This window comes from Dama dama, chromosome 25 (genome assembly GCF_033118175.1).
Source record: "Dama dama isolate Ldn47 chromosome 25, ASM3311817v1, whole genome shotgun sequence".
Taxonomy (NCBI): Eukaryota; Metazoa; Chordata; class Mammalia; order Artiodactyla; family Cervidae; genus Dama; species Dama dama.
Genome location: NC_083705.1, coordinates 73,342,286 through 73,414,374, shown reverse-complemented (window position 1 = coordinate 73,414,374; position 72,089 = coordinate 73,342,286).

Sequence of the window (72,089 nt, the reverse complement as noted above, 5' to 3'; positions counted from 1 at the left end):
GAAAACCACACACTCTACCAGTGTCTGCCACAGTAAACCTTTCTAATAACTGATGGACTCCAGGGGTCACCTCTCATTACACTGGGCAACTTCATAAACTGATTTGACAGGCTGTGTGCCCACATGATTCATCAAGTTCAGAACAGGCGTAGGAGGCGGGCAGATCAGCCATGTGAGTCACCTCATCGTGGGTAAGAAGAAGGAGAAATGTGCATGATTTCATAAATAGTTAAATACTTCGAGCTCTTCTCCATGAAGAAAATGTACCTGCAGTTTGCCTTCTACCTGCACACTTGAAATGAGGCTGTGTGTGAGACCTAAGAGCCAGGAAGAGAGAAACACTTTAGACCAAACGAATTTAATTTCCTGTGGAATTTGAGAGTAAAGGCAAATGCTATTTCCCTATTCTCAGCTCAAACCGGTAGTAAGATTGTCGTTAGGAAGAGCAAGAAGGCAAGAAATCTACCCACGTCCATCTTTCACACATAACTCCCCAAGGTCTCAGCCAAAGGAAATTATACTCATAAGATTACTGCTTATGGAGTAATTCTAGGTGGAGAAAACAGATAATATCCATGCTAATACTTACATTGTGAAATTCGATTATTGATAATCTGGATTTTTAAATAGAGTTTTGGTGTTTTTTTTTTTCTTTTTGAAATTTAAATTAATGTAGATGGATAATTATAATAACATAAAAGCATTCTCTAGTTAAGATATGTTTTAAAATTGAATCTCTCTAATAAAGTATACACCTGCAATGCAGGAGACCTGAGTTCAATCCCTGGGTGAGGAAAATCACTGGAGAAGGGAATGGCAACCCACTCCAGGACTCTTGCCTAGAGAATTCCGTGGACAGAGGAGCCTGGTGAGCTACAGTCCATGGGGTCGTCAAGAGTCTGACACAACTGAGCGACTAATACACACTTCACACACACAAAGTGAAGTAATATATTCAGGATTTTACATGATCTAAGAGTTAGATAGAAATTATAAACTAAAACCTTTGTTATTACTTACTAGTGATGACTTTTTGAGCTACACATTCCAAATATGTTTGTTTCTTCTTAGTGACACCCACCACTGAAGTCTTGATGAGTAGATTTGAAAGGTTGGTAATCTGAAGTCATAAAATTTTAAATCATGATCTAGGATATTTTTTCTATGAAAAAACCTTATTTTTTTCTCTACCTCTGACTTGAAACCCAGATCATACAGGACACATCCCCAAAGCCCGACACTCTGGTTGGAGGAGGACAAAGAAGAAAATGTCTGTATCCAGCAGAGACTGCCAAATTTCCTGTCCGTGGACACAGTCCTGGAAGCCACTGGACTTCACCACAGCCTTGCTCATCTAGAACACAAGTCCCTCAGAAGAAAGATGAATCCAGGCTGAGAGGGCTCCAAACCATACATGTTGAGTACTCAGCCCAGGACCCCAACTCCCCAGGGACCACGGGGTCCAGCTGATACACATGACCTTCAAAGCTGGTGTCACAGCAGAAGATGTCAACTGTCTGGGCCATCTCTGATCTCCAGTACTGCTTCCAGAATGTGTCGGTCCAACGTGATGTAAAAGCCCAACTCTCTTGGGCCTCTCATCTTCCCCGGTACCCCTGACATCATGCTCACCATCCCAACTCATTGTGAAAGAGTTCTGCTCAAGGCCTTCCATCCACCCAAGTGGTCTCTCTGGCCGTGGGAGCCATCGACAAACACCTGGAGTCCATGAGGGAGGTGGCACGTTCATGACCAGTTCACCACCCTGGTTTCTGCATGGCAAGAACTATAAATACAAATGTAACCATAAATACAATGGAATATTACTCAGCTATAAAAAAGAATGAATTCTTGCCATTTGCAACAACATGGATGAACTTGGAGGGAATCATACGTGAGGAAATAAGTCAGACAGAGAAAACAAATCCTATATGATAGCAGTTATATGTGTATTATAACAAAACTAAAATGATCTAGTGAATATAACAAAAATAAACAGATATGAAGAAAAAACTCCATACCTGTAGGGAGAGAAAAATGGGGAGGGGCTGGATAGGGGTAGAGAATTAAGAGGCACAAACCACTGTGTATAAAATAAATCGGCCACAAGCACATATTGTGCAGAACACAGATTATAGCCAGTATTTTATAATAACTATAAATGGAGCATAACCTTTAAAACTGTGAAATTACTGTTGTGCACATGAAGCTTATATAATATTCTAAATCAACTATAATTCAGTAAAAACAAATGTAAAAAAAAAAAGCAAAACTTTAAAAAATGAGTTGTCTGAACTATGCATTCAAAACAGATGACTGTTTTCCACTCAGATATTTTGTCACCATTTAAACATTTAACTTTATGGTTCACATTCTCTTTCCGTAATATCAATTACTTATTGAAAAGATAAAATCAGACATCTATTTTTTAATAACTCTGAAGTTACAAGCCCAGGCTTCTATCTGAACTGGGCTAAAGAAACTTGTAAGTGCAATGATAAAATATTTTATACCCAGTTTAGCTTTGCTTCCCCCAGAAAAGTTTCCATTCCTCTCACCTCATCAAATGCTATTAGGAAATATAGTTTGATTTTTATTCAGTAGTTTGGAGAAAGAAATGAATTTTAGTATTAATATGAAGGTATCAGACTTTTTAAATAAAATTCAATTTATGGATGATTTACCAAGTTTAGAAAGTCGTTCTCTCCTGGACCATTTTAGCTACTTCCAGGAAGCAGGTAATTTAAATTCATGAATCTATTCAAAACTGTATTAGATAAGTTTATCTGTTTTCTAGATAGCTGTCAACTGGTCAATTCATATTCAGGAGTTGACCTAAATGAGAGAGTAACTAGCAAATAAAATCCCCTTATCCATTCCCAAGTAATGCTTTTAGATAGTAATATCCATGGAGATCTTCTTGTCAAGAGCACTGTGAATACAATACAAACTTCTAAACAGGCAGCCTCTGAGATAATATATTCTCTTTTGGAGTACTTTAGGAAACTGCAATGGTCATACATGAAAAAAAAAAAAAAAAAAACAGAAAAATACTTAAAGGAGTTGCTTTCTACCTAAACCTTTATTCTCACTTAACAGCGCACAGAGGGTCCATGTCATAGAGACACTGTGAAGAAATCTACGAGGTCTCTTCTGACTTTGACTGCATAGGAAATCATGCATGAATTAAATAGGTTGCTTGGAATTGATGCCAATCCCCTAAAATGTCCATTCTTTGAATGGAAGTAAACCCATTTCAAAAAGTTCGTTTAGAATCCATGAGAAATGTTACACTGTGTTTCTCCTTAAACATCCGGGCAATGTCTGTTTAGAAAGAGTTGTTACATATGAAATTATTTCAGAGGACCATACAGAGCCTTTAATTTGTATTTGTGTTTACCGAGGAGAGCGCCTTTATTTTTCTTTATGAAGAAATCGCTGTTGCTGTTCAGTTGCTAAGATGTGTTGGACTCTTTGCGACCCCATGGTAAAAAGAAACGGTGCACGCATCTAATATACCCAGATGGAATTAATTGATTTGCACTTCTCCACTGAAGACATTTAAAAACCAACTGAAATGCATTTCAAAGTTTAGCTTGGAGTGCCCTCTGCTGGTAATACAATTGAAAAAGTATAACCATGCACCTCACTACTCCCTCAGGTTGAATGTGTTTTCTCTATTTTAAAGTTACATGGTAAAAATAAATAAATAAATTAAATTAAATAAAGTTACATGGTCTACACCAATTACTGATTCCCCTTGTAATTGCAATTATATAATTATAAGTAGATGTTTTATATAAGATCCTCCTAAAATGTATTTCTTAGTGAATAATAGCATCTGTTCTGAGATGCCACCATCCGTTGGATCAACGAAAAAGAGAGAGAGTTTCAGAAAAACATCTACTTCTGCTTTATTGACTATGCCAAGGCCTTTTACTGTGTGGATCACAACAAACTACGGAAAATTCTTAAAGAGATGGGAATACCAGAACCCTTTACCTGCCTCCTGAGAAATCTGTATGCAGGTCAGGAAGCAACAGTTAGAACTGGACATGGAACAACAGACTGGTTCCAAATTGGGAAAGGTGTACATCATGGCTGTATATTGTCACCTTGCTTATTTAACTTACATGCAGTGTACATCATGAGAAATGCTAGGCTGGAGGAAGCACAAACTGGAATCAAGATTGCCAGGAGAAATATCAATAAACTCGGATATGCAGATGACACCACCCTTATGGTAGAAAGTGAAGAAGAACTAAAGAGCCTTTTAATGAAAGTGAAAGAGGAGAGTGAAAAAGTTGGCTTAAAGCTCAGTATTCAGAAAACTAAGATCATAGCATCTGGTCCCATCACTTCATGGCAAATAGATGGGGAAACAGTGGAAACAGTGGCAGACTTTATTTTTTGGGCTCCAAAATCACTGCAGATGGTGACTGCAGCCATGAAATTAAAAGATGCTTACTCCATGGAAGAAAAGTTATGACCAACATAGACAGTATATTAAAAAGCAGAGACATTAGTTTGCCAATAAAGATCCATCTAGTCAAAGCTTTGGTTTTTCTAGTAGCCATGTATGGATGTGAGAGTTGGACTATAAAGAGAGTTGAGTGCCAAAGAATTCATGTTTTTGAACTATGGTGTTGGAGAAGATTCTTGAGAGTCCCTTGCACTGCAAGGAGATCAAACAAGTCCATCCTAAAGGAAATCAGTCCTGAATATTCATTGTAAGGACTGACGCTGAAGCTGAAACTCCAATACTTTGGCCACCTGATTCAAAGAACTGACTCATTTGAAAAGACCCTGATGCTAGGAAAAATTGAAGGTGGGAGGAGAAGGGAACAACAGAGGATGAGATGGTTGGATGGCATCACCGACTCGATGGCCATGAGTTTGGGCAAGCTCCAGGAGCTGGTGATGGACAGGGAGGCCTAGTGTGCTGCAGTCCATGGGGTCACACAGTCGGACATGACTGAGCAACTGAACTGAACTGAACTGAGATGATAGGTAAGTAGGTAGATTTAGCAACTGAACAACAAGTAGGAAGATAGATGATGATAGCTAAGATTGATAGATGTATCGACAAACAGATGATAGATAATTGATATACTGTTGTTATTCAGTCTCTAAGTCGTCTCTGACTCTATGACCCCGTGGTCTGCAGCACTCCAGGCTCCTCTGTCCTTCACTGTCTCCTGGAGTTAGCTCAAATACACGTCCACTGTCAGTTATGCTATCTAATCGTACCGTGCTCTGTTGCCCCCTTCTTCTTTTGCCCTCAGTCTTTCCCAGCATCAGGGTCTTTCCCACTGAGTCAGTTCTTCGCATCAGGCAGCCCAAGTATTGGAGTTTCAGCTTCAGCATCAGTCCTTCCAATGAATATTCAGTGTTGATTTCCTTTAGGATAGACTGGTTTGATCTCCTTGCAGTCCAAGGGACTCTCAAGTGTCTTCTCCAGCACCATGATCTGAAAGCCTCAATTCTTTGGCGCTCAGCCTTCTTTATGGTCCAGCTCTCACATCCATACATGACTACTGGAAAAATCATAGCTTTGACTGTATGGACTTTTTGCAGCAAAGTGATGTCTCTGTTTTTTAATACGCCATCTATGTTTGTCATAGTTTTTGTTCCAAGGAGCAAGGATCTTTTAATTTTATCACTGCAGTCACCATCCACAGTGATTTTGGAGCCCAAGAATATAAAATCTGGCACCATTTCCACTTTTTCCCCTGCCAGCTGATATATAGACAGATCTATAGATAGGTTGATCATAGATCATCTTCACAGGGTAAGTTTGATATACAGATAATGTTCCCAGTGTCTTGCACTAAGTTAAATATGGTAACTAATCTACAATGTTATGGGTTAAATTGTGTCCCCCACCACCCAATTCCTATGTTGAAGAACTAACCTCCAGGACCTCAGAATGTGACCTTATTAGGAGATAGGGCCATTACATGTGTAATTCACTTTGATGAGGCCATACTGGATAATCCATTATGAATGATGTCCTTAGAAAAGGGGATGTTTGAATGTACACACACACACACAAACATACATATGGGGAGAATATCATGTAAAGGGCTGGAAGGATGTTTCTACAAGCCATGGAGTGCCAAGGATTGTCAGCTCCCCAGAAGACAACAGACAGCCTGGAACAGGTTCAGAAAGAGCCAACCCTGTCCACACCATGACCTCAAACTTCTAGCCAACAAACTTCAGACAAAGTACTTCTCTGTTCTTCTGAGCCACCTAGTTAAAAAGCAGAGACATTACTTTACCAACAAAGGTCCATCTAGTCAAGGCTATGGTTTTTCCAGTGGTCATGTATGGATGTGAGAGTTGGACAGTGAAGAAAGCTGAGTGCTGAAGAACTGATGCTTTTGAACTGTGGTGTTGGAGAAGACTCTTGAGAGCCCCTTGGACTGCAAGGAGATCCAACCAGTCCATTCTAAAGGAGATCAGTCCTGGGTGTTCATTGGAAGGACTGATGTTGAAGCTGAAACTCCAATACTTTGGCCACATGATGTGAAGAGTTGAGTCATTGGAAAAGACCGTGATGTTGGGAGGGATTGGGGGCAGGAGGAGAAGGGGACAACAGAGGATGAGATGGTTAGATGGCATCACCGACTCGATGGGCATGAGTCTGAGTAAACTCTGGGAGCTGATGACAGACAGGGAGGCCTGGCGTGCTGCGATTCATGGGGTCGCAAAGAGTCAGACACAACTGAGCGACTGAACTGAACGGAACTGAAGCCACCTAGTCTGACTTATTTTTCTAAAGGCAGCCCAGGGAGATGATACAAATGAAAAGTTAGAAAAGCAACCTTCCTAGCTCACAGGGTTGAATGAAGTACAATGTAGCAACTGCCTGGCTGGTGCCTGAAGTGGACCCTGCACTCTGCAGAGGCTGCCTGGTGGGAAACTCCCACCAGGAGTCTCAGCAGCATCACGGCTCACACAGGAGCCTGATGCTGGGGACCAGGGCCGGGAGTTGGGATGGGTGGGGCGTGAATTCAAGCTCAGGTCTCTCAGCACCTGACTGCAGAGCCTGCCCTTCTGCTACTGGTGTTGCCTCCTTGCTCCAGCACTTGTACACATATGAGTGCACACGCGTGCATGTGTACACACGCAAGAAAAAGTGTAAGTGTCAGTCAGCCAGTCGCGTCCAACTCTTTTACCCCATGGGCTGTAACCTGCCAGGCTCCTCTCTCTGCGGGATTCTCCAGGCAAGAATACTGGAGTGGGTTGCCATTTCCTTCTCCAGGGGATCTTCCCAACCCAGGGATGTAACCCAGGTGTCCTGCATCGTGGGCAGATTCTTCTATGCACATTTTCTCACATATGCATACATGCACACCACACATGCATGTGTAATAAACCCATACTGACAGTCATGCACACATACACATGTATATAGCATGTTCTCTGACACACACACACATACGGTCACGGTTATATACTCACAGCCCAATGAGAGGAAGAAAGGACAGAGTTTAAACGCACTTCTTGTAAAAACCATCACTGCTGGGCAGGTGCAGCCACCTCCGTCTCTGGCCATGGAGAAGTCTTCCTGTCACAGTGGTCTGACCAGAGGACCCTATAAACAGCCAGATGAAGTGCAGAAGTGAAGACTCTAAGGTCTGAGGATGCTTCTTTATTTTGATGTGAATATATCTGTGTAGATATCAGCTGGATTAGTTGTCGATGGCTGCTGCAACAATTCACCACAAACCAAGTGGCTTAAAAGAGAGCAGGAACATTATCTCAGAGCAAGGGACGTCCAGAGTGTGACCTTGACCTCCACGTGCTGACAACAGGTGTTGACAGGTATGTATCCTTCTGGAAGTTCTAGGAGGGAGTTCATCTTCTCACCTTTTCTGGCTCCTGGAGGTGGCCCGTATTTCTTTCCTGTTTGTCTGTCCAGCCAGCAGTGGTGGATAGGGTCCTTCTCACCGAATCCCTCTGCCTCCCTCTTCTGCATGAAATGACACTGCGATTACATCTGTTCCCCTGGACGATAAGGACAAGGTCCCCACCTGAAACCCGAGGATTAGCACCTCCTTTCTCTCTGCCCCTTCACCGCCCTTTGCCGCACAACCCCCCCCATACCCACAGGTTCTGGACCCTGGACCCAGATGTCCTTGGGGGTTTGTCTGTCCCCCACATTGACTCATTCATTTCTCTCTCTCACCATCCGGTCTAAGCATTTAACAAAAGTTGTGCCACATCTCAGGATTTAAGAACGTCAGGAGGGAGGGAAGATCAGCACAGGCATCCCTCCGGGGAGGGGAACCCTGTTTCCTGTTTTCCTTCGTATGATGCTGTCTTCATCTTTCTTCAGGGGTGAGGTCACCTTCAAAGAGATTGATGTGCGTGTGGTTGGGGAAGCTGACCTGTGGTGTTTCTGCATCATTTCAGCCAAGCAGCATTTCCGGAACTCTCTTCCGTGTGTGTCTGGCCACGGGAGAGTCCTGCAGAAGATTTGGAGGCAGGAGCAAAGCGGTGGTGTCACATGCTGAAGGCCTGAGCTGGACCTGGGACGTTCCTGCCGTGGGTCTGCTGGCTCATCACCCTTGACGCGAGACAGCAGGAGTCCTCTCCTGGACCCCCTCCTTTCCTCATCTTCTTTTATTTCCTCTCCTCTCTCTGTTCTCTTCAGTTTTGCATTTTAAATCTTGCATTTTAAATCACCATTGAAACCATGAAGGGCCTTCTGTGTGTGTAGGTGTGCCTCTGATAATGCACTGTTGTTGTTGCCAGTTGCTCAGTCGTGTCCAGCTCTTTGCGACCCTATGGACTTTAGCCCGCCAGGCTCCTCTGTTCATGGGATTCTCCAGAGGAAAACAGTCGAGTGGGTTGTCATTTCCTCTTTCAGAGGATCTTCCCAGACCAAGGATTGAGCTTGCATCTTCTGCATTGGCTGGCAGATTCTTTACCACTGAGCCACAGGGAAGCCCCTGAGAATGTATATTAATATATATAAACCCAGGCTTGGCCTCCCTTTAAAGACTCGCCAATATCTCCAACTATCGTAATGACATCCCTGGAAGTTCTAAAGCCCCCTCACACCCAGGGTGCACACAGGACCCAACTCTCCCTCTCCCCAGGTCTCCAGAGGCACAGGCCAGACCCCAGACACCCCTCTGCTGCCCACACCTTCCTCCGCTCATCACCGAGATCCAGGTTTCTTCTCCTTAATCTCTCTCATCTCTTTTCTCTGCCTCCTTTGCCACCATCACCAGCCTGGGTCAAGCTGCCAAGACCATGAGATATGGGAGTGGGTCTCCCCCAAGTGTGGAGGTTGAAAGGGGGCCCCCACCAGCCTTCCCTCCACCGGCTGCCCGGGATCACTCACTCCCTGCAGGCGGCCAGGCTGGCCTTTGCTCTGTCTCCCAAAGGGAACACGCCCTCCCTCCCTTCAGCGCCTCTCACATCCCATGTCCCTGCCAAGACAGCGGGGATGGAGGGTGTGTCCACTCCTTCTTTCTCCAGCTTTGCATCCTTGACCTTGAGGTCTCAGACAGCTCACCCCAGGTTAGACTCCTGTCTAACCTGGACCTGGGCTCATGGACCTGGGCTCCTTTCTGAACGATGCTGATTCAGCTTTAAAGTCATGTGCTGTGCTGAGTCGCTCAGTTGTGTCCAATTCTTTGTGGCCTCATTGAGTCCACCAGGCTCTTCTGTTCAGGGGATTCTCCAAGCAAGAACACTAAAGTGGGTTGCCATGCCTTCCTCCAGGGGGTCTTCCTTACCCAGGTGTTGAACCCAGGTCTCCCACCTTGCAGGTGGATTCTTTATCATATGAGCCACCAGGGAAGCCCAATGATGATTAGTTGGTTAGATGTTATCTCTCCCCACCCCCTGCAGAATATGACCCCTATGAAATTATCTTCACCCTTAATGACATCTTGAGTTCCAGTCTATACTTAGGTCTTGGCATATAATATGAAACCATAATATAAATGTAATGCTGTTGTTGTTCAGCTGCTAAGTCATGTCCAACTCTTTGCAGCCCCAGGGACTGCAGCACACCAGGCTTCCCCGTCCTTCACCATCTCCTGGAGTTTGTTCAATGTATATGCTTCAGATACAAAGAAAAGCATGATGAAAATGGAAAAAGGCATTCCACCAAATTCTCAAACACACACGAAGCCCTCCATAAATGTGCCATCTTCATTATGCAGTCAGACAGCTGGACCCAGGACTGAAAGAGGAGGGGGTGAATCTGGTTTGTAGCTGTGCCTCTTCTTAGCTCACTGCTATTTGCTGTTGCATTCAGTCACTCAGTCGTGTCTGACTCTTTGCAACCCCATCGACTGTGGCATGCTGAGCTTCCCTGTCCTTCACCAACTCCCAGAGCTTGCTCAAACTCATGTCCATCGAGTCAGTGATGTCATCCAACCGTCTCGTGCTTTGTCACCTGCTTTTCCCCTGCCCTCAATCTTTCCCAGCATCAGGGTCTTTTCCAATGAGTCAGCTCTTCGCATCAGGTGGCCTAAGTATTGGAGTTTCAGCTTCAGCATCAGTCCTTCCAATGAACACCCAGGACTGATCTCCTTTAGGATGGACTGGTTGGATCTCCTTGCAGTCCAAGGGACTCTCAAGAGTCTTCTCCAACACCACAGTTCAGAAGCATCAATTCTTCTGCACTCAGCCTTCTCTTTGGTCTGACTCTCACATCCTTACATGACCACTGGGAAAATCATAGCTTTGATATGGCTATTAACTTGGTACAATCTACAGAAAAAGATTATCATCAAAGTATATGAAAAGGTCTACCTAAATCACAAGGGAAAAAATGTAGGATTTCTGAGAAAGTATTGTAACCTACATTTAAACATTTCAGGGGTGTTACATGTTGCTGGCGTCCTGCAGTCCATGGGATCGCAAAGGGTCGGACACGACTGAGCGATTGAACCGAACTGAACTGAACTGAGCATGTTGCTTCTGGTCCTTGGGCCGCCAGGTGGCGCTGCTGAGCTAGGAAGGACTTGCTCACCCAGCGTCAGAGATAAACAGGAGAGACGGGCAGGGAGCTGGTCAGACCTTGCACAGACATTTGGGGACGGAGGGATAGCGTTTCATAAACAGTCTAACATTTTTTAAATAAGACTTCTAGAGAGGTTTTACTTGTGAGGATTCCCCGCGCCCCCCGCCCCGTTTTTTTGTTTTGTTTTGTTTTTTTCCCAAAATCGTCAGCGAGTTACTCTGTTCCACTCCTTAATACGTCACTTTTGATTGAAAAGATTCTTGTCTTCCTCTTTGGGCGGGAACACACAGGGTCACATCTACACATACTTATGTTTCCCCACCGCACGTTCTCGGGTGCTGACCCCAGGGAGCTGCTGTCTGTAGTTGAGGAAGGAACTTCGCAGGAACCCTGGCCAGGGAAGTGGTGAGCCCGGGAACTCGGGGAGAGCAAAGTCTGGAAAAATGAACAAGTCAAAAGCTGGCCCCAAGGCCTGCCCTGGGGAAGCCGTTGGCTTTCACAGCTAAACTTGGATCCCCAAATAAGTACCTGTCTCTGGCTTCTCTTTAGCATCATCATACCACTAATTCCCTTCAGTCGTGTCCGACTCTTTGAAACCCCACGGACTGCAGCCCACCAGGCTCCTCTGTCCACAGGATTCTCCAGCCAAGAGTACTGGAGTGGACTGCCATGCCCTCCTCCAGGGGATCTTCCCCACCCAGGGATCGAACCCAGGTCTCTTTGTCTCCTGCATGGGCAGGCAGGTTCTTTACCGCTAGCACCACCTGGGAAGCCCCATTGAGCCAGCCTAATCAGTCCTCAGCAGTAAGTGTGGAGTGAATGGCTGATGAAAGGGGGTGATTCTCTAATACGTCCAAGGAGAAACCTGTTTGGATTCCTTTGGAGAAAACACCCAGAATTTAGAAAGAATAAGGATGCTCAAAAGAAAAGGGAAGAGAATGGAAACTTTACAAAACTGCTCATGAAAGGAAGGCACTGCAGAGTGGCTGCAGAGTCCCCTGCAGCTTCTCGATGTGAGCTGCCTGGACCCCCCACCCCGGCTTTCCCAGGGTGGCCGCTGGCAGCTTGTTCAGCATTTCTGCACCCCAGTTCTCTCGACTCTGAGGTGCTGTGTTGTGCTTAGTCACTCAGTCGTGTCTGACTCTTTGCAACCCCATGGACCGCAGCGAACCAGGCTCCTCTGTCCGTGGAATTCTCCAGGCAAGAATACTGGAGTGGGTAGCCTATCCCTTCTCGGGGGAGCAACCTGACCCAAAAATTGGACCGGGGTCACGTGCGTTGCAGGTGGATTCTTTACCAGCTGAGCTACCAAGGAAGCCCCTCCTTGTCCGTGAGATGATGCTAATTTTAGTATTTATACCATTGGGTTGTTTTGCATCTAAATATAACAGCACCTGAAAGTCTTTTTTGTGTCCATACAAAGTCTTCCGTGAGGACAATGAGGGAGCCTTATGGTGGCCTCCCGTCTACATCCAAGAAACGGTGAAGCCTCCTGGGAGCAGCCTTGTGGGCACCATCTTGGAAATGGCTCCCAGCCCTGCTCATGTCTGACCACATCCTCCTGAGAGGCCCTGAGTCAGAGCTGCCCAGACAGCTGATCCCCAAATTTCTGACCTGCATAAAAGATGTCTGAGACAAGACATCTTTGTTGTTTTAAATGACTAAGTTCTAAGGCAATTTATTATGCAGTAAAAAGTTACTAGCACCATATTTAAATGGCAATTTCTAATTTTCAAAACAAGTTCACCAAACTTGTTTTGAGAACTTCTTAAAATCCTATGAAATGTAGAAAACCTATTATCCTAATTTCCCAGTTGATAAAAATATAACTACAACACAACCCAGCAATTCCATTCCTGGGTGTATACCCAAAAAACAAAACAAAAATTAATTTACCCCAATGTTCATAGCAGCATTATTTGTAATTGTCAACATACAGAAGCAATCTAAGTGTCCATCAGCAGATGAATGGATAAATGCATTGTGGCATATATACATGCAAATGTATTTTGCTGTTGTTCAGTAGCTCAGTCATGACTGACTCTTTGTGACCCCATGGACTGCAGCACACCAGGCTTCCCTGTCCATCACCACCTCCCAGAGCTTGCCCAAACTCCTGTCCATTGAGTTGGTGAGGCCATCAAACCATCTCGTCCTCTGTCATCCCCTTCTCCTCCTGCCTTCAATCTTTCCCATCATCAGGATTTTTTTCCAATCAGTCAGCTCTTCACATTAGATGGCCAAAGTATTGGAGCTTCAACTTCAGCATTAGTCCTTCCAATGTTGAATACTCAAGGTCGATTTCCTGCATGATTGACTGGTTTGATTTTGAGCACAGCGTGGAGGACCGGCAAACCTTCAGTTCCCAGGTCTGGGACCTCAGCTAGGAAGGTGGGAATGTCTGGCGTTCTCTCAGGTTCCCCCTCCTACACAACCAGCCAGAGTCCCCCAGGGCTGGGCTCATCGGCACTCAGAAGGCACACCTGCCTTCTGCAGTGCCCAGAGACATTCCTCAGGGGAGCCGCGGCCTTTAAAAAGATCTTATCTCAGAAATTCTGCCTCACTATCTCTTGCCACTCTCTTGGTGGAAAGAGACAGAGGGCCACCCAGATTCCAGGGGAGAAACACAGACGCCAGCTCTCTGTGGGAGGACTGAGGACTGATGTTTCAAGCTGCCTGTCTCCTATTTTAGCAGTTTATCACCGCGCCTGTCCCCTAGGATGGTGATGAATGGTCCCCTCCACTTAGCCTGCTGTATCCAGAAGCGCGCCTGCTTCAAACTCCTCGGGGTCCTTCACAGACCTGGGGTGGGGGTGAGGTCTCTCCATCAACAATGCCACCTCCTGTCAGAACACAGGGTTCCCCTGAGCTTCGACCAGGATCATTTTCCAGCAGGGCTAGGAAAGCTTCCCCAAGATGCATCGATTCCTTATTTCTTCCCAACTTCTATTTGTCATGTTGAAACAGGAAGATAATTGGCCAAAATCCCAGGTCACCCCATTCTTTCCTCCTCGAGTTCCGGGAAAGATGGATGAGCTGGGATGACAGTGCCAAGCCAGTGATGGATATCTCTTAGCTCGGAGCCCTGGCCCCCATCCCCAGCACCTGAGCCAATCACCACCATGCCTCATTATGTCAAAATGACCTGTTACCGGACTGTCTCCCCGGAGACTGCCAACTCCCCACTGGCGATGGCACCCCGTATTTGGATCTGTGCCCTCCAGTGCAGCCTCGGGACCTGCCAGGAAGGATCTGCTCCACAAAGCCCTTTCCCTGTGAAGAGCCTTCGTCAGCGTGCCCAGCAAGAGGGAGGGGACACGGGGAGGGCTTAGTGCTCTGTGGGCAGGGGGACTATGGTTTCAGAAGGACCGACAGGTCAAACCACCCTGAGACTTCCCCAGAGCTTCTGCTGGGATGCCTGGTGTTCCCAGGGAGACGGGTGTCAGGATGGCTCATCGGAGACCGGGACGCCAGTGGCAGGGGTGGGACCAGGCACCCAGGTAGCTCCTGATTTCAGTCCTGTGGCTAAGGGGACTGGATGCTCAGGTGGTACCTAGATACTACTGGACACCTAGTGCCTGGATCCTCAGGATACTCACCTAAACCCTCAGGTGCGTAGGGGTAGGTGAAGTGGGGACTGGCTGGACAGCCTGACCCTACACTGGCTTTCATATCCTTCCCAGTTTCCATAAACATCTCATGCCAAGCCTGACCATGTTATCCGAAGGGGTGGAGTTGCGGTTACGGAACAGGAAGTGTTCCTGTTGGACATCCGGACTCCAACCCACCCCAACCCAGCATCCTCTACCCTCTGCTTATTCTACAGGCTCCAGCCGCCTTCCCAAGCCACCCAGAACCTGGCCTCGAGCAGAAACCAGGGTGTAACGTCAAGAAGACTCCTGATGCTCCTGAAGCTACCAGGAAGAGGGATTCTGAGTGGTGAGGGCTTCAGGGAGAAGAAGGGGTGCTTCCAAGTCCATATCCAGGTGGACCAAGCAAATAGAGTGCAGAGAACCTCCCCATCATGGGGAGAGAACCAGTTTTGCCCAGGAACTGTCTTCAGGGAGAAAAAGCACTAACCTCTTTTCAAAGATGCAGGATATGATGTTGGGGTTAGGGTTCGAACCCTGGGTCAGGAAGATCCCCTGAAGGAAGAAATGGCAACCCACTCCAGTATTCTTGCCTGAAAAATCCCACAGAGAGAGGAGCCTGGCGGGCTCCAGTCCAGGGGGTCACAAGGAGTCGGCCACGAGTGAGCGACCAAGAGCGTGATGCTGGGGAGGTGAACCAGCCCGCCCAAACCACAGAGGCTCTGTGATGAGTGTGGATGCTGAGGCCTGCTGAGCCAAGGCCAGCCCGGAGGCCAGCCTGTGGGTGACCCAGGGCGAGTTGCTGCAGCCCCTGGGGCTCAGCCTCCTGGAGGGTGGAACCTGGGGCCGCGGCGATGGGGGCGGGTGACAGTGGTGAGCAAGGCTGGCGCTGGGTGCAGGTTTCACCCAAGTCAGCCCTGAAGTTCACGCGGCCCGCGCCCTGGGCGGGGCCCGGCCGCACTCCCGGGGGCAGGAGTCAGTAAGGCTGGGGCCACTGCACCCGGAGCGCGTGCCCTTCCTGTGCCAGGAAGGGCTGCTCAGGGCGGGTCACCAGGGGGAGGCTGGAGGTGTGGGGCGGGGCCAAGAGGACCCCAAAGCCCATGGAGCTCGCTCACGGTGGAGACACCCCCACACTCCGGGATGCAGGACACTTCCTGTTCCGTAACCGCAGCTCCACCCCTTCGGATAACATGGTCAGGCTTGGCATGAGATGTTTATGGAAACTGGGAAGGATATGAAAGCCAGTGTAGGGTCAGGCTGTCCGGCCAGTCCCCACTTCACCTACCCCTACGCACCTGAGGGTTTAGGTGAGTATCCTGAGGATCCAGGCACTAGGTGTCCAGTAGTATCTAGGTACCACCTGAGCATCCAGTCCCCTTAGCCACAGGACTGAAATCAGGAGCTACCTGGGTGCCTGGTCCCACCCCTGCCACTGGCGTCCCGGTCTCCGATGAGCCATCCTGACACCCGTCTCCCTGTGAGTGGCAGCCTCCTTCACCTCCTCGGGTAGTGAAGTTCACTGCCGTCTGCTGCCTGCTATTTGCGCTACACGGTTGGGTGTCGCTCCGAGACTTTTGCTTCAGACAAGTAAGACCCCCACACACACACCGACCAATAACCATGGATGTCTCTGTCACTGTTAGGGTTCATTTGGTTTTTTCATTGGCTCCATCATTTGTGTATGTATTAATTTTAACCTTTCGATGTTTTGCTTAAAGTTCGTAAAACTTCCACCACCTGAAACAAAACTGAACCCGGTATCTGCCATATGCGTTTCTGAGGATACTCTTGGCGGCCTTCCGTACCACATGTGTGTTATACACTTAGAGATCTCCACATGTAAGTGTAAACAACTACCGATTCATTTGTGCGTTGTCAGATTTGTCATCGGCAGCTTTGTTTTTCTGTAATTATTCATCTTGCCATGAAAAGCAGCTTTGATGCTTTGTACTTTGGTCTCTAGGACTTGGCTGGGGAGACTAGAGACAGAAAGGGCTGTTGCTGGGATGCCGTGATATTTGCAAAAAATGCCCCCCGCCCCCTGCCCTTTGATGAGGCAAACCCCTCATCACAGTTTGCCATGTTGGCTCTTTGTGTGAATGGACTCAGAACTTCTTGCCCTCTTTCTCTCTTGCTTTCGTTTAGGAATTCTGAGGGTGTGAAGGCTGTGGGACTGAAGACAGGAGCTCCCTGCTGCTGGGAGCCGGGAGGCTCATTCTTGAGACCAGTCTCCCTGGCAACTGCTCACAGCCTTGACCTATTTCCCCAAGGTCAGCAGCTCACTTGCGGGCAAGGGTAAAAAAAAATTTTTTTATTGTTAACTTCCCAATTGTCAATGCTATGTGCCCTTTTATGATAAAAAAAGGTTCTATTTGGAAAAGGAGCTTTGGAAATCATTGCCTTCCTTTAGAAGAAATGACTAGGAAGCCCTCTTTTCTGCAGCCCCATGGCAATCACTCTGAATCTGCCCCGTGAGTTTCCTCCGGGGTTGTTGAAGCACTCCATGACGATGCTTGGCTGGAGGTTTCTGCTCCCCCTGAGGGCTCGGGGCGGCGGCAGACAAATACCTGACTGCCCGCCTCTCACTTTTCTCTCTGCAGAGAATGTCCAACCATCCCTTCCCCCACCAAGAGCTTTACTCTGCACACCCAGCTGGCCAGGTGCATGGACAGGTGAGTTCCCTCAGTAGCACTGGGGCACCCTCTGCCTTCCACGACACCCAGTGATGGCCTTCTTTCTACCAATTCCTGTTTCTCCCTGGGAAGGGAGGGTCAGGTTCCCCCCTCCCAGAACTCGACCCCTAACTGAAATTCGCATTTTAGTCTCGTCCACTGAGTCCTCGCTTGATGCCAAACAGGAGGTAGCCAGTGGAAATAAATCAGGTGCATGCCAGAAACACGCCGACCAGCAGAGACTCTGAATTCCTATAAAGGTAGCTGGGCCTGTCTCATTTCTCAAAATTTTCATGAAAAGAACTACTTTTTTTTACAAGAATTGAAAGAAAGGTTACAGACTGGCCCTGGGTCTTTCCGCAGCAGCACACCTCATGGCGGGTACACGTGATGCCCGCAGGTTCAGGCCACACCCCAAAGAGCAGGGCAGGCCTGGGGGACTCAGTCTCTTCACCCTGAAGGTAGGCGGTCTCTCCAGTCCTGGGCAGCGGTGGGCGATGACCACCCTGTTGGCACTGAGCAGGTTCGTTGAATTCCCCTGGGTGTCTGCGTCTTTCTAACAGACCCCCGGCAGTCTCGGGGCGGGGAGGCTGTTCTTCAGGAGCTTATACCAAACAGAGAGGACCTCTTAGAAGCTTCTTCCAGAACCAGGTGATGCCCTGGCTCTTGCGTTCTCCCGGGCAGAGTCCCTGACCTGGAGGCTGGCCCCCGCCATGTCCAGCCGCCCCACCCCCCAGATCCGAGAAAGGGTGGCAGGAGCTTCTGCAACCTCAGGGGAGGGTCAGCACCCCTGACGTGACCACATGAGGCCCGCCCTCTGCTGTGGGGGCCGCAGGGGCTGGGAGGTGGTCCCCGTTAGGTGACACGGCACGGCGGGCCCTGCTCTCATGAGACGTCTAACCTGGGTGAACCCATGTCCATCAGCGGTCATCAGCCCAGCCCGACGGCAAGAAGGAATGCAGACAGTTCAGACAGATGAGGGCTCTGGCTGAGGAAGCAAGCCCTGTGCAGGGATAGATGGCTGGGCTCGGAGGGCGGGCCGGACTTTGCCTGCAGAGGAGGCCCGTGGGGTGTTCCAGACGAAGAGGCACCCCTGTCAAGGACTGCAGGCACGCAGCAGGGCCGGGTCCAGGCTGTGGCAGAACCTCAGTGATGTCACTACTGCTGTGAATGCTGCTGAATTGATTGAGAAACTGCTAGAAGTTCCAACCAAGAGCAAACATGTCTTCGACAGGCCAGGGGAGACTGACCCCCTTGATGGCCCCACAGGTAGCAGCGACCCCAGGTCACCACTGAAGCTCATTTCCATGTGCTTCTCTGTTTTGTTCAGTTCAGTTCAGTCGCTCCGTCGTGTCTGACTCTTTGTGACCCTGTGGACTGCAGCACGCCAGGCCTCCTTGTCCATCACCAACTCCCGGAGCTTACTGTCTTACTAGGCTCCCGTTAGCCACTTAGTCATAATCTCTGCAGTAAGCCAAGTCATTGAATTGCACGTGGAACCGGACTGGAAAATGGTCACCATGTTGGAGGAAGTCTGCTCCTCGGTTTCAGACCCGTGTGGTCCTAGCAATGAGAGATTCCCACACTCTGTCTAGAACTTGAAAGTGAAGTCGCTCAGTCGTGCCTGACTCTGCGACCCCATGGACTGTAGCCCACCAGGCTCCTCTGTCCATGGGATTCTCCAGGCAGGAACACTGGAGTGGGTTGCCATTTCCTTCTTCAGGGAATCTTCCCAACCCAGGGATTGAACCCAGGTCTCCGGCATTGCAGGCAAGCGCTTTAACCTCTGAGTCACCAGGGAAGCCCAGGATTTTAAAAACTGAAAGTCCCATGTTCTGGGCGGTCTCCCATCCCATCCTCACCTAGCTAGGTCAGTTGGTCACCCTGACTTGGAAGCATTAAGATCCATTCACCCTGGACGCAGAGCGAGAAGGCGTCCAAGCCAACCCCACAGAAACCTTTGGGCTTGAATAAAGAAGCCTCATCCTGATGTTCCGGACATGGCCACCAGATGGGAGCAGAAGATCGTCTCTGTAAACCGGTCGGGGTGGCCATTGATAAAGCTCCATCTTTCAAATCCAGGCCGTTTTTATGGGTAGGGTCATGGATTCCTATACTTTTGTTGCAGTGTAACGTCTTAATCACAGTCTGTCATCAGATATTTTAGAACTATCTCCATTGTCTAAGAAGTATGTTATGCCGAGTGCATGCGCCCAGACGCTCAGTCGTGCCCGATTCTTTGTGACCCCATGGACTGTAGCCCTCCAGGCTCCTCTGTCCTTGGGACTGTCCAGGCAAGACTACTGGGGTGGGTTGCCATTTCCTCCTCCAGGGGATCTTCCCAAGCCAGGGATGGAACCCGTGTCTCTTGCGTCTCCTGCATTGGCAGATGGATTCTTTACCACTAGTGCCAGCTGGGAAGTCCCAGGAAGTATGTTAGCAACACATGCTATGCTTATATCCTAAGTTCTCAGGCAGAAGCGCTCCATTGCAAGGGCATTCTTGGCTGCAGTTATCACAGGCTGTTTTAAGAGAAAAACAAAAGAGCAACAGGGACTGTTGTGGAAATGCGCTTTGCTCAGGAATATTCCAGTTGTTGTACTACTTGACTACCCATTTGGCTATTACAGAAAAACTCTTAACTATAAGTAATGGCTTGTTGCCATAATAATATATGAGTTTCTACCTCTAGTGATGGGCTTTAATGTGTCAGACCCTAATATCCTTAAGCCTTGGAAAGTACACAGGTCTTTTTAAAATAAACATGGTTTAAAATAAACAAAGATCATACACTATGACCAAGTGGAATTTATCCCAAAGATACAAGGATTCTTCAATAACAAGCAACCCAATTAAACTGGGCAAAATGACTGAGTAGACATTTTTCCAAAGAGGAAATGCAGATAGACAACAAGCATGTGAAAAGAAGCTCCTTGCTACTAATCACAAAGGAAATGCAAATCAAAACCACAATGAGGTATCACCTCCCATGTGTTAGAATGGTTATCATCCAAAAGACAACAAATAACATGCTAAGAAAGATGTGGAAAAATGGGAAGCCTCGTATACTGTGGTAGGACTGTAAATTTGTGCAACCACTATGGAAAACAGTATGAAGATTTCTCAAAAAACTAAAAATAAAGAAACTTTATGACCCAGTAATTTCACTCCTAGGTATATAACTGAAAAAAAAAAAAAAAAAACTAATTCAAACACATAGAAGAGACACATTCACTCCAACATTCATAGTGGAATTATTTACATTAACCAAGATATGGAAGCAGTGTTACTGTCCATCATCAGATGAATGCACAAAGAAGATGTGGGTTTTGTGCACTGGAGACAACTACTCAGCCATAAAAAAGAAAGAAATTTGCCATTTACAGCACCACAGATACACTTGGAAGGTATCACGCTAAGTGAAATAAGTCAGACAGAGGAAGACAAAGACTATGATATCACTTATATGTGGAATTAAAAAAATGAACTAGAAAAAAATAAACAAAAAGGAATAGACTCTAAAAACATGCAGAGGGAGGAACACTTCCAATTTCATTTTATGAGACTACCATCAACCTGATACCAAAATCTGACAAAGATATCACAAAAAAGAAAACTACAGGCCAATGTCACTGATGAGCACAGACTCAAAAATCCTCAACAAAATCCCAGCATATGGAATCCAACAACACATTTATAAGATCATGCATCACGATCAAGGGGGTTTCATCCCAAAGATGCAAGGATTCTTCAATATACACTAATCAATCAATGTGATACACTGTATTAACAAACTGAAGGATAAAATCCATATGATCATCTCCGTAGTTGTAGAAAAAAGTTTTTGGCAAAATTCAACAAAATTCATTTGTGATAAAAACAAAGCCCTCCAGAAAATGGGCATAGAAGGAAACTACCTCAACATAATGAAGGTCATATAAAATAAACAGACAGCAAACACCACTCTCAATGGTGAAAATGGAAACATGTCCTCTAAGATCTGGAACAAGACAAGGGTGCCCACTCTTCCCGTTATTATTATTCAGTATAATTTTAGAAGTCCTAGACATGGCAATCAGAGAAGAAAAATAAATAAAATGAGCACAACTTGGAAAAGAAGTAAAAATTTCACTGTTTGCAGATGACATGACACTATACATGAAAAATCCTAGAGATGCCATTGTTCAGTAGCTTAGTTTTACAGTTTCTATGAGTACACAAAAGACCAAGAGGAAGCATAGCAACCTTGGCGGGGGGAGAGTGGGGGGAACAAAGGTAGAAGAATCATTCTTCCTGACTTCAGACTATACTACAAAGCTACAATAATCAAGAAATGTGGTACTGGCACAAAAACGGGAATATAGATCAATGGAACAAGAGAGAAAGAGCAGAGATAAACCAATGCACATGTATTCACGTAATCGATGACAAAGAAGGCAAGACTATACAATGGAGAAAAGACAGTCTCTTCAGTAAATGGTGCTGGGAAAACTAGACAGCTCCATGTAAAAGAATGAAGCCAGAACACTCCCTAACACCATGCACAAAAGTAAACTCAAAATGGAGTGAAGAGCTAAATGTAAGGCAGGATGCTATGAAACTCTCAGAGGAAAACATGGGCAAAGCCCTCTTTTGTGTCAAAAAGCAAGAGCTTTTTTGACCCACCTCCTAGAGTAATTAAAATAAAAGCAAAAATAAACAAACGGGACCTTATTAAACTCTTTTGCACAGCAAAGGAAACCATAAACATGATAAAAAGATAATCTTCAGAATGGGAGAAAATATTCTCACAGAAAAGAGGTTAGTCTTCAAACTACACAAACTGCTTATTCAGCTCAATATCCGCCCCCCCCCCTCCGCCACCAAAAAAAAAAAACAATCAAAAAAGAGGCAGAAAACCTAGATAGACTTTCATCCAAAGAAGACATAGAGATGGCCAAGAAGCATATAAAAGATGCTCAACATCACTAATTAGGAGAGAAATGCAATCAAAACTGCAATAAGGTATCACCTCACACAAGTCAGAATGGCCACCATCAAAAAATTTACAAATAATAAATACTAGAGAGAGTGTGAGGAAAAGGGAACCCTCTTACATTGTCATTGGAAATGTGAATTGATAAAGCCACTATGGAGAACAGTATGGAGGTTCCTTAAAAAAGCAAAACTAGAAGTCCTGTGTGACTCAGGAATCCCACTCTTGGGCACATGCCTGGAGAAAGTCATAATTTGAAAAGACTCGTGCACCCCAACGTTCATTGCAGCACTGTATGCCATAGCCAGGATATGGAAGCAAGCTGAGTATCCATCAACAGAAAAGTGGATAAAAAAGATGCAATGCACACACATAGATGTGCACATGTACGTACGCAGAGCTGACTCACTTTGCTGCACACAGAAACTAGCACAGCATCGTAAAGCAGATATACTCTAAAAAAATTAGAGAGAGAGAAAGAAAGAAACAAGTGACTCTAACAAAAAAGAAACAGACTCACAGATATAGAGAACAAACTAGTGGTTACCAGTGGGCAGATGGGAAGGAAGAAGGACAAGGCAGGGATAGGGATTAAGAAATACAAAATAATATAGAAAATAAGCTACCAGGATATTCTGTAAGACAAGGGGAATACAGCCAATATTTTAGTCATTGGAAGAACTGATGCTGAAGCTGAAGCTCCAATCCTTTGGTCATCTGATGCAAAGAGCTGACTCATTGGAAAAGACCCTGATGCTGGGAAAGATTGATGGCAGGGGGAGAAGGGGGAGACAGAGGATGAAATGGTTGGATGGCCCACCGACTCAATGGACATGAGTTTGAGCAAAGTCCAAGAGATAATGGAAGACAGAGGAGCCTGGCATGCTGCAGTCCATGGGGTCACAAAGAGTTGGACAGGACTTAGTAACCAAACAACAATAATGTAAATGGAGTATAACCTTGAAAACCTGTGACTAACTGTGTTGTACACCTATAACATATAGTATTTTACAGAAACTATAAATCAACAAAAAAACTAAAGAAATATAAATTACTTATCTCTAAGGAGAACAAAGCATGGTTTACTGGCACAACACTGTTGAATTTTGAGAGATCATTAATGTCCTTGAGGTGGTTTTGTGGGTGTAAATCGATGGTGACAATTAGATTTTAACAACCATTATTTTAACAATTTTAACAACTCTCATTCTAACAATGACATTTCAGTTCAGTTCAGTCGCTCAGTTGTGTCTGACTCATTGAGACCCCATGGACCGCAGCACGCCAGGCCTCCCTGTCTGTCACCAACTTCCAGAGTTTGCCCAAACTCATGTCCATTGACATTTAAGTCTACTTAATTTATCAAGTGTTGTTTAAGCCCTGATTTTATACACTCGTATCTATCAATAGGGTGACTCCCCATGTGGGGCAGTGGTAAGGAATCTGCCTGCCAATGAAAGAGATGTAACGGACATGGGTTTGATCCCTGGGTGGGGAAGAGCCCCTGGAGAAGGAAATAGCCACCCACTCCAGTATTCTTGCCCAGGAAATCTCATGGACAGAGGGGCCTGATGGGCTACAGTCCATGGGGCCACAAAAGAGTTGGACACGACTGAGCAACTGAACACACCCATCTATTGATAAGCCTTGTGGTTCTTGGGGAAAAAAGGAGCATGCCACATCTGTGTCTGTGAGATGTCTACAAAGTCAAATCTGATATTTTTCAAAGTAAAGTCTTCAGCAAAATTGTTTTTTACTGTATGATATTTGAAGGGTGAAGATTTCTGGTAGTTCAGCAGAAATGTCATCCTGCGATTTTGGAAAAGATAAAAGTACATGACATATTTTCATCTGGAATGTGGAGAAGAAGGCAGGCCCTTAAAAATCTTGGGCTGCTTTACAGCTGGACGAGGCCTGAGGTTATTTAATCAGGCTTCTCCTCTCTCTGGGGTGGAGAAGTCTCGTCAGCAGGAGATGACCACCAGGGCTGGACAGCAGCCCTTCAGCTGGGGCCACCGTGGCCTTGGCACCATCCTGGGCACTTACGCAGGGCCCTTCTCCTGTCCTGAGACCTACAGGGAGGCACGTGCCAACAGCTTCAGGTTACAGGAGGGAAGCCGAGCTCAGGGCAGCACCAGGAATGAGTGTCTGTCCTGGGCTTCTTGTCTGGCCCTGCTGTGTGCCCACCCAGCCCTCTGAGGACACCCCGTCACACAGCACACACCTGCAAGGCCAGTTTCAGGAGATCAGCCTTTGTGCGCAAAGAGACAGCTCTAGGTGAGCTTGTCCCCGACCCCCTCAGTATCAGAGAGCAATGCAAGCCAGCTGAAAGCTGGGAATTAGGTCCACGAGCTCTGAAGGACTGGGGTGCCTATGATTTCAATCATCATTTCCACAGTGGTCCCTGACCTGTAGTAGGCACTTAGGACACTTTGTAGGATGAGTGATTATCCCAGCAGGCCGGTTCTTAAGAACAGGGTCCAAAGCAGAGTTTAGTCTTTGTTTTCTCCCCTATGCACTTTCAATTGGATTTGTTGCTGTTGTTCAGTAGCTAAGAGGTGTCCAACTCTTTGAGACCCCGTGGACTGCAGTACGTGGGGCTTCCCTGTTCTTCACTATCGCCCAGAGTTTGCTCAAACTCATGTCCATTGAATCAGTGATGCCACCCAACCATCTCATCTTCTGTCACCCCCTGCTCCTCCTGCCTTCAATCTTTCCCAGAACCAGGGTCTTTTCCAGTGAGTCATCTCTTCCCATCAGGTGGCCAAAGTATTGGAGCTCCAGCATCAGTCCTTGCAATAAATATTCACAGTTGGTTTCCTTTAGGATTGACTGGCTTGATCGCCTTGCTGTCCTAGGGACTCTCAAGAGTCTTCTCCAACACCACAGTTTGAAGCTTCAATGGTATAATACTGTAGTAAGTGTTGCTATAGCAAATTGCCATAATCTGTGCAGCTTAAAGAAGTGAAATGCGTTTCTTCATAGTTCTGGAGGCCAGTTGTCTAAAACCAAGGTGTTGGCAGGGCCACTCTCTCCCCAAAGTCTTTAGGGGATGGTCCCTCCTCGCCTCTTCCAGCTGCTAGTGCTATTGGCAGTCCCCTGCACTCCTTGGCTTGTGGCCACATCACTCGTCTCTACATCCATTTTCATGAGCCATTGTCTTCTTCCCCATGTCTCCCTATGTGCAAATCTGCCTCTTGTAAGGCTGCTGTCATTGGATTAATGCCACTTGGATCCAATATAACCTCAACTCCATCCTAACCCTAATTGCATCTGCAAAGAGCCTATTTCCGAGTAAGGTACATTCTGAGGCTCCAGGGGGTGTGAATGTTGGGGGGCACATGGTCCAACGCCCTGCACGCATCATGATGACACGTCTGTGGTGCTGACCTGGCGTCAGGCCTGTGCTGCCTACTTTGTTTGTTTCACTTTTTATTCTCAGCACCACCCCCAGAGACAGGAGCTGTTATGAACACCCCCGTTTTATAGACAGGGTCTTCCCTGGTGGCTCAGATGGTAAAGAATCTGCCTGCAATGCAGGAGACCTGGGTTCCATCCCTGGGTCAGGAAGATCCCCTGGAAAAGGGAATGGCAGCATTCCCTCCATTATTATTACTGAATACTCCTGTATTCTTGCCTGGAGAGCCCCATAGACAGAGGAGCCTGCAGGGCTACAGTCCATGGGGTCACAAAGAGCTGGACACAACTTAGCAACTAACACTTTCACTTACTTTCATCTTACAGGTGAAAAATCTGAGATGGATTACGTCCCTTGTCCAAGGTCTCGAGCTAACAGGGTAAACCCAGGGTAGGATCCAGGTGGGCATGAGAGGTTGACCCTTCAGAACAGCAGGTGAAGCCCCCCAGGTGATGCCCTGTCTTGGATGATTCTCCATCACTTAGGTCCACTGGGAAATACCTAAGATACCTTTAATGAATAATTAGAACTAACTGAAATTTTAGTTCTGTGACTACTTTGGAAAGGCTGGAATGTCCAGAAAATGAATATGGGGAAAGAACAAAACCAGCTGCTGACATCCAGATGTCCATCCCCCCTCTGTAAAATTTTTGGCCTGCCACACACCAGAGGGAGTTCTCACTAATCTTAGATGCCTCGGCGTGCCAAAAATGAGATCTTCACAACTTTCCAGGCTATAGCCATGCGGGGCACCAGGGAACACAAAACAAGCAATGCAGGGATGGAGGTCCTTGCAGATCTCCTAGCCTGTGTCCACAGCACCTTAGGTGGTACATACGGCCCCATGGACCACCACCAGTCCACGGGCTCTGCAGCCTCTGACCCAAAATTAAGGTCCAACTTGGGGGCTGCTTCCCAGGTGGCGCTAGTGGTAAAGAACCCACCTGCCAATACAAGAGACAGAAGAGAGGTGAGTTCAATCCCTGGATCGGGAAGATCCCCTGGAGGAGGGCATGGCAACCCACTCCAGTATTCTTGCCTGGAGAATCCCATGGACAGAGGAGGGCGGGCTGTAGTCCCTGGGGTCACAAAGAGTTGGACACGACTGAAGCATGCATAGGGGCTGCCTTAACCTCTGGTGAAACTGGGGTGTCCTCAGCACAGACCTTCTCCACACTCTGCTCCCTGGACAAAGTGCCTCAGCCAGCACCTCTGCCCCTGCCTAAGGGACCAGGCACCATGGCTGCATCTCCCCAAGGAGCGGGCACCAGCTCCTGCCAGCCCGTGAAGTCATCAGACAAGCCAGTCACGTCTTCCCGCAGGAACTAGAGGCCGCCTCACCCTCTCATTACTACAAAGCCTGCCCCCCGCCACTGCCCCCAGTTACTCCCTCTGTTCCCAGTACAACCTCCGGGAGGCCCCGGAAGACACACGGTGTCTTCCACCCCCGAGACGTGAGAACACGTGACTCACAGGCCAACCCTGGCCTTGTCTGTCCAGTGTTTGGCCATCCCCATAACCCTGGGGCAAGAAGTCTTCCCTCCCTGAGGGGCTCAAGAGGAGGTGATTAGAGCACCTCTTCCCAGGTCCTGTAAAGGAGGGCTCACCCCACCCCTGCCCCGGGGGAGACAGTCACGGGAATGAACACCTACAACATGTTGTGAAAACACGAGGCGCGAGGCAAGGGTGTGAAGCTGAAGGAAAGCGGAGAGACGGTCTTCCCTGGAGCAGAGTTGAGGGACGATGCCAATGGAAATGGACATGGAAACTTAAGAGAGGTGGACCCTGGGCAGATGCAGGGCTGGAAGGATATTTGGGTCATGGGACAAGGTCATCATGGGCATGACAAGCAGGAGGCAGCTAGGGACACCCCATCTCATGCCTCAGGGCTTGAGTCCAGATTCCAGCGTGATTGCTTGGTGGACGTGGTGAGGACACCCTCGGAACACGAGCTGCTGAGGCCGCTGGACAGAGATGTTTAAACAGACTCCCAGAGTCTGGCAGGGGAGAACCGTCTGCCTCTTGCCAGCTTTTCGGTGCCCTGGCCTTACCCGTAATCAAGAAATTCTACCAGATAGGAATTTACCAGGCTTCCCAGGTGGCTCAGTGGGTAAAGAAAGAAAGAAAAGAAAGTGAAGTTGCTCAGTCATGTCTGACTCATTGCGACCCCATGGACTGTAGCCCACCAGGCTTCTCTGTCCATGGGATTTTCCAGGCAAGAGTACTAGAGTGGGTTGCCATTTCCTTCTCCAGAGGATCTTCCCAACCCAGGGATCGAACCTGGGTCTCCCGCATTGTAGGCAGATGCTTCACCATCTGAGCCACTAGGGAAGCCCAGTGGGTAAAGAGCCTGCCTAAAATGCAGGAGACACAGTGGACGTGGGTTTGATCCCTGGTCAGGAAGATCCCCTGGAGGAGGACATGGCAACCTACTCCAGCACTCCTGCTGGAGAATCGCACGGACAGAAGAGTCTGGTGGGCTACAGTCCATGGGGTCCCAAAGAGTCGGACACGGCTCAGGGCCTAAGCAAGGGCTTACCTGAAATACTGCCTCCAGGCACTTCACGTGGATGGCATGATTTATTCACTGGCTTCCCAGTAACTACTTGGGGACTTTGGTTGCATGGACTCATTTTTGACAGAGATAACTTTAAAAATCCCATATGAGATGGACACTTCCCTGAAAAGGGTGAGGCGATTGCAATCCGGCAATTATTTTTGTAAAACAAATGGAAATGCAAGCCAGGGCGAGCCCTGTCAAGAGGCGCTGAGCGCAGCGAGCTCAATAAATCTCGAGCGTACAAGCTAAAGGGCATCCTGTTAATATCACAAAAGAGCAGAGTTCAAGGGGATCGTATAACTGTCACCCCCAAAAGGCAGCACTTGATTCATGAGTGAGTCAGGATGTGAGTCCTTGATTCATACTCAACGCATGACATTTGCCCGTGTTTCTGTGCCAATAATTCTAATTTAATAAGCCCACGTGTCAGGGGCCACTCAGATATGTTACAGCTGCAGCCGCCGCCTCCCTCAGGCCTTGCAGAGTCCAGCTCCCCGGCCGGTTCCTCCCTCGGCATCTATGGACATTCTGTGCTGTACTTGCTGCCCGTGTGAACCCTTCTCACAGGGCACTGGGGTGCCTCCTCAGGTCACACCGGCTGCATGGCCAAAATTTCACCCTCAAGACTCTAGGAACATGGATTTCCGGGTGCTAGGGGGCATTCCCATGGCAGGGAGAGAAACGCTGAGCACGGGAAGCAAATATACAGGTTACCTGCATCTAAACCAAAATGACTCAAATGCAACATTGAAATTAGGCATGACGAGGACAATCCTCTGATTATGAATTCTTTTACAGAAGAGCAAACAACTAGGAGAGATACTAGGTTATTTTTAATCCCAGATAAGGAAGACTATTGAAGAGGAAATGATATTGTCTGCTAATTAATATCAATGGGGACCTGCACACAATGAAGAGGGGGTAACATGCATTCTTTTTTCTCACTAGTCAAAGAAAGGCAGCTGGTCAGGATTAGGAACAATATGTTCTTAAACATCACCCAAGATTTGTAACCTTAAGTAAATGAGTAAGAAAAAGGTGGAAGAGAAGAAAGAATGAGGTAACACTGTAAGGTGTGGAACATCACATGGAAAGACCGCCTGCAATGCAGGAGACCCAGTTTCAATTCCTGGGTCAGGAAGATCCTCTGGAGAAGGGAATGGCTAGCCTCTCTAGTGTTCTTGCCTGGGCGATCCATGGGATTGCAAAGAGCTGGACATGACTGAGCAGCTAAGACTTCACTTCACTGGCAGAACAAGTCATTTGTTGAAACTGGTACCAACTTTCTGAACATTGTACTGTTGACTTTCTGCAGGATCCATCTGTCAGATATCAATATCTAAGTAGGTTTCTTTTTTTCTTTTTAAACTCAGCAATGTATGAAAAGGCTGACGTTCTTGATAATAACCAAGCTCAGTTTACCGTGCAAACTGAGGGTCCCTGGTCACAGGCAACCTCGGCCAAGATGGCACTGCCCTTGTTAGGGCCAGTGTGACCTGGGCGTTGAGTTCTGATGCATGGACTTCCGTAGGCTGGTGTGGCCTCTCAGAGTTCTCCAGAGGTCCAGTCTCCCAGACTCACATCCTCCGGGTCCTCATTGTGGGTCTTCATGTTTTCTGGGCTGTGCTGCTATGTTTCCTTGATTCATGTTTTTTTTTTTATTACTCCTTGGAAGAAAAGATATGATAAACTTAGTGTATTAAAAAGCAGAAACATCTCTTTGCCAACAAAGAATATATAGTCAAAGCTATGGTTTTACCAGTAGTCATGTACAGATGTGAGAGTTGGACCATAAATAAGGCTGAGCGCCAAAGAATTGATGCTTTTGAACTGCAGTGTTGGAGAAGGCTCTTGAGATTCCCTTGGACTGCAAGGAGATCCAACCAGTCCACCCTAAAGGAGATCAACCCTGAAATATTCATTGGAAGGACTAACGCCGAAGCTGAAGCGCCAACATTTTGGCCACTTTATGTGAAAAGCCGACTTATTGGAAAAGACCCTGTTGCTGGGGAAGATTGAAAGCAAAAGGAGAAGAGGGTGGCAGAGGGTGAGATGGTTAGACAGCATCACCAGTTCTATGGACATGAATCTGAGCAAGCCAAGGGAGCTAGTGAAGGACAAGGAAGCCTGGTGTGCTATAGCCCGTGAAGTTGCAAAGAGTCAGACACAACTTAGTGACTGAACAACAAAACTGACCTGTAAGAGTGTTTCGTGTATGCGTTTTCATCTCCTCGAAACACTCTCAGTACAGCCTTTAGATATTTACTGATTTCTGTAGAGGATGATGTCTTCCCTCTAATCAACAGACATTTTAAAGTGCATGTTCCCGTTGAACCATAAGTAATGACTGTGTTCTGTCTTGACTCTGCATTTCTCTCTCTTTAACTTGAACACCACCCACCGTCAGTCCCGCGCACTCTGAAGACACGTCAACCCCAAAGGAGACCCAGAAGGCCTGCAGTCCCATGTTGTCTATTATTTCCGCCCAAGCTCACCAATCAGGAGGGAGAGATGAGGCGCAGAGAGGTGAGGAGTGGGGTGTAAAGGGACGTCTGCCTCAGTGGGCCCAGGCGGAGCTGAGCCTCGCTGCCAGAAGACCTCCTAGAGCCCACAAGTGCGGCAGCCAGCAGGCCCTCGGGGAGAGCATGGAAGATGCACATGTGTGTGTGTGCTGGCGACACGAGAAATGACATCTCGAGAAGGATGGGCTCTTCCAGGCGAGACTTTACCCAGTGGACCGGGGATGGAGCCCTCAGGGTCCCACTGTCTAAGGGGTCATCGGAGGTGGAGGAATTTCTTCATGAGACACAGGGTGAGTTCCAAGGAGAGCTAGGAAACGGGAGTGTCCTAAAAGCCAGGTGTTATTCTCTCTAAAGGGGTCCCCTTTGGTGACAGATGAAAATGGTCCTTAGGCTTTGGCAAGATGAACATCACACATGAAATGCAGAGAAACATCTAGGGTGGGATTCTCACAGTGGTCACGCTGTGGTGTCCAGAGGGGCCTCTCCTGACCGCCAGGTTGAGCAGGGCCGTTTCCTGGAGGGATCCCAAGTCAAAAGTGCCGCAGCAAGACCCTGGATGTCGCCAACCAGGATGATTTAGAAATGGGTAAACCGAGACTTCCTTCAGTGGAGAAAACAATCCCATAGAAAAAGAACAGCTGGCAGGGGGGTCACAGAGGAACCAGCCAGAAGGTTCTAAAGCAGAAAGAGCTTGTGGGATGGGATCCACCTTGAAATACAGTCTGGTGGACCACACTGCTGACAGGGGAGCCTCAGATGACCTCTGTTTTCCCTGGGTTCTCCCACGCCTTCATGTATAAACAGTGCAAGCAGCAGGGAAAGTCCAATGGAATGCAAGGAAGGTTGTGTCTCCTGATGCCTCCGGTGACTCAGAAGATTTGGTCATGATAGCAAAATAATTTTCTCTCTGACAGTTTTAAGCAATCTTCTTTCCACTGCATTTACCATCACATGTTGATTCTTTTCCAGAATTTAAATATTAGATGTGGTTAAAGGGGTGAGAGAGACAGCAGGAATATCCCCAGAGTACTAATATGCAAAGGTGCAGTTAGTTACTCCCACAACCCAGGAAGGGAGGCTGGTCCCATTGCTGCTGTGTATGTGCAGTCCTCCAAGGAATTCAAACACTCCATACCTGAATGTTCACTGGAAGAACTGAAGCTGAAGCTCCAAAACATTGGCCACCTGATGCAAAGAGCTGACTCATCAGAAAAGACCCTGCTGCTGGGAAAGATTGAAGGCAGGAGGAGAAGGGGACGACTGAGAATGAGATGGTTGGATGGTGTCACCGACTCAATGGACACGAGTTTGAGTAAGATCTGCGAGTTGGTGATGGACAGGGAGGCCTGGCGTGCTGCAGTCCATGGGGTCGCGAAGTGTCAGACACGGCTGAGCAACTGAACAACGACAACAACCACACTACATGGTAGATGATGTTACTCTTCACATTTTAAGGTGAGAGACCCAAGAACCAGCCAGGTAAGTGACTTCTTAGCAGCCAAGTGGCAGAGACCCATCCGATGCAGATTTGGGACTAACAGCCTGAAGCCCAAAAGGCAAGAACAGTCAGTAGATAAAAAGTGATTTGCTAACAAATATAAGGACATCATCATGTCTCTCTTAAATAGAACCATCAAACTGCAAAATGGAGCCAATTTCAGCTGCTTCTTTGGTGCTTTCTCATTTCCCTGGGAGCACAGCATCATCTGTACATGTTTATCATCCAGTTATTATCAACTTGAGTGAGCAGGATAGTGTCCAACTGTTTCCCAAGGCTTTCCACTTTTTAAACCCGGGGGGCTGAACTTAGAGCATCTTTAACATGTTAGCAATTGAAACTGATGTGTATTAAGACAAGGATGATTCGTGTATAAACTACTCAGGATGCAATTTCAAAACTCAGCACGCATCCCCTTGAAGAACAACAAGCTCGCTGACCTGTCCAGCAGCTGCATGTGAGATCTCAGTGCCAAGCACTCCATTATGCAAAGTGGGTGCTTCCCAAGTGCTCTGCTTGATAAGGAAAACAGTGCAGGCTCAGCCAAATCAAGTGTCCTGCATTAGGGAGGCTCTTCTTGCCGAGCTGACAAGTATCTAAGGAAAATGATACAAGCACACATCCAAGTCCAGAGGGAAATGAAAGTACAGAGTCTTCCTGATTGCAATAAAACGCTAGGCCTGGCTAACCTTCCGTGACCAGGACTGGAAGGGACTGCTCAGCTTCTCTGATTTGTGTCCATCCCAAACTGACCATGGAGCCCTGGTCCTCATCACGCAAAAGATAGGAAAGGCATTCTCTGAGATCTCTGGGAACTCAGTTACAGCATCCATATAATTGTGATTGCTGTTCCATCACTCAGTCATGTCCAATTCTTTGTGGTCCCATGGACTGCAGTAGGCCAGGCTTCCCTGTCCTTCACTATCTGCTGAAGCTTGCTCAAATTCATGCTCTGTCACCCTCTTCTCCTGCCCTCAATCTTTCCCAGCATCAGAGTGTTTTTCAATGAGTCGGTTCTTCACATCAAGTGACCAAAGTATTGGAGCTTCAGCATCATTCCTATATATATAGAATCTATACAGTAGAGTTCCTTAATTTCTAATTAAGCATGAAATCACAGTGCCTGTTTTCCCCTTCTAACTATGTCACTGGTCTCTTTGTAATAGAAAGAGGAGTGATTCAGGGGCTTCCACTTTGGCAATCGATACACTTTAAAAATTAGGGATTTTTTACAAAGACTGGTGGGCCTTAGCCTCATGTATTCTCATTGGCAAATAGGCAGGCCTCCACATATAGTTTCTGAGGTATTTTCTAGCTTATCGTCCACTGCTTCTTTTCTATTATTATTTTTCATTCTTTTCCTCTTTGCTCGTTAATGTGTATCTACCAGGCTCACTTGGTTTCATATCTCCCTTCTTAGCTCAGCCATCACAATCCAGTTGGCCTTTCCTCATTAGATCCATTTTCTAACCATTTGATTGTCTTCACTGCTGTCATGTGAATATTCTCAAATCCCCAACCCCATTAAAATACCACTGCATTAATCATATTATGATGATGACTATGATTAACATTTTCGGAGGCAGTGTTTACCATTGTCAGACTGAGAGCTCCTACACATATTATATATGTATGCAATTATCTCTGTTAAGTGACTCCAGGGAAATAACAACAAGCTATTTTTCCACTGACTCAATTCTGTCTCCTCTACAGTAATTTTATTGCAGCTCTCATCTTCCCAGAAGTTGTCTCTTTCTCCCAAGTCCCCCTGGGAAGAAGGCTTTCACTAGAATATTGCACTGTCTAGGGGGTGGTTTGTAGGTTGGAAGAAATGTGATTTAGTGCACTGGGTAGTATACGGCACATCCTTCTGAGTCTTATAAATCTGTTAGAAATAAGTTCTTTTAGTTTCCTCATCAGAAAAGGATTAGTTTGCCCTCGGCGAGTATGGCTGTCCTAGGTCTGGTGGTGCAGAGCTGGAGACGAGGCATGGAACCTGTGATGGCAGTGATGCATTTATTTGGGACGTCCGATCGCTCACCACAGATCACTTCCATGACACCAGGCCTTTTGCACGGGCTGAGCTCTATTTTGCTAGTGAAGTGGGTCTCACGTCAGTGCCTCCCGGCGCTAAGTTTATTGTCTGCTGGTGGTGGGACCCTACCCGGTTCACCTTTGAGGAAGTAGTCCAGGTCACGTGTTTGCATATAGTTTCAGCTGGGAGACTTTTCATCTTTTAGCCACAGCTTCATGGCTGGAATTCCTCAGCCAGCACAGCACAGAAGGTGAAATACGTGGAAGATTGTCTCTGGCTGTTGATAAAGCCGACTGGGAGAAGGTGTGTGGCCTGAACAGAGTAAGAACGCAGGTCAGGTCCCAGCTTTACGCACAGAGCAACCTCCCGTTCACCCACCTGGACCCACGTGGCCAGCCAGGATGTTCCCACTTCTCTTGAAAAATATAAACAGAAATCAGCGTCCACAAAGCCTGTGGTGCTGTTGCTGTTATTGCTATTCAGTCGCTCAGTCGTGTCTGACTGCGATCCCTTGGGCTGCAGGACTCCAAGCTTCCCCGTCCTTCCCTAGGTGCTGTGCATGCATGATTTTTACCTACATTTTCCAGCTCATTCTGGTCACTGACGCTTGTCTCTGTCTCCATGATGCACACCCGTGGATGCCTATTTGGTGTCACTGCTGGTCAAAAGTAAGACTTTGCTTGACTGAAGATTCTTTCTGCATCTCTGCTTTGAGTGATATATCATAAAATGCTAACGTGTCGATCACTCAGTTGTGTCTGACTCTATGACCCCCATGGACGAGCCTGCCAGGCTCTCTTGTCCACGGAGTTCTCCAGGCAAGAATACTGAAGAGATTCCCTTCTCCAGGGAATCTTCCCCACCCAGGGATCAAACCTGGGCCTCCTGCACTGCAGGCAGATTCTTTATCAACTGAGCCTCCAGGGAAGCCCCAGTCTATCATAAACGCATCTGTATTTCTCAACATGTGTGCGTTCCATCCCTAAGTCATAGCTGACTCTTTGGGATCCCATGGACTGCAGCCCACCAAAGCTTACATCTTCCCCTGGTGTCTGGGGGAATTTATTGGTCACAGACAATTTCGTGATCTACTCTATGGAACTGCTCTAAAGACACATTTAGCCAGAAATTTAATCTGATCTTCAAGTCTGCCAAAGCTGCAGTTGGGAGTTCAATCCCTGGGTCAGGGAGGTGGCCTAGAGAAGGAAATGGCAACCCACTCTAGTATTCTTGCCTGGGAAATCTCGAGGACAGAGGAACCCTTTGGGCTGCAGTCCACGGAGTCACAAAGAGTTGCACACATCTGCACAACTAAGTATATCACATCAACAACAACAGATCCATATTTAATGACTTTGTGGTCACTTCTTTGTATAATTTAGTGACTGGCAGCTGTCCCTACCATCAGCTCATGAGCAAAGATACAGGCCAGGGTCCTGTGAGAGGAATATCTCCCATAAGTGTTGGCACCAGAGACTGTGGTAACAGAGGAGAAAAGTTTCAGATCTCATGGCCTTAGAAGGTCGTCCATGGGAATGTCTTACAATCGCCAGGTGTGTAAAGTTGTAAGCAGATTTCCTTATCACAGTGGCTGTTCCCCCTCATCAGGGATGTTGTCAGAAAAGCAGCAATAATATTTAGAAATACATTCATAATCTTTTTTTCAATTTTGATGGAAATTTCCTGAAACAGAATTTATTAGAATCCTTGTGTTTGCAGAACACACACCCACTTCAACACTACAAATGGCAGAGACTGCTCTAGATGAAGCTGCATGTTTTATATTCAGCCAGAAAAGTGGTGTTGGAGAAGACACTGGAGAGTCCCTTGGACTGCAAGGAGATCAAACCAGCTAATCCTAAAGGAAATCAACCCTGAATATTCACTGGAAGGACTGATGTTGAAGCGCCTATACTTTGGCCACCTGATGCAAAGAGCTGACTCATTAGAAAAGACCCTGATGCTGGGAAAGATTGAGGGCAGGAGAAGAAGGGATGACAGAGGATGAGATGGTTGGATGGCATCACCGACTCAGTGGACAAGAGTTTGAGCAAGCTCCAGGAGATAGTGAGGGACAGAGGAGCCTGGTGTACTGCCGTGGATGGGGTCACAAAGACTCGAATACAATTTAGTGCCTGAACAACAACTATAGAAAAATAAAATTTAGGCAAGCGAGGTGAGGAAAAGGCTCAATTACTTTTCTATTCCTTTTTTTTTTTTAATGGAAATCACAATCACTTGAAAAGACAAGTACTCCACACTCCAAAACGACAGGAAAATAAAATAGATCTGTAGCATTTCACCCTCTCATCTATCTGTGTTTCCATTTAAGCCAGTGTTTCCACTTAACTAATAATTTGTTGTGATTCATTTTCTCATTTAAAACAAGTGTTGTCATTTGTACCATGCATTGTGATCTTAAAATAGATTTCAGATCCTACACATCCCGAGTGAGAAAGACAGCATACTTACAGCTCCCTGCTTGGGTACGTTTGAGGGCACTACTCTATTCCGGTCTCATGATTCATGTGCCCTGAGTCCTGGATGCCAGGGGTTACAATGTGTCTTCACCCCCTCCCTCTGTCTGAATATTCTGGCTCCTTATTGCCTCCACTCTTTGACTGGTTTCAGGCCTCTCATTGCTGAGGAGTAGAAAAGTACCTGCTTGTTCTCTGACGCCCTGACTGGGGCCTCTGAGCATCTTCCAGGACTAGCCCATCCTTCTTTTGGGCTTCTGTTCAGTGCCTTGTCCTGGACCTGGCAGAACTCATTTATGCCTTCATTTCTGCACAATCCTTGCACCCTGATGACGTTTTCCACATGCAAGTTTGACTCGGTAATTGCTTCATGTTATTGTCTGAAGCCAGGCTGGCCCTGCCTCCCTCCACCTCCTCAGCTCTCTGCCCTCTGCTGCAACTCCGAGCATAGCTGGTCCTGCCACATGGAGTCCCCGGGGCTGCTGCCCAGCAATATTTTCACACAAGGCATTGACTGGAGCTCCTGCAGACTGGGATTGGGACTTTTACTGAGTTATTTGTGCAAGCTTGTGAAATGACGGTGTAATTTGCCAATCTGATACTAAGACTGTCTTTTCTTGTGTCCTGACCCAGCGCCAAGGCCATGGAGTGGAAACCTACTACCTCACTGATTTCTAAGTGTCTGTCTACGTTTACCCAAAAATCTGACAATTTCTGAGAGGTCAGTGTTACTGGGGCTTCCCAGGGAGCTCAGGGTAAAGAACCTGCCTGCAATGCATGAGATACAGGAGACTCAGGTTTGATCCCTGGGTTGCGAAGATCCCCTGGAGGAGGAAATGGTAACCCATTCCAGTAGTCTTTCCTGGAGAATTCCTGGAACAGAGGAGCCTGGCAGACTCCAGTCCACGGGGTCACAAAGAGTCAGACATGACTGAGCGACTGAACGTGCACGGCGTGCTGTTACTGAGGTCAGCGCTGCACGCTGCTTCACAAGCTCGGCCCATGACCCTGGGATCACACCCCAAACCTCAGAGATTGGTCTTCTATGTGCTCAGGTCTGCTCCCATCTTATATCTCCTTCCAGGCCCTTCATGTTCCCCGCATTGGATCTGCTCTTCCAGGCTCCTCAATTTCCTCTCTCTATAAATGTAGTCCTTGTAACTCTACAACACAGACCTAAATCATTCCACCTGGCACCGCTAGAGTCCAATCCCAGGCTGCAAAAGAAAACCACTGCTCCTCCCCAGGGAGCCCCAGTTCACAGCAGAATGATAAAGTCACTCTCTAGACAGACCTTGGAGGTCCCCCTTGCCTTATATCGTGGCCTTTACATCACCATTTTTGCATTTGCATGCATCAACTTCTAATTCACTGCTTCCACAACCCTCCAGAGCAAACCTCTATGAGCTTAGGAACTGCTGTTTCCTCCTGAAAGACACAGTAGCAGGGCCTGCACAGAGGACGAGGGTTGTTCTGAGATCAAGTGTGAACTCAGTGAGGATCTAGACACACTGGGCATGGGAAGATATGGACGCTGACTTGGCAATTATTAAGTAGTGACAAGGCAACGCATAAAAGAAATATTGTGGGTGATCCATGAGCCTGGTGCTTCAGCTACGTGCTAAGACCATGCGGTCTTGTTCTGCCCGTGGAAATGTAGACCCTTCCAATAGCTCTCAGTTGAATTTTTCCATCTTTCACCACAGAAATGAATGATGGCTGTCTTCAATACTTTATGAAGCATAGATATAACCTGGAAAAGTCTGGCTTGGGTAGCCCTTTTTAACACTACTACAATGAGCACACTAGTTCTGGTATCACATCTTCATGTCACTAACAGGAGAAATTAGGAAATACACAATGGGGAAAACACAGAGTGACCCTATGAGTCACATTTATGGGGCAAATTTTGGTGATTTTTTTTAATCTTGAATGTTATAGTAAAACACCCTTTTGGCTGGAAACATTACTTCTCACAGTAAAATGATTAACGAGAGTCACCTACTTTTTTATTTTATGTACGCACTGGTAGACCCTAGACTCGAATGTGTTCCCCAGGCACATACCAAGACAAGGGACACATATATGCTCTGTGGTTTTCACAGAATGAAGAGGCTCCAAAGCCTAATCTGGACACCAGGTGCAATCATGATTAAAAAGAAGAGAAACAGATTTGCCTAAATTAGCATTCCCTGAATTTCAGTGATGTTTAAGTTCATATTTATTTTACAAAGTGTGTTCTGCAGGTTAAATGGCGTGTGTGTGTGTGTGTGTGTGTGTGTGTGTGTGTGTGTGTATCCGTCTCTGTGCGATCTTATGGACTATAGCCTCTCAGGTTACTCTGTCCATGGATTCTCCAGTCTAGGATTCTCCATGCCCTCCTCCAGGGGATCTTCGTGACCCAGGGATCAAACATGTGACTCCTGCATTGCAGGTGGAATCTTTACCACTCAATCACTAGGGAAGCCCCATATATGTCTGCATATATATTTATATATATACATACATATATATATATGGAGAAGGGAGGAGACCCACTCCACTATTCTTGCCTGGAGAATCTCACGGACAGAGGAGCCTGGAAGACTGTAGTCCACAGGGTAACAAAGAGTCAGACACGCCTGAGCAAGCAGCATACACACACACACACACACACACACACACATATGAAAACAATATATATATACACTTATGGAAGTGTGAAAGTATTTGTTGCTCAGTTGTGTCCAACTCTTTGTTATCCCGTGGATTGCAGCCTACCAGCCTCCTCTCTCCAGGGAATTCTCCAGGCAAGAATACTGGAGTGGGTAGCCATTCCCTTCTCCAGGAGGTCTTCCTGACCCAGGGATTGAACCTAGGTCTCCTGCACTGCAAGCAGGTTCTTTACCATCTCAGCCACCAGGGAAGGCCCATATATGTTTATACATAGATAAAAATTTATACATGTATTGTTATTATTATCCTTCTCCAGATGTTAGAAAATTGGGAACTTGAATTAAAAACTTTAGTCTGAATTAAAATTGATTTATTGTTTCACATGCTCAGTATCTGTGTATTAACTGTCTATCACATAACAGAAATGATGATGAGTCTGGATACTGGTTATGTGGCTGTTTCTTTTCAGCAGCCAAGGTTTGATTACTTTAACTCCCCTCTCCTCTTTCATGTGCATCTCTCCCATGACATCACACTTGATACTTGTTGTAATTTTTCTTCATAACTTTTCCTCTTTGCTGTTGTTCAGTTGCTCAGTTGTGTCTGACTCTTTGTGACCCCATGGACTGAAGCACACCAGGCTTTCCTGTCCTTCACCAACTCCCAGAGCTTGCTCAAACTCATCTCCATTGAGTCAATGATACCATTCAACCACCTCATTCTCAGTTGCCCCCTTCTCCTCCTGCCCTCAATCTTTCCCAGCATCAGGGTCTTTTCCAGTGAGTTGGCTCTTGGCATCAGGTGGCCAAAGGACTGGGGCTTCAACTTCAGCATCAGTCCTTCTGATGAAAGTTCAGGACTGATTTCCTTTAGGATGGACTGGTTGGATCTCCTTGCAGTCCAAGGGACTCTCAAGAGTCTTCTCCAGCACCACAGATTGAAAGCATCCATTCTTCTGTGCTCATCCTTCTTTATGGTCCAACTCCTACATCTGTACATGGCTACTGGAAAACCATAACTTTGATTATATGGACCTTTGTCAGCAGAGCGATGTCTCTGTCATTTAATATGCTAAGTTTGTCATAACTTTGTTGCCACAGTTACTTTCAAACTAGATACTTTTAATCAAAAGCTATGACTATCTCCCCAGTCCCAAACACACATATGCAAATGTGAGCAAGGAGCAGGACCCAATGAGGCCTTCCTGGTACAGACCCCTCCCCCATGTCTTCATGTTGTTTCCCCCCATGTCCTCTGCTTTAGCTCCTATCATAACCGGATAATAGAATATGATGCACTTTTCCTAAGTTGTTTTACAGATGCGGATACCCCAGCTAAATGGAAGAAATTAGCACTTAATGACCAGGAGCACGTAGAGCTCAGACATACTGTTGCCTGACAACTGATAAGGGCAGCCTGGTTACCTCAGCACCAACAACCAGAGAACTGTACACAACTGATCATATATGCTCTGACCCCTCCCTCACCTGGACTTTAAAGATGGTCTCCTGAAACCCACCAGGGACTTCCGGCTCTCTGCACATGAGCTGCCTGGACTCCTAGGTTGGCACCTGCAATAAACGGCAATTTCCTTCATCACAACCTAGTGTCAGGAGACTGGCTTCACTTTGCATAGGTAAGTACCAAGTTTGGTTCAGTAACACATGCACATGTCCCCACTCACAAACACACACGTTCATTTGCACACAGGCAAGAACACATGGGCAGTAACACACACACACACACACACACACACACACAGTGCATTCTCCCTGTGAAAACCCAATGGGACACCTGTAGATGAAATCTGAGATCAGATCACAGACTGGTCATAGGCTCAGTGGCTCGTTTGGGGGTTCAGGGTCCCCATGCCTGGCCTGTCACACCTTGATGAGAGCCTGCCTGCCCCTGGGGTTTCACTTCCTCCCTTTCCCGTTTTTGAGGCCTCCTTCCATCCTGCACTGTGCCCTGTACTCCTTGTGTGGTTTCTCTCTGCCTGAATCACCAGCATTCCAACCTCTGTATCAGTTGAGGTTCAAGTCTCAAGTTGGCATTGGTGATCGGGAAGCTCCCTCTCTCATCATTTCGAATCGATATGACCCTAAAAAGTGAAAATGGAAAATAATAGAGAAATGTATATAGTGTAAGTAACTGAAAGAAAAAAATAACAATTAACAGTCTGAATGAACAGAGAATGGAATAAACAGGTAAAAAAGAAAGTTGAATGTCTCAAGCTAGATTCAAACCAATAGATTTTTTTTAAGTAAAGTTGTATTCTGCTCACCAAGTGAAACTATGTTTCAGAAATGATCGTATTTAATCAATAATTAATTGGAGCCAATAATAATAAACTATAGCTATTTACAAGTGAGCACTCACGGACATGGGTTGAAGAAATGCCTGTAAACATTATGGGTTGGAATGATTCCTTATTGGAATAATGACATTTTACTTTCTCCAGAATGCTGACCGATAGCATCAGTATTGTGCAATTTAAAATGATAAAGGGATTCTGTCGGTTTCTTAATGATGCTTAAAATGATGCAGAAAACAGCGTGGGAGCAGTGGCAAGAAATAAACATGTTGGACTTAGAGTGGAACATTCTGGCAGCCCCACTTTGTTAGTAATGTTGACCTGCTGCCTTTGTCCACACGGGTGACTTGGGTGGCTCAGGGCCACCAAGCCATGTGGTTTGAGAAGTTTCCCACTGGGGGAGATGGATTTGAACTGGTCCGGCCATAGTCTCCCACCCAGTTCCCCTTGTGACCAGAGGCATGTGTTTGTGAGAGAGCTTGCTGTTTTCAGGGGTGAGATTGATGATGAAGAAACAGAGTCAGAAAGGAAAACGGCCAGCAGAGCCCTGAATCCCCAGCCTCTGGCCTGTCCACATCCTCTTCTGACCAGCTAAGCAAACAGACTCTCGCCTGTAGCTTGAGAAAGAGGACTCACCGGGGACCCCTGGCACCATGACAGCCTTGGCCGGAAAGGCCGGATATTGCTACACAGTTCAGTTCAGTTGCTCAGTTGTGTCTGACTCTTTGCAACCCCATGGATTGCAGCATACCAGGCTTCCTTGTCCATTACCAACTCCCAGAGATTGCTCAACTCATGTCCATTGAACTGGTGATGCCATCCAACCATCTCATCCTCTGTCATCCCCTTCTCCTCCCGCCTTCAATCTTTGCCAGCATCAGGGTCTTTTCTAATGAGTCAGCTCTTTGCATCAGGTGGCCAAAGTATAGGAGTTTCAGCTTCAGCATCAGTCCTTCCAATGAATATTAAGACTGATTTCCTTTAGGATGGATTGGTTGGATCTCCTTGCTGTTGAGGGAACTCTCAAGAGTCTTCTCCAACACCACAGTTCAAAAGCATCAATTCTTCAGTGCTCAGCTACACAGAGACAACCTAAAACCAAGATACAGGGAAACCAGAATCACAGCAGCAGTGAGCAAGAAACCCCAGCCTTCCTCTGCAGCAGTATCCAGAGCATTACCTGTATTAAAATGTATCTTAAACATTCTTTTCAGAACCTGCTCTTATAGTTTCCTAATTGTTCTACAAAAAACAGCACAAGATCAAAATCTTTGATTTAAGTATATCCTATCCCAAAATAAAACAAGGTTGTGTCCTTCCCTTGAAGTGATTTGATTAAAAAAAAAAAAAGACTCAATAAAAAACTTCCAACCAAGTTGAATTTAGAATCTGCATAAAGTGTACTTCTTTTAATTCTCTATGTTAAGCAAAAAAAAAAAAAAAATTTTTAAAGCTTGATATTTCCTGAACATTTCTGAAAAATTGAAAATTTCAGGGGTGGGGAGTGGATGACTACAAATGGCATAGGGATTTAAAAGCGTCAATAAAATTTTATTTAAAACTAAAGGAAAAAATCTTTCCTCTCCTTCTTTACACTGGAATGTCTTCAAAATAGTGAAGTATCTTATGAATATGCATTCCTAAGTAAAAGCAATGGAAAATTGCCAAACAAGGAATGGCCTGCCAAGGACAAGATTTAGAAACAACAAACTAGAAAATGTAATCAGTATCGTATGTAGGAAAATAAGACAACAGCTCCCAAATGAACAATATTCTCCCATGCCTTACAGGATTTTCAAATTTAAGGCCCCGCATCAACAGCGTGTCTTAACGTAATTTGACTCAATTTAAAGCAGCTTCATCATCAAAAACAGCAATAATTTTAAAAAGTTGTGTTGATAAACCTATCTGCAGTTTCACCAGGCTTTAGAAAGCTTGTATACACATGTCATCTAGTTAATTCTCAATAGAAACATTTAGATGGCTCATTTGGCTAAATATACTCACAGGTGTTTCAGTTAGCTCCATTAATTGAAATTTTAGTCACCACTTGATGGTGTCTCAGCATCTCTGACCTCGCCCATGAGCAGAATTCTCGCTGGTGCCTGACAACCCAACTCAGGAAAGACAAGTTTAAAAAGCTGAGCCCGACACTCACTACTGTGTTCTTTTCACACTAGTCTCTTGCAGCAGTTGACAAAACATCCTTTTTTTGGCCTGGTCCACAAGCTGAGAATGGGTCTTACATTTTTAACTTTTTAAAAAGTAATAAAAGAAAAATACTATTTGGTGGCACATGGAAATGATCTGAAATTCAAATTTCAGAGTGTATAAATAAAGTTTTATTGGAACACAGCCATGCCCACTTGCTCATGGTTTATTGGTCATGGCAACTTTGCTGAACTACATGCACAGTTGAAGAGCCGCAACAGAGACCATATTGCTCACACAGCTGAACATATTAATTGGCTCTTTACCAGCAAACATTTGCTGACCCCTACTCTGGTGGCTGAGACAAATGAGTGGAAGATGGGCCAGTCCTGCTTCTTGAGGGATGCCTGGTCCCCAGCGAAAGGCCAGGGCTTCCTTGGGTGGAGGGACAGCTCTTGGGACATCAGTAGGGAGGTCCACATAAGCAGGGCAGAAGACCAAGTGGTCTATTAACCTCTCATGTGTTCATATTTCCAAGCTACTACAGCATGTGCCCTCCCATGGGGCAAGGAAGGGGCTACTTTCTTTATGTTCTGGGCATTTGACAGTTTTCAATAACAACATCAAACTTAGGGCTTCCCTGATAGCTCAGTTGGTAAAGAATCTACCTGCAATGCAGGAGACCCTGGTTCGATTTCTGGGTTGGGAGGATCCCCCAGAGAAGGGAAAGGCTACTCATGCCCACATTCTGCCCTGGAGAATTCCATGGACTGTATAGTCCATGCGGTCACAAAGGGTTGGACACGACTCAGTGGCTTTCATTTTCACTTTATAAATCACAGCGTGAGAATGTTTTGAGTACAAAGAACGTTTCACGTATGCATCATCTTAAGACATAGAGTGTTCCCCTGACACAGATCTGGGCCATGGGGCTGCCTTTGCAGAGCACCCAGTTAGAATCAGAAAAATCCCAAGGCAACGAGTTATGAAAAACTAGAAGACACACTTCCTTCATATAAAGAGCAAATGGGTAAAATCGGGAGGTGACAGCACAGGCCACATATATGAGATAAATACTAAAATTCACAAAGCCATTCTCATAGAGGTTCGTTCAGAAGGTGAGGAGACTGCACACAGAACACACTTGCTGGCAGGTGTGTGACTCCCCAGGGCAGGGGGACCTCACCTGTACTCTGGTGAAGGCTGTCTGGGGTCCACACCACACATGGTGCCCTGGGAGCTGACCTGCTCCTCCATCAGAATGTGCACTTTGCTCTCCTTGGAGACCTGGCAAGGGGACAAATGTTGATGAGCCGGTCTGCTTTCCAGGCTCTGAAGCGAGTTACTTCTGAAGAGCAGCATCATTTTCCAGGCTACCAGGGATGCCCAGGATCCTCAAGATCCCTCTTCCCGACACCTGTATCCACAAACATAAAAACTGAAAGCCAACAAGATTGTGGCAAAAGGAGAAGACAGAAAAATGCAAGAATCAGACAGGCTTTGCTTTGAAGTAATTTTCTTCGGTGAGAAAACAGAGCAACCATGTGATCTGGGATGTGCTGTGGCAGGCTCCTCTCAATGTGGAACCGATGTTGAGAAGATGGCTTGTTTCTCTTTTAGGGTGTGGAAGGAAAGGGTATCTCCCAGAGGACAGGAGATAAAACCAGCTCCTGAGCAGACGCGTTCATTCTGGTGGGGGTACGATGATCCAAGAGACTCGTGGTGGACGGGACGCTGAGCCAGGAAGTCCTTCAGCGTGCTTGCCTGCAGGGGCCAGAGGGAAACAGTGTCTGTGGGAGTTACTGGGGAGTCACATTCCTGGGCCAGAGAGAGGAGCCAGGTGTGGTCCAGGTGGGAGAGGAAAGCGCATCTCGGCAACGTCCCCACTCTCCTGCCCTAGGTTCCGGCAAAGTAAGCTTGCAGCAATTGCAGCCTCCTTCATCCAGAATGTCCACTAGTCTGAAGGGAGCTGATACTGGACTGTCAGGGACAGCTGACTGTCCCTGTCACTCTGCCAAACTGAAAGAGAGTCAGAGCTAGATTTTTTCATTTATATCCCTTGCTTGATTTGAAACATGTGTGGACGAGGAATGTGGCCGACTTGGTTGCAGCAGGAATGCATGCCAACAGATGACAGTTTTTATGGCCCGGACGCTTCCTCCTACCACAGCAATTAGGATCCGGTGGGGACCAGGCACCGTCTGCTTGTCACTTTCAATATCGTGTTGTTACTTAACGTTACAAAGTCCCAAACTTAACATGAAGTCACCATCCCGTGTTGTCAGTTACAGAGGCTTAAGACCTGTGACACCGCTCCGTGGGGAGTGTCAGAGTTATTATCCAGCATTTTCCTCCTAACGGGAGGCTGTGTTTGCGGATGTGTCATGGAGAGGAGCTCTGGGCTTATTTGTTTCCTCTTCTCGCTCGAACACGCCCTCCCTGGTGGGAGCTGCAGCTGGTTGCCCTGGACTCCTTCTCCTTCATGCCAACAGACACACAGCCTCCCAGAGAGCATCACGGGGCTCAGGCCTGCACATTTCATGCTGTGTGGCTGTCTCCGTGAAGCCGCCCACACAAAAAAACGCCTGCCTTTCTTTGGGCCATGAGCCTGGACGTCAGGTCCAAGCGGGGGAAGGTTTGAAGCAGTTGGGAGAAGCAGAGAGTGAGCCTGCAATTAGCTCTTCTTTGCTGAGGAGTTGTCCTTAGGTCAAGAAAACCATTCATATTACCACCCCTTACTCCTCACCGGAGTGGAAACACCAGCATTCACCTCTGCATCCAGATGACATGTTGGGGAGAAGGGTGGCTTTACATGGGTTGGAGGAAGCTGGTGAAGCAAACTGGCTGCAAAGCATTTGAAACCTCACCAGCTTGGATGGGAATACTTTCTCCTTACTATCTCCACCTGAGGATTTCTCAGATTTCTTTTTTTTTATAATGCACACAAGTGAGCACCAAGCTCTCCAACCCTCCCCCCGCCCCTCACCAACAGTATGGGCTTTCCCGGTGGCTCAGTGGTAAAGAATCCACCTGCCAATGCAGGAGACTTGTGTTCAATCCCTGGGTTGGGAAGATCCCCTGGAGGAGGAAATGGCAACCCAATGCAGTATTCTTGCCCCAGAAATCCCATGGACAGAAGAGCCTGGTGTGCTGCAGTCACAAAGAGTTGGACAGGGCTTAGCAACTGAGCTTGAAGGCATGCACCCCACAGGATATCTTGTCCACGTCTTTGTAATATATCAAGGCAGAGCAGTTCAAGGATTAGAACTAATTAACATCTGTGGTTTTATTAATGTCATAGTAATTTCCTCAGCTCACTGAACAACCAGAAAGTACCAAGGCAGAGAAAAGGCTGAAATCTCTGAGGCTGAGCCTGCTAACCTCTCAGAGCAGCCAGAGGACGTGGAGTGAGGCTCAGAGGTGCTCAGCCCCAGCGTGGTCCCACGGGGCCGCAAAGAAAGCAAGATCGAGTCAAGAATCGTGGACGCGACATCTCACCACGTTTCCAATTTCCAGATTCTTAAAATCGTCCCCTTTCCTATTTTCTATTACATCTAAGCTTAATTATCAAGGTGGGTAAACTCTTTTGTAATAATATAAACCTAAGTCTGGTATAAAACAAAGATGAATATGTGTGAATTTACGTGCAAGGAGACACTGTGTGCTGGCTCAAGTCTCTTTAAAGCCTAACACGAGGAGAAAAATGAGGTGCTGGTTGGTGAGGCTGTCAGTCTTCGCCTGAGTTTTCTGTGTAAATCAACAAGGAAGCTGTGACTAGTCTTGGGGAAGAGGGTAAACAACACAAGGTTTAAAGTCTGTTTCCATGAAGGACTTGGTTGCGCAATTGGCCACCATCGCACCGTTTCTTCTCTAAGCTCTTCCCTCTGGCTCCAAGCCCCCATGAAATTTCAGTAGGAGTCTGACACCTTGGTCCTTATCTGCATATTTTCTAGACAGAGACCAGCATACTCCCCCCATCACATACACCAAAAGGAAGATTAAATAATACATATATACAATGGAATATTGCTCAGTCATTAAAAATAATGCCATTCGAGGTTTTTTGTATTTCCATACAAATTGTGAAATTCTTTGGTCTAGTTCTGTGAAAAATACCGTTGGTAGCTTGATAGGGATTGCATTGAATCTATAGACTGCTTTGGGTAGAATAGCCATTTTGACAATATTAATTCTTCCAATCCATGAACACGGTATGTTTCTCCATCTGTTTGTGTCCTCTTTGATTTCTTTCATCAGTGTTTTATAGTTTTCTATGTATAGGTCCTTTGTTTCTTTAGGTAGATATACTCCTAAGTATTTTATTCTTTTTGTTGCAATGGTGAATGGTATTGTTTCCTTAATTTCTCTGTGTGTTTTTTCATTGTTAGTATATAGGAATGCAAGGGATTTCTGTGTGTTAATTTTATATCCTGCAACTTTACTATATTCATTGATTAGCTCTAGTAATTTTCTGGTAGAGTCTTTAGGGTTTTCTATGTAGAGGATCATGTCATCTGCAAAAGAATGGAGCTGGAGGAATCAACCTGCCTGACTTCAGACTCTACTACAAAGCCACAGTCATCAAGACAGTATGGTACTGGCACAAAGACAGAAATATAGATCAATGGAACAGAATAGAAAGCCCAGAGATAAATCCACGAACCTATGGACACCTTATCTTTGACAAAGGAGGCAAGGATATACAATGGAAAAAAGACAACCTCTTTAACAAGTGGTGCTGGGAAAACTGGTCAACCACTTGTAAAAGAATGAAACTAGAACACTTTCTAACACCATACACAAAAATAAACTCAAAATGGATTAAAGATCTAAATGTAAGACCAGAAACTATAAAACTCCTAGAGGAGAACATAGGCAAAACACTCTCCGACATAAATCAAAGCAAGATCCTCTATGACCCACCTCCCAGAATATTGGAAATAAAAGCAAAACTAAACAAATGGGACCTAATGAAACTTAAAAGCTTTTGCACTACAAAGGAAACTATAAGTAAGGTGAAAAGACAGCCCTCAGATTGGGAGAAAATAATAGCAAATGAAGAAGCAGACAAAGGATTAATCTCAAAAATATACAAGCAACTCCTGCAGCTCAATTCCAGAAAAATAAATGACCCAATCAAAAAATGGGCCAAAGAACTAAACAGACATTTCTCCAAAGAAGACTTACAGATGGCTAACAAACACATGAAAAGATGCTCAACATCACTCATTATTAGAGAAATGCAAATCAAAACCACAATGAGGTACCATTACACGCCAGTCAGGATGGCTGCTATCCAAAAGTCTACAAGCAATAAATGCTGGAGAGGGTGTGGAGAAAAGGGAACCCTCTTACACTGTTGGTGGGAATGCAAACTAGTACAGCCGCTATGGAAAACAGTGTGGAGATTTCTTAAAAAACTGGAAATAGAACTGCCATATGACCCAGCAATCCCACTTCTGGGCATACACACTGAGGAAACCAGATCTGAAAGAGACACGTGTACCCCAATGTTCATCGCAGCACTGTTTATAATAGCCAGGACATGGAAGCAACCTAGATGCCCATCAGCAGATGAATGGATAAGGAAGCTGTGGTACATATACACCATGGAATATTACTCAGCCATTAAAAAGAATTCATTTGAACCAGTCCTAATGAGATGGATGAAGCTGGAGCCCCTTATACAGAGTGAAGTAAGCCAGAAAGATAAAGAACATTACAGCATACTGACACATGTATATGGAATTTAGAAAGGTGATAACGATAACCCTATATGCAGAACAGAAAAAGAGACACAGAAATACAGAACAGACTTTTGAACTCTGTGGGAGAATGTGAGGGTGGGATATTTCAAAAGAACAGCATGTATACTATCTATGGTGAAACAGATCACCAGCCCAGGTGGGATGCACGAGACAAGTGCTCCGGCCTGGTGCACTGGGAAGACCCAGAGGAATTGGGTGGAGAGGGAGGTGGGAGGGGGGATCGGGATTGGGAATACGTGTAAATCTATGGCTGATTCATATCAATGTATGACAAAACCCACTGGAAAAAAAAAAAAATAATAAAAAAATAAATAAATAAATAATGCCATTTGCAGAAACACGGGTGGGCCTAGAGAATGTCATACTGAGTGAAGTGAGTCAGACAGAGAAGGAAGAATATCGTGTGACATCCCTTGTATGTGGAATCTAAAAGGAGAAATGAGACAAAAGGAACTTGCGAAACAGAAACAGGCTCACGGACTTCAAGGACCAAGCTTGCGGTTGCCGGAGGGAAGGAGGGGAAAGGGGCAGGCGGAGCGTCTGGTATGGGCATGCACACGTGGCTGTCTTTAAAATGGGGACCCAGTGAGGACCTGCTGCGTGGCACAGGGAACTCGGCCTCGCGTCATGTGCCAGCCTGGAGGGGAGGGGAATCTGAGGGAGAATGGGTACATGTATATGCGGGGCTCAGTCCCTTCGCCGCTCATTGGAAACTAGTACGACATTGCTCGCTAATCGGCTACACGCCAATAAAAATGAAAAGCTTAAAAGGAGCAACAAAAAAAGATGATTGAAAAATTAGAAGTACTGTCGCTAAGCAATATATTTCACAAGAGTAATCTGAGGATGGAACATGGGCAGGGCTAGAGGGACCGATCCCTCCAGCTTGTTTTGATGCCAATGGCACTTTATGGTTTCATGAACATAAGTGTAAAATTAATCCCTTGTGAGTCATTCGCTAAGATTCTAAAAACCAAAATGCTGGCATGAGGGAAGGAGCCCCACAGGCTCAACTGTCCCAATGCCAAGGAAATGTGTTATTTTCTGTCCCTTCCTGGTATGTATTACATTAACATTTTAAAAAATCAACCTTTGTCATCTTTTCTTAGTAATTTCGCTTTGGAATTTTAAAGATCAAATTTTCTCATTCATTGCATTTTATTTAGAAAAATTTAAATTCAATCCAGATGAACAACTAAGATCTTAAAGATAAAAAGCATATTTATTAGTCTGATAAAAGCATTTTGAGTGAAACTTTGAAAGTATTATACTATGTTAATTTCACTCTTTGAATACTGTCTAATTCCTATAGAGTTGCATTGGTAGATCATAAAGTAATATTTCCTTATAAGTTATATATATAAGCAAACTAATAGCATTGTTTCATGAGAAGTAAAATGTATACATACATACGCATCCTTTACGGGCTTCCCTTTTGTCACCAGTGGTAAAGAACTTTCCTGCCAAAACAGGACGCATAAGAGATGTAGGTTTGATCCTTGGGTCAGGAGCATCTCCTAGGGGCAGGCATGGCAACCCACTCCATATTTCTTACCTGGAGAAGTCCATGGACAGAAGAGCCTGGCAGGCTACCGTTCACAGGGGAGCAAAGAGTCGGATACAAGTGAAGTAACTTAGCATGCATGCATGCATGTATGACTCTTTTACAAGATTCTTATAATAGATACATATATGAGAGCAACTTTTACTTCCTGCCATGAAAGGGACTATATTTGCTCTCACTTGAAGCAATAAAAAAAAAAAAAAAAAAAGACAAAATAAATGAAACACGTGTTATCAAACAATGATCCCTGGGTGATGAAAAACCATTGATGAGAGCCCTACAATTGCCCCAGGCTCCTGCCTTGGGTTTCCAGGCCCAGGCAAGGGGAGCTGGGCCTCAGAGACCTGCAGTAGGCAGAACCCACTGCAGAGAGCACCAAAGAGGAGTCAGCCCCAGGAGAGACCCCCAGAGACTGTAGAGGGTCCCCGGGAACAATCAGGCTGAGGGCGATGGCTTGTGGGGAAGCTACTGAGGGCTGGGGCAAGAAGCCCGGGGAAGTGTGAGAGGAACGGCATCAGGAGCTCACACGGGGCTGAGAACAGGACCTGCACCCACCAGAGAAGCTGGGAAATTCACCGTTCACGGACTGCGGGCCGGAGTACGCAGGAGAGCCTCGTCTAAGTTCCAGACCAAGGTTTCTCAGTATTTACATCTTTGGCATGTTGGTCTGCATAATTAGTTATTAGGGAGTGTTTGTCCTATGCATTGTAGAAGGTTTAACACCCTCCCTGACATCAGCCTGTTAGATGCAAATTCCTTAAACCCCACACACACTGCCAAATGTTCCTTGAAGATAAAATCATGCCTCACTGAACACCACTGCCTTAGACTGGTCAGTCTTATATAAACAGTCTTAGACTGACTTTACCGGTCCTGTATAACAGATCTTCTGGGCAAGACACGGAAGTGTGAAAACACTTACAAGTGAATTAATAGTGTTTCAGGACAAAGTTCAAGATATTTATAAGAAAACAAAATTATCCAGTACATGAGATCAAATCACAGTATCTTGGATTACATAAAATTTACAACATTTTCAAATAAAAAAGAAAACATGCTATATAAGGAGAAAACCTAATCAATTGAAAATGATCCAATACTAACACAGGTAGTATATTTAAACAGACAGGGTCTTGAAACAATTATTGCAACTATACTTCACAGGCTTGAAATGCTAAATGAAGACATGGAATATTTTAAAAACACCCAAATTAGATTTCTAGAGATGAAAAATATATGTTAGATTTTAAAATACACTGGATAGGAATAATGACAGATAAGACATGGCTGAAGGAATCACAAATAACAGCAACTTATAAACGAAACAGAGGAAACAGAATGAAAATTTTTATCTGTGAGCTTGAAGACAAATATATACGCAGAATAATCCACAAGTAGTTGAAGTCATTGAAAGAAAATGGACAGAAGACAAAAAGGAGGAATGGAGGAGGGAAGGAAGGAAGAAAGAAAAAGGAAGAAGGAGGGGAAAAGAAAGAAGATTTAATGGTCAAAAAAAATTTTTTTCTAGTATGGTAAAAATTACAAGCCCATAGATTCAAGAAACACCATGAGACACAAGAACAAAATGCATGAAGACAATCATACTAAGACACTTGGCATTTTGCTAAAGAGGATAAAAAATGGCCAATAAGCATATTAAAGAAATATTCAGTATCACTAATCATTAGGGAAATGTAAACCAAACCACAGTGAGCTATTGCCTCACACACATTCGGATGACTACTATAAAAAAATATATCAAGTTTTGGTGAGAATGTGGAGTAACTGAAACACTTGGGCACTGTTTGTGGGAATGTAAAATGGTGCATTACTGTATAGAGGACAGTACGGAGGTTCCTCAAAAAATTAAATATAGAGAAATCATTTGCTCCAGAAATTCCAGTTCTGTGTATATATCCAAGGAAATGACAGCAGAGCCTCCAAGCGCTATCTGTTCATGGCAGCCTTATTCACTGTGGCCAAAAGGAGGACACAACCAAGTGTCCATCAGTGGAGGGATGGATAAACAGCCTTTTAAAAAGGAGGGAATCTTGACTCATGCCACACACATGGTTGAAACTTAAGGACATTCTAACAAGTGAAATAAGTGAAAGTGAAAGCTGCTCAGTCGTGTCTGACTCTGTGACCCCATGAACTATAGCCAGCCAGGCTCCTCTGTCCATGGAATTCTCCAGGTAAGAATAGTGGAGTGTCATTATAGTTGTCATTTCCTTCTCCAGAGGATCTTCCCAACCAGAGACTGAACTCAGGTCTCTTGTGTTGCAGGCAGATTCTTTACTGTCTGAGTCACTAGGGAAGTCCAATAAGTCATAAAAATAAGCCAGTCACAGAAAAACAAATACTGTATAATTCCCTCTATATGAGTTATCGAGAGACAGAAAGTGGGAGAAGGCAATAGCAACCCATTCCAGTACTCTTGCCTGGAAAATTCCATGGACGGAGGAGTCTGGTAGGCTACAGTCAGCCCATGGGGTCGCTGAGTTGGACATGACTGAGTGACTTCACTTTCACTTTTCACTTTCATGCACTGGAGAAGGAAATGGCAACCCGCTCCAGTATTCTTGCCTGGAGAATCCCAGGGACGACAAGCCTGGTGGGTGCCGTCTATGGGGTAGCACAGAGTCGGACATGACTGATGTGGCTTAGCAGCAGCAGCAGAGACAGAAAGTAGAATGATGGATGCCAGGGGCTGGGGTAAGGTAGAAATGAAGAGTTCTTCAAAGGATATCATTTCAGTTTTGCAAGATGAAAAGAACTCTGGAGATTACACAACAATATAAATATATTTAACACTATTGAATCACACACGTAAAAATAGTTAGGACAGTAAATTTTATGTTATATACATTTTTACCACAAATTAACATTTTTAAAGATAATAGGGGACTATTATGAACAATTTTATGTCAGTAAATTTGACAGCTGGCAGGAAATGGACAAATCCCCTGAAAGACAAAAACTATCAAAACACAGAAGGAGATAACCTGAATCAGCCCCATGTCTATTACGGTCGCTGAATTTATAAACATCTCCCCTCCAAGAAATATCAGGAAAAGATGGTTTCACTACTGAATTCCACCAATATGGGAGAAAGACAAAATGATAACTCCACAAGAGCTCAACTAGAAAATGGAGAAGGAGGCTGTACTTCCCAGCTCATTTTATGAGGCCATCACTTTTTAAAAGTCAAAGATATTGCAAGGAAAGAGAACTATAGAGTTTATGAACATAGAAGAGTGAAAATTCTAAACCACAAGTGTCAGCAAATCTAATTCAACGGTATATGAAATATAACAAAGTGAGGTTATTCCCAGAAATGCAAAATGAGCTTAGCATTCAAAATCAGTCAATGTGATTTATAACATTAACAAAAGTGAAAATGCAATGGACATCTGAATAAAAGCAGAAAAAGGCCTTTCACAAAACTCAACATCAGATTTTTATAAAATCTTTCAATAAACGAGGAATAGAAGGCTACATTCTTAACCTGAAAATGGGTGTCTGTGAAAAAGCCATGGCACAGATGATAACAGCTGAGGCAAAAGAATCAGTGTTTCTCTGTTAAGATGTGAAATGAGCTGTGGATGCAAGAGACAGCCAATGAAGAGAAAGGGACCTGAGGGAAAGGGCTCCGCAGCCATAGAGGGCTTGATCAGGAAGGCCCCCCTCAACAGGTGATATTTAAATAAGGACCTGGACCAGGTGAGCTAAGGAGTCTGGCAGATACTTGGGCAGAGTTTCCAAACAGAGAAGGGCAAAGGCAAGCTGCAGAGGTTGAGGAGGCTGGCAGGAGGAGGGCAGAGGGTAACTAGGCCCATGGGCTAAGAAAAAATGTATCTGGTCTTAGGGTTAGGGAATGGATAAAGAAGGTGTGATACATACATACAATGGACTATTACTCAATCACTTTGAAAATGAATGCCTTTCTTAAAAAGTTAAAGGTACACCTTCGTTATGATCTAGCCATAGGCACTTACCCAAAAGTAAAAAAAACGCATGCACCCATACAAACCCTTGAACACAGGCATTCACGGTTTCTTTATTTGTAACAACTAGGAAGCAGCCCAATTTTCCATCAACAGATTTGCTGTTGTTGTTCAGTCATTAAGGCGTGTCCAGCTCTTTGCGATCCCGTGAACTGCAGCTCCCCAGGCTTCCTTAACTATCACCCTCAGTTTGCTGAAACTCACGTTCATTAAGCCAGTGATGCCATCCAAGCATCTCATCCTCTGTCGTCCCCTTCTCCTCCTGCCCTCAATCTCTCTCAGCATCAGGGTCTTTTTCAGTGAGTCTGCTCTTCGCATCAGGTGGCCAAAGTGCTGGAGCTTCAACTTCAGCATCAATGCTTCCAATGAATATCCAGGACTGATCTCCTTTAGGATGGACTGGTTGGATCTCCTTGCAGTCCAAGGGACTCTCAGGAGTCTTCTCCAACACCACAGTTCAAAACCATCAATTCTGAGGCACTCAGACTCATTTATGGTCCAGCTCTCACATCCATACATGACTATTGGAAAAAACATAGCTTTGAATATATGGAGCTAATATATGAATATATGGACTTAAATATGAATATATGAATATATGGACTTAAAAAGTCTCTGGTTTGTAATATGCCATCTACATCTGCCATAACTTTTCTTCCAAAGAGCAAGTGTCTTTTAATTTTGTGGCTGCAGTCACAGTCCACAGCGATTTTGGAGCCCAAGAAAATGAAATCTGACCCTGTTTCCACTTTTTCCCCATCTATTTGCCATAAAGTGATGGGGCTGGATGCCATGATCTTAGCTTTTTGAATGCTGAGTTTTAAGCCAGCTTTTTCACTCCCCTCTTTCATCCTCATCAAGAGGCTTTTTAGTTCCTCTTCACTTTCTGCCTTTAAAGTGGTATCATCTGCATATCTGAGGTTGTTGATATTTCTCCCAGCAATCTTGATTCCAGCTTGTGAGTCATCAAACCCAGCATTTCGTATGATGTACTCTGTTCTGCATATAAGTTAAATAAGCAGGGTGACAATATACAACCTGTGCATATTTCTTTCCCAATTTTGAACCAAATTGTTCCATGTCCAGTTCTGTTGCTTCTTGTCCTGCATACAGGTTTCTTAGGAGACAGATAAAGTGGTCTCGTATTCCCATCTCTTCAAGAGTATTCCACAGTTTGTTCTGATCTACACAGTAAAAGGCTTTAGCTAGTCAATGAAGCAGAAAAGCAGAAATAGATTTTTTTTTTTTTTATGGATAAACAAACTTTTGTATACCTATACCACCGAGCAGGAAGGAGTGGAACATTGATACATGCAATGACCTGGATGGATCTCAAAAAATTATGCTGAGTGAAAAAACCAGACAAAAAAGAGTACATAACATATTATTCGATTTATGTAAAAATTCTGTGGAAAACGAAGTAATGTATAGCAATGGAAAGCACATCAGTGGTTTCCTGGAATCGGAGGTGGTGGTGAATGCGTAAAAAATCTGTAAATGTTCTAGTTTCTTGCTAGAAACCCACCTTGAAAAGAAGAAAGTATTCCCTTCAGGTGGAGAAATTCAAATAGTTAGGATACTTTGTTTATATGTATAAAATATCAAACAATCCTTGAAAGTACCTTGGAAGCTATGGTGCCCATCTAGACTGTTGAGTTTCGGAAATGACACTAACTGTGACATAGTAAACTGCAGGGCGAGTCAAGATGAACTGAGAAGAAACTTACTGGTTATGTCCTTAGAGGGGAAAGCATCAGGAGCTCCAAGAATAGAACTGAAAAAAGAACATATAATCTAGTATATACTACCGGATGGTGCGCTATGAGTGAGCAGCTATACATCATCACTAAATTCCTGACATCTCAGCCAATATAACACTCTCTCTGAAGGGGAGAACACCAGGTTTCCCCAAACTTCTTAAAAGTGATGGACAGCTGTGAGGTTGTCAGTCAGTGGAGACATAAATGAGGCTTCCCAGTGGCACTCCTGGTAAACAATGTAGGATATTTAAGAGACGCAGGCTGGATCCCTGGGTCAAGAAGATCCCCTGGAGGAGGAAATGGCAACCCACTGCAGGATTCTTGCCTGAAACGTCCCATGGACAGAAGAACCTGGCGGGCTACAGTCCATAGGTCGCAAAGACTTGGACATGACTGAAGTGACTTACACACACGTGTGGGGAGATGAACCTGCCTTGAAGGGACAACAGTTCTCCCTTCAACTTTAAAACCTATATTTTGAAAGATCAGAGAGAGGGAAAAAGAAAATGCCCCCACCTCCAGGGCTTGCTTAGAGTATATAAAACATGATTGTTGCAGCCTTAAAAAAAATAAAATACTTGGAAGATATTTTCATGTATTTTCACTTCCCCACATCACCAGTCATAGATATGAGTGGCTTCTGTCTCCATCAGGAAAACGTAGCACTCTCAGGTGATAGCCAATACAGAAGTCAACCTTTGGTCACAGTGTTGAAGGCTCCCGGGTTGGGTCCCCCCAGCCCTCTTTGAAATGATCTACTGCAGCCACTTCTATCAGGCTTCCCAGATGGCACTCGTGGTAAAGAACCCACCTGCCAATGCAGGAGACACAAGAGACATGGCTTCAATTCCTGAGTCAGGAAGATCCTCTGGAGAAGGGCATGATAACCCACTCCAGTGATTCTTGCCTGGAGAATCCCATGGACAGAGGAGCCTGTCGGGCTAAGTCCAGGGGCTGCAAAGAGTCGGGCAAAACTGAAGTGACTTAGCATGCACGCAAGCAGCCATTTATGTCGCAATCAAGTATTAACCCAAATACCCCAGAAACAGAATTAATGGATTGGACAAGCATCCCTGGAGTCAGAATAGCATCCATAGATGCTCTAAATAGGGTGAAATCTTAAAACCCATGAACTGGCACAATCAGGCTCTCAACCCCTGCCCAGCTGGGACATGGGAACATCCCCTGCTGAGTAAAAACTTCTGAGCTCTGAAACCAAGACACTCAGTCTCGCTCCAAAGTGTCCAGTAGTGCATTAAAAACTGCTGGAGACAGGATACCAACATAAATTGACCATGTCATCTGTGATTCATTCTGATAAGACAGTGCCAGGATCTCTGAGAAACCTCCAAATTATTAGATAAGAAGATGCATCCATCATCAGAAAGCTTAGCTTAGCTTTGATAATGATGTCTAACTTATTTTGCATTAAAAAAATGTTTAATGTTTTTATTGTGGTAAAAGTCACATAATATAAAACACACTATCTTAACCATGTTTAACTGCACAGTTCGCTGGCACTGAGTATGTTCACATTGTTGTGCAACTCGCATCATCTTCTGAATAACTCTCACATCCACCTCCTGAATCTTTCCCTTTCCTAAACTGAAACTCTGTCCCCATTAAACACTAACTCCCCATTCCCCCTCCTTACCTCCATCCCCCAACCTATGGCACCTACCAGCGTACGTTCTGACTCTATGGATCTGACTATTCTAGGCGCCTCTTATGGGGCTTTCTCAGTGGCTCAGCAGCAAAGAATCTGCCTGTGATGCAGGAGATGCAGGTTCTCTTTTTGGGCCTGGAAGATCCCCTGGAGGAGGGCATGGCAACCCACTCAAGTATTCATGCCAGGGGAATCTCCGGAACAGAGGAGCCTGATGGGCTACAGTCCATACAGTCGCAAAGAGTCAGACATGACTGAGCAACTAAATAGCAACATGCAAAGATAAATGAAGCCATAGGTTTTTTTCCACCTACATTTCTGCTGTGATATTTAGCATAAGACTCCTCCTTGAGGTCCTGTGCAATGGAAAACAGAGAGATGACAGAGTTCTCAAATCTTTCTGGAAGATACTCTGCTAGGAAGGGCCGTTGCACTTTCTGAGGTCCTGGCTTGAATCAAAGCTTCATACAGTTCAAGGCCAGGCTGCCTCCTGTGTTTAAACATCCCTGCTAGCAGCAGCTTTACGGCAGGGGTGCAGCCCTCGGTGTGGAAACAGCTGCTCTGCAGCTCCTTGTAAGGGAGTTCCACCGGCCAGTCCCCGTCTGGGCTGGATTCCGGAGCAGAGAGGACCACACAGGACAGCCCTGGAGAAGAAAACTCTGTGGATGCGACACCTGCCATTGTACGCTAGTGACTGATGCCTTGGTGATGCCAGAAACATGGAGCATGAAGGGCAAGCAGGGCTGAGTGGCAAGGTGCAAACCTCACCGTGTAAGGACCTGTACCTCCGGCTAGGCCCTCTCTGCTCTCCTTCCTCCGTGACGTCGGGGCAGCTGGCAATGAGGTGTCAATTTTACAGACTGGCGGGGTCTTGCACTAACGTGATGTAACACCCGCTTAAACAGGCGGCTGAGGAGCCAGATCCCTGTTGTGCTCTGGGCCCCTCTTGGGATCCTCTGCTCCATGTGGGAACTGCTCGGGTGCCCACGCGGTAGGGCTGGTATCTGAGCTTCCATTTCTGAGGCAGCTCACTGTTTGCTGTGGCCTCAACAGGAGTAATTCTTTCCAGCTCTGTCTTATGGACTTTTCTGCTTAAGGCATCGAGTTATTCTTGGAACTAGACCACTGGGAATATAGACACACATCAGCAATTGGCCTTGCCTATGGCAAGAGCCCAGGAGTGCAATGGCCAGTTCTGTCGTTTCTGAGTATTTCCAACCATTAACCTTGAGTGTTGAAATCAACTACAGTCATGGAGATGACACTGATGATGTATCTGTGAATTTCACAGGCTGGTTTTTGAACAGAAAGCGCCGTGTTCTTCTGATGCCTCTCTGTGTAGTGTTAGTGTATTGCCTGAGAAATGTAGGTACCAAACCGACTCAGAGCTCAGAGGCATAAATGGGGAAGATTAAGTAGCTCTAGTTGTTAACATGGGCTCGGGGAGGAGGTATTCACTGACATGGTGGAGAGGTCTCCAGAAAGCATTTTGAATCCTTTCCTGTCCCTTGACCCCCGTGTTCTCGGCCAGACCATGAGGAGACATGGATGCCTCCCTAACAGCTGAGCTTTGCCACCTTCATAGACGCATAAGTAGAAAACCAGAATTCTAGAAACTCAGAGAGTGAGAAGAGAAGATGCATTTCTACTCAGGGCAGAGAAGGATGAAAGAATGTTCTAGAAACCATACCCTCCAAGACTACAGATTTCTCACCTTCGTTTTGTTTTTTTCTTTTCACCCCTTGTTTCTCTCCCTGGAGCTGGTTTTTGATCTCAGCACTACTAACACTTTGAGCTGAATAACTGGCTGTTGATGGGGGGGAGTCGGGGAAGAGAGTTTCCAGTGCATTCCAGGACACTTAGCAGCTTTCCTGACCTCCCTACAAGACGAAAGAAGCACTCTCACCAACTGTGAAAATGAAAAATATCTCCAGACATTGTCAAATGTCCCCTGGGGGAGGGGGGAATTGCCCCCAGATGAGACTCTCTTGTCTAGAGTAACAATATAGTGAAAAATAGGTCAATGATGGTCATTATAATCACTAGGTATTCGACTAAGCGTATTTTTTTGGTAATCTTTAAAACAACTCATACCAGTTGATGCAGCCTCCCTTCCTACTTCACACAGGGAGAAACTGAAGCACAGCAAAGTTCAGTTGCTGAGGGAAACCGAGGGTGGGATCCAGAGAGAGCATCCCTGCTCTGCATAGACGCTCCCGTGTTACAGTGGATCTCAGCTACACGCACACGGGCTGTCACACAGCGTGCTGAGGTTACGTGAGAGCTTCACAGATGTCACCAAAGAGGACGCTTTCAGTAGCAAAGTCTATTAGAACATGCAGTTCGTAGACTGTAGTTGAAACTGTACCTAGCGTTTAACTTACTTTGTAAGAAAAGGAGATGTCCTTCCTGGGGCAGAGCCCTGCTGCCCATATGCTGCTCAAGGCTTTAGGGTCTTCCTGCCTCTGCTGCTAAACTGCTAACCGACCATCATCTGGGGAATTGCCAGCCCTCTCAGTCCCAGATGCTCCTATCTTTCCCTGCCCACTGGGGGCCCAGAAGTTCACGGCATTTTCCTCATTGATTGTCTGTCTCCCCTTGGGGCCCAGGAACCGTGGAAGTCTACAGCGGCATTTCCTGGATGGATCTAAGGGTTAATCACTGACTGACGTCCACATGCGGCCAGGGGCCTGCAGGACACAAGCTCCTGCTTGCCCCGCGGAGCGCCGCTCTGCCCTGAGAGCCAGTCTTCCCTCTGAACGAGGACGGGGCGTGGTGCCGAGCTGTGGGAGGCGCTCATGCAAGCGGGAACATCTGGGAAGCATCGACTGTGATCAGGGGCCAGCCCAGCAGTAAAAGGAAACCAGGGACATGGGGCGAGTCCTCCCTCTAACCAGGCCCTAATCGTTCCTGGAGCGAGGCGCTTGGTTTCAGCACCAGCCATGGAAATGTGCTCTGATCTCACTCGGCTCTGATGCCAGGAACAAGCAGTGCCCAAGTTTGCTCCAAGACCAAACCATCCCTGGAAACAGCTGTGAGCCTGACCAGAGGGGCATTCATAGGAGACCCTCCCAGACACCTGCAGAGTGGGGCGGGGTGACGTCAGGGCAGAGGGCAGGTCTGTAGACTGCAGCTCTGGTTCAGTCACTCAGCCGCCGCAGCACACCAGGCTCCCCTGAACTTCACTGTCCCCCAGAATGTGCTCAGACTCCTGTCTGCTGAGTCGATGATGCCATTCCACCTTCTTGTGCTATGCTGCCCCCTTCTCCTCCTGCGCTCAATCCTTCCCAGCATCAGTCTTTTCCAGTGAGTCAGCACTTCAGAAGGCTGAATGCTGAAGAATTAATGCTTTTGAACTGTGGTGTTGGAGAAGACTCTTGAGAGTCCCTTGGACAAATAGGAGATCAAACCAGTCCATCCTAAAGGAAATCGACCCTGAATATTCATTGGAAGGACTGATGCTGAAGCCAAAGCTCCAATACTTTGACCACCTGATGTGAAGAACTTACTCATTGGAAAAGACCCTGATACTGGAAAACATTGAAGGTATGAGGAGAAGGGGACGACAGAGGATGAGATGATTGGATGGCATTCCTGACTCAATGGAAATGAGTTTGAGAAAACTCCTGGAGATAGTGAAGGACAGGGAAGCCTGGCGTGCTGCAGTCCATGGGGTCGCAAAGAGATGGACAGGACCCAATGACTAAACAACAGACACACACATAAAAACTAATATACATGATATGCATGTTTATGCTGTATGTATTTTGTATCATTCAGAATATTTACTATACGTACTATTATATTAAACCCACACACCATATGTACTGTTATATTAAAATGGCACACATGTGCATGTATATGTGTACACATACATATGCACACACTCTTGGCATGTATATGTGTGTACACACACACATGGACATGCACACACGTTTGACAATCCATTGGCGGTGTGGATGTGGAGCACCTGGCCTTCTCGCAGCTGACAGCATGCAAACCGGCACAGCCCCCAGTAACCACGCAGCGGTCAGTCATCTGCTAACACTGCATACGCCGTATGACACAGCTCGCCGACCACAGGAGGCTCACCAGAGAAGCATGTGCACACACAACAAAAGTATGTGTGCAAAAATGTCACAGCAGCATCATTCCCAAGAGTTCCACACTACAGAGAATGCAAGTGTCAACCAAGAGTGAAATGGACATTGCTGCATATTCACAGAATGAAATACCAGGGAAAATGAAAATTCACATGATAGTGAGTCATGCGGCAACCCAAATGGATTCACACACAAAATTTAAATAAAGGAAGACAAGAAAGAGTACAGACCACACTACGGCTCACTGTATAGGAAGCCCAAGAAGAGACGCGACTGGTGGACGGAGGCCCCCCAGCACGTGGTAGGCGTGGCGAGGCCTCCCTCCTCTAAGGTGACACCAGAACTGCACCCTTGCCACCCATGTGATGCCCCCCAGTAAACCTGTGTTAACTATTATCTCCACATTGTGCACGAAGAACAAATAACTATTAAATGGATATTAAATTACAGCTAGCTAGAATTGCTTGGGCCACCCAGATTTCCAACATTTAGTTCAAAGTGCTGACTTGTAAATGAATTGAAAGGGCTTTTCATAATCTCAACAGAAATAATATTCATATAATTTTTCCTAAAATGTATATTTCTGTAAAAATGTTTCATTTTGCCATTGTTGCTCTTCAGTCACCAAGCTGTGTCCAACTCCCCAAGACAACTTGGCAAATGAGCAGTTAGCTGCTGAACAACAATGGCAAAACTGAGTGTTTTTACAGAAATTTATATTTTAGGGAAAACTATATGAATATCATGCAAATTTCTATAAAAATGTTGAATTTTGCCAAGTTCATCAATTAATTTGATGCTTTCTATAAAGGATACATACATAATTTTTTTTTTTTGCTTTGGTTTCTTAGAAGGGAACAAAGACTTCAATTTAGAAGAGATTGAAATTAAATGATTTTGCAGGGAAGTGTAAAGGAACCCCCTGGGTTTCATGCCTTCCTCTTTGCAAATGCGCACTTTGGTTCTTGGCTAAAATCTTGCACATGGAGATGCTCCCATATTTGGATCCATAAAATAGAAGTCACAGTATCTGTCACGTGGGTTTGTTCTGAGAATTAAGCAAGGCATGTAACGGGAAACTCTTGGAGCTCTGTCTGGCAGAGCAGTGGTAAACACTAAATATTGAAGTTTAGCTCAGGTGACATTCACGGTGGGGGCTGAGTCAAGGTATGTGTACCGTGCACTTGGCTTGGTGCACACAGTGTACACTTCTGTCCTTCAGAATCGATGGACAGACGATGACAGGACTCTGACACACGGCTCTTAGCTTCAGTGTTCTAGCATCGTGGCGCTCTGCAACCCAGAACGTCACATCTGAGAGAGCATCGGGATGCTCTGTGTGTGTGCTTCCTCACTGCAGGAAGGGGTCAGCAACAGGAGGCAGGAACAGACGAAGAGAAAGGAGTGGATGATGGCTCCCTCTCCCCGCGTGGGCTCAGATCCACGCAGGAGGGAACTTAAGCGTCAGTGATCCGGAGAGACCCGGGTGCTGAGGAAGCAAAGGTGCTATAATTCCCGGGGCTGGGGACATGCTCCAGGAAGCTCTGTGGCCTCTGAAGATCACGGCGCACCCCAGGAATGCCTGTGGGGCTCTGTGGGCCTAGGGAGAAGAGGAGGATCTCCGTGGAGGGTCTGTCACTGGACTAGCTGTGACCTCCTCCCGCTCTGCGCCCACTGCGGCCCAACAGACCTTTTCCTCCCTCACCTCTGAGGGGTTTGTTCTAATACCTTTCACTGCAAGGCGACCCCTAAGCTTCCGGAGGCCGCTTTTGAGCTGCACAGCATCCATGCAAGTCCAGAATGCCTGTCCCTAACCTTGCCCACACCAGCCGAGCCAGCGCCCCAGGGGACCCCCTCACTGCACCCCAGCTGGAGGAGGACATGCCGCTGGTAGTTCCAGCCTCAGCACGAGCCCTTCATGCAAATGGACACTTTTAGGAGCATTGCAAACTTATTCCTCACACCTTTATTTTTTCCAGTAAAAATGTAATATAGAAGATGTGTCTTTAATACTCTGTCCAAATAACCAATGTGCAGACCCCTTATTTTCCCTGATAGCTGCCTCTCTAACTCACATTTCAGACAGGTGACTGGCAGTCTTCATAGAGGCCAAGCTTAAAGCAATTAACCAGCTTTAGACATCTTTCTTTGGTTATGGGATTCAGACAACAGGTCTTTGAAATTTTATGAATATAAATAATAGTCGTCCATTATTTTATTTGATTTTTATGGTGCTATTGTAAAAAGAGGGGAAAAAAGCCTGTATTTGTGTGACCTGTGTGTAAAAAGCGTGTGTGACAAGCTGGTACATCAAACCCTCATGCAGAGAGAACGACGCGTGCCCAGCCCCACTTGGTCAGGTGTGGTCCAGACACTGTGGCCAAGTCCTAGACAACGGGCGTTGGGGGTTCTCTCCACAGGCAAGGTAGATGTGTGAATGTGTCTCGCAGAACCTTTGCACACAATCCCTTTCTCTGATGACCTTGGAAGTCCTTGACATCTGAAGAAGGCCGACCCTCAAGAGAGCAGGAACGCAGGCTCCTGACTCAGTGCAGGAAGGACTCTGCCCAGCACCCTGTACACAAAGGAGGGAGTGAGAAATAAACTCAACGATTTACACGTCACGGAGAGGTTAGAAATTTCCTAATGAAGCGCCAAAGAATTGATGCTTTCAAACTGTGATGCTTTTTTTTGAGATTCCCTGGTGGCTCAGATGGTAAAGCATCTGCCTGCAATGGGGAAGAGCTAGGTTCAATCCCTGGGTCAGGAGACCCCCTGGAGAAGGAAATGGCAATCCACTCTGTACTCGTGCCTGGAAAATCCCATGGACGGAGGAGCCTGGTGGGCTGCAGTCCGTGGGGGTGCAAAGAGTGGCACACGACTGAGCCACTTCACTTCCACCGATTTTACCCTCAGAGAAAACCCTGCGTTCCCATTTTGCCCCAGCACCTTCTCTCTAGGATAAGTACAAAACAGCTTGAGTGAATAAAGAGAATCACATTAGGTGTCTCCATGATTGCTTCATATGCATGCCATGGGATTTTCTAATGTACGGCTCTGAACACAGTCTTTCTAAATTGTCGACATCCTGATTCTAAACTGTTTTAGACACCAGCTAAAGGGTGCATGTGTTAGATCTGCTTAGGAATAGCAGAGACTTTATTGTTCTTTTTGTAAGCACAACATGTGCTGTGCTATGCTAAATCACTTCGGTCACTCCTGACTCCTCGAGACCCCATGGACTGTAGCCGCCAGGGTCTTCTGTCCATGGGATTCTCCAGGCAAGAATACTGGAGAGGGTTGCCATGCCCTCCTCTAGGGGATCTTCCCAACCCAGGGATCAAACCCATGTATCTTGTGTCTCCTGCACTGGCAGGTCTGTTCTTTACCGCTAGAGCGACACCAGGGCTTCCCTCGTGGCTGAGATGGCAAAGAATCTGCCTACAATGCAGGACACCTGGGTTCGATCACTGAGTCAGGAAGATCCCCTGGAGAAGGGAATGGCAACCCACTCCAGTATTCTTGCCTAGAGAATCCCATGGACAGAGAACCCTGGGGGGCTACTGTCCATGGGGTCGCAAAGAGTTGGAAACGACTGAGCAATGAACACATTCATTTTCAGCGCCACCCGGGAAGCCCTATTTCTTTACTACTCCATGGTATAAATATTCTGTGACATTACAGTTCCTGAAAGTCCAAAAAGAATCATCTAGCTAGGTGTCTTGCTCTTGTGTTGTTCAAGCTACTGCGGTTCATCCTTTTACATGCTGCTACTCCACTGGTGAGGTCATTGTTTTCAGAACATGAGGTATGTCGACAAAGAAATACAGTCACAAACTGAAAGTAGAGAGGTATTTTATTTGGTGGGAATGCTTAGGAATCCACCCAGAAGACAGCATCTCAGCAACTGAGAAAACTCCCAGCTCCTCAGCTATCACCTTGGGGGTGGCAGCATCAGCTGGATCCCAGTTTGGGGAGCCCTCATTCACATTTGGAGGCCAGAAAGCACTGCTGGCTGTGACATTCCTTGTTTACTGATACGGCAGGGGATATTTTCATTTCACACATACATAAGCATAGAGGTCTATGGCAAAATCGCTTATATCTGAGCACTTCAGGGCAATTCAGTCACTCAGTCATGTCTGACTATTTGTGACCCCATGGACTGCAGCACGCTAGGCCTCCCTGTCCATCACCAACTCCCAGAGTTTACTCAAACTCATGTCCATTGAGTCGGTGATGCCATCCAACCATCTCATCCTCTGTCGTTGTCACCTTCTCCTTCCTTCAGTCTTTCCCAGCATCAGGGTCTTTTCAAATGAGTCAGTTCTTTGCATCAGGTGGCCAAAGTATTGGAGTTTCAGCTTCAACATCAGTCCTTCCAATGAATCCTTCCTACATAAAAAAAGGTTCCAGGATGGGATTTCAGAGCAAAACAGAGGAAATTTTCTCAAAAAACCGCTTTGAGTGCTCTTCAAAGACTCAAGGGTGTCTAAGCTGCCTTGAGAGACTTTCCTGGTAATCAGCACCATCTCAAAGCACAGAGCCCTGAGAAGTGGCCTTTGTCATTTAAAATAACGCCCACCCCCCCCAGCGTTTGCCGCTTTATGCGCACAATGGTCCCTTGAAGACCAAGGTTGCCAGGGCAACAGCAGCACAAACCTGGCTGATCTGATCTTTGTTCAGGGGCACCCCTGAAAGTGAAAGTGAAAGTCTCTCAGTCTTGTCTGACTCTTTGTCACCACAAGTCCATGGAATTCTCCAGGCCAGAATACTAGAGTGGGTACCCTTTCCCTTCTCCAAGGGATCTTCCCAACCCAGGGATGGAACCCAGGTCTCCCAGATTGCAGGTGGATTTTTTTACCGTCTCAGCTATCAGAGAAGCCTCAGGGGCACCCGTACTATTGTGAAAATCACCCCAGGGAGAAATTTCTATCTCAGCCCTCATTACATAAAGCAGGAAAAAAAATGAACATGCCAAAGATGGGACATGCTTGATACGATCCCGTCGACTTCCAAACACAAACAGCTCTTCCTTCTTCCTGAGGATCTAGACTAGCATTTGAAACAGGCATGTGCAACTTCCCTGGTGGTCCAGAGGTTAAGAATCTGCCTTCCAACGCAGGGGACATAGGTTTGATCCCTGGTTTGCAAAACAAGAGCTCATGTGCCATGGGACAACTAGAAAAATCCCCTGCACATCACAACTAGAGAAAGCCCCCACACTGCAGTGAACACCTAGGGCAGCCAAAATTTTAAAAATAAATAAAATAAAAAAGAGTAAACTAACATTTCATGCTATCAAGGGCAGAGAATTAGAGCATGTGATTCAGAATCTGTGGCAAAACCCTTTGCAGCTGGTATTGCCTGGGGGCCGAGGTGATGCCACCATCTGTGGATAAAAACATGTCGGGCATCCATGCCTTGGCACTCTCCGCTGTCGCACACCAAACTTGTAAATATCCCGTGCGCAGAATCAGTCAGCCGTCCAAACAGCTGCCCCACCATCAGACTCAGCCATGCTCCGTCAGCAGGCAACATAGAGGCAGGAAGCAGAAGGGAACCATCCAACTGCCTACCTGCCAGACCGCCACCCCGCATCTCTTCCATCACTGGCCTCTCTTTCACGCATACAGATGCTCGGAAGTGTGAGCACATGACTCCCATTGAAGAGGAAGCAGACAGAGCAGGCTCCGTCCGGAAAGCAGGACTCTGTCTTGGGCTGGACTGTGGACGTTGAGCTCTATGCCCAGTATCTATGGAAATGACATGGCAACTGGAAAACCAGGCCCCCGAGAGGAAGAGCCCCAGGGCTCGTACCTAGACTCTCCATCCTAAAAGAGTACCCTAATTATCTGTGTAACCGAACAGAATCATACATTCTATTATGCTTATTGGGGTATGACCACAGGGCTATTGATAATTGTCCACTGCTAACTACCTAGGCCTAAGGCATATAATCACGGGTTAGCTTTGATTGCATCTTTCTTTTCCTTTGTTCAGACTAATTTCAGGGAATTTGGGGAAGTGGGTTTGGGCACAAAAACTTAGGGTATATAAGGTTTTCACAAAAACTGGTCGGGGTCTTTGGCTAAGAGGAGACTCTGCCTTGGGCCTGCTGTGTAATAAACTGCACTCCACTATCTGCATTGTCCTTCTGAGTGAGTTTGTTTCCTGGACCACATGGCTACAACACCACGTGCCCATGCCTCTCACAGGCATCTCAGATGGAGCAGGAGTTGGAGGCACTTCTCTGCGGGGCTCTCCTGCTTCTGAGACTCTTATGAGCCAAGGCACTGACTGCATTTGTTCCAGTTTTTCAGAGATGTTTGTTCAGGGAGTGGCTTTTAGTGGAAGAGTACCAGTCTCCCTCTGAGCAGAAGGCAGGACGTCTTATCATCAAACAAGAGGACCTCTTCCTTTGCTGAATAGTAGCAGCAGGTGAATCACAAGGCTGGAGTCCTACACTTTTCATCCAAGTGAAATCTCAGTTCAGTTCAGTCGCTCAGTCGTGTCTGACTCTTTGTGACCCCATGGACTGCAGCACACCAGGCCTCCCTGTCAAATCTAACCACAAGCATTAACTCCTGTCTATATGTGTATTGAGGATTATTAAATTCTTTTAGGTCCCTCCAGACACGCTGGCAAGGTGAAACATGAATCACTCTGGAACCTCAGCTGCAGCCCACAGCGCGCATTGAGCGCGTCTACATTACGCTGTGATTACACCCGTTACAGAGACGCTGTGTGACATAATCAGTGTCTATAGACTCCTTGGGAACGCGCATACGAGAGCCACGTCGTAACTTTATTTTTCTAACCTTTACATTATTGTTTCTACTGCTTGTTCTAATACATGTACAATATTTATGGGGGGAAAATCTGCCTAAACTTTTTATCACAGTAGAGTTAACGAGTCTATAATAGAAAACAGTCTTTCAATCAATGAAAAGTTGACAGGGGAAATGAAAAAATAGTTTAAAAGTGAGGGATCTGGTAGACTAAAGTCTCGAAGCTTGTTTTCACTCTCCAAAACTAGCGGTCCACAGGCTCACCAGGAAGAGATCTGTGAATGGACAACACATGGTTCCTGTGTGTGGTCTCCTAGGACTGAGCAGTGGAATCGCCCTGCTGTCCTTGTGATCCTCCTTGAGGTCACGGATGGAGGGTATAAGCTGAGGAAGGAAGAATACTCTTACACGTAAATCAAGGGAGAGAAACATGAGCCCCCGGGGCAGGATTTCCCACCATCCGGCGCAGAAGAGGCCTTGTGAAGATGCAGAAACCAAGGCTCGGCGATGTGCCCGGCCCACGGGTCCAGGCTCACTGAGCCCCAGGGTGTCTGCAAAACCATTCTCTGTGCCTGCTGGTTCTGCAACGTCACCGCACCGCCCTCCTTCCACAGATAACTCATCCTCTCCCACCTCCCTCAGCCTCTGGTCCCTCCCCATCCTCCCAACAATTTCCTCTGTTTAATGACTGAAGATGGAGGTGGGAACAGCAAGGGAAGCTCAGCCATAAGATGTTGGATTACTAGTCACAGTGGGTATTTGAAAAGTAGTTGATTTCAATACTCGGTTTGGACTCAATTTAAGAAGCATATAAGGACTTCACTCTGCATGTAACTGGTGTGGGTCCTGGGACACCACGGCTGAACGGGGGCAGGACAGACCCCACACAACCCCTTACCAAGCCAAGTCCTCTACTCTGAGCCACGTCACCAGTGAGATAAAGGCTCCAAGGTCTTCCCAAGCTGGAGCCTGCTCGATACCGCGTTCTGTCTCACTTCTCTTTAAAACCCGCTCTGCTCTGGACCTGAAAAGCCCTGTCATCAGGCACACACCTTACACATCGGGGCTGATTCTTTTAAACACAAATAACTGTGCTTCCTTTAGAGCACTGTGAGACCCTCTAAAGATGGAGTTGTGTGTACATTTTTTATTTTTTCACAGTTGGAGGGTAATTGGTTCACACTGTTGTTTTGATTTCTGCCATACAACAGAGTCAGCCCTAAGTATACACGAAGGCATGTATATCCCCTCCCTCCTGAGTCTCCCCCTCCCCAGCCCCTCATCCCGCCGCGTCTCAGCCATCAGAGCGCAGCGCCCTGGGGCCCTGTGTTACAGAACAACTCCCCCAGATACCTGTCTCACACACCGTAGTCTGCATGTCTCAGTGCTATTCTCCCAATTTTCTCCCACCCTCTCCTTCCCCTCCGGGGTCCACACGTCTGTTTTCTATTCACGCCCTGTAAATAGGCTCATCAGTACCACTTTTCTAGATTCCATGGTGGTGGTGGTTTAGTCGCTCAGTCGTGTCTGACTCTTGCGACCCCATGGACTGTAGCCCACCAGGCTCCTCTGCCCATGGGATTCTCCAGGCAAGAACACTGGAGTGGGGTGCCCTTTCCTTCTCCAGGGGATCTTTCCGACCCAGGAATCGAACCCGGGTCTCCTGATTCCATATATATGTATTAATATGTGATATTTATTTTTCTCTCTCTGACTTACTTCACTCTGCATCACAGGCTTTGGGTCCATCCACCTCGGTTCAACGGACTCTCATTCCTTCCTTTTTGTGGCTGAGTAGTCATTTCTACAGCAATGTCACAGTATGAGTCAGAACCAGTGTGCGCTCAGAGACCCTCTTCTGACTCACGTGGTGTGAGCAGCGGCTCCCCGGTGCCTGTCTGGACACGGCCTTCGGGAAGACTCAGGCACCCTGCAGTGGGGAGAGCAGCTCGGTGACACCGTGACTGCCCCTGACCCCTCACCCAACCTCCAGTCCAGCTGGTCCCCTGGCCTGGGGCCTGCAGCCTCACGCATCTCCGGCTGAGACCAGGGCCTACACCAGGACGCTCTGACCCCTGCCCGATGTCTCCTCCCCCAGCACTGGCCTCTGGCCTCCCAGGACGGCCTCTCTGAACGCCTCTAGCCTGTCCCCATATCCATCTGCAGTGCCCACCCCTCACCTCCTGCCACGGCCTCACTCCTTGACTAGGGGATCTTGACTAGCTCCTCCTTAGGGAGAGCTGGAGAAGGGAATGGAACCCATGTCAGTACCCTTGCCTGGAAAATCTCACGGACGGAGGAGCCTGGTGGGCTGCCGTCCCTGGGGTCGCAAAGAGCTGGGCACGAGTGAGCGACTACCACTTGCTTAGGAAGAGCTTTCTCTCACTCTTGGAACCTTGGGCCCTTCCCCTTCTGGAGGCGCTGCCTGGATGGCCGCCCTGCCTGATGGACCCGAGGATGCCCCGTGGACCTTCCTGCCATGACCATGATGGGCGCTCCTGGCTGCAAGGGTGTTTGTCCATCTGGCCAACTGGTGCGATGCTGCCACCTAGGGGACCTCTCGGCAC